This window comes from Salvelinus sp. IW2-2015, linkage group LG3, assembly GCF_002910315.2.
Source record: "Salvelinus sp. IW2-2015 linkage group LG3, ASM291031v2, whole genome shotgun sequence".
In the NCBI taxonomy this organism is placed as follows: domain Eukaryota; kingdom Metazoa; phylum Chordata; class Actinopteri; order Salmoniformes; family Salmonidae; genus Salvelinus; species Salvelinus sp. IW2-2015.
In genome coordinates, this window is record NC_036840.1 from 12,439,016 (window position 1) to 12,511,104 (window position 72,089).

The window sequence follows — 72,089 nt, forward strand, 5'->3', positions numbered from 1 at the left end:
ATATAGGTCAAATTGGGAGAATAGATCAATTCACTAGATACAGTAACATCGTTGGCTCCGATGTTGCCGGATCTAAATGTTCCTGACCCCACGCAGATCTGCCCCCCACCCTCCACCCAAGGGGCCCAATTTATGCTTATTGTGATCTATTTCTGGTAGATGACACACTGTGTGTGTGTGTGTGTGTATGTGTTTGCGCATGTGTGGGGGTCTGCAGATGTGGAGGGAAGCAGGCTGTGTTTGTGCGGGAATTTGTTGGAGCTGGTGTTTCTGTCGGGTTGATGATGAGGTAGATGTTCTCTGATGATAACCTGTAACCTGAGCAAATTATTGCTCAGATTTCACCACTGTGACCCGCCGATAAAGATTAGTTAGAGATTACTTACAACTGTAATAGAGGGCTTAGAAATGTGTAAAAACGGGCTAGCTCAGGGTTTTAGACCTCTCCTCCGGTAACCCATTCAGTTCAACTTATTTGTTCTATTCTAGTAAGCACACCTGATTCAACAGATCTACTAATCATCAAGTTGAGGATTAGTTGAAAAGGGTGTGAGATAACTGGAATAGATCCAGTAATTGAGAAGTTTGGAAAGACTGTTCAAATAATTTTGTGAACTAACACTCGCACTTGACTCCCCCCCCCCCCTTAGTAGCTCAGACTTTGCTGATACCTACTTTATTGAGGAAAAATGTACTTACTAGGACTGTGATATGACGTTGTCCCACCTAGCTATCTTAAAGCAGCAATCAGGAGTTGAAACAATAACAAAGCATATTCCCCACCAATGTTTCGGTAAAAAGCTGCGGTGAAGGGGCTGGAGAAATGTAACAAATTTCAAATTCAAAGACAGAGCTATGGATGCGAGGACTGACCATACATGATATCAAACCTATACAGTGGCTTCAGAAAATATTCAGACCACTTGACTTTATCCACATTTTGTTACATTACAGCCTTATTCTAAAATAGCTAAAATATTTCCCCCCCCCCTCATCAATCTACACACGATTCCCCATAATGACAAAGCAAAAACAGGTTTTTAGAAATGTTTGCTAATTTATGAAAAATAAACAACTGAAATATCACATTTACATAAGTATTCAGACCCTTTAGTCAGTACTTTGTTGAAGCACCTTTAGCATCGAGTCTTCTTAGGTGTGCCAAGCTTGTAGCGTCATACCCGTTTTTGGGGAGTTTCTCCATTATTCAGGTCTCTCCAGAAATGTTAGATCGGGTTGAAGTCTGGGCTCTGGCTGCGTCGCTCAAGGACATTCAGAGACGTGTCCCAAAGCCACTCCTGCGTTGTCTTGGCTGTGTGCTTAGGGTTGTTGTCCTGTTGGAAGGTGAACCTTCGCCCTAGTCTGAGGTCCTGAGAGTTCTGGAGCGGGGTTTCATCAAAGATCTCTCTGTACATTGCTCAGTTCATCTTTCTCTCAATCCTGACTAGTCTCCCAGTCCCTGCCGCTGAAAAAATCCCCACAGCATGATACTGCCACCACCACGCTTCACCATAGGGATGGTGCCAGGTTTCCTCCAGACGTGACGCTTGGTATTCAGGCCAAAGAGTTCAATCTTGTTTTAATCAGACCAGATAATCTTGTTTCTCATAGTCTGAGAGTCTTTAAGTGCCTTTTGGAAAACTCCAAGCGGACTGTCATGTGCCTTTTACTGAGGAGTGGCTTCCGTCTGGCCACTCTACCATAAAGGCTTGATTGTTGGAGTGCTGCAGATTTGGTTGTCCTTCTGGAAGGTTCTCCGATCTCCACAGAGGAACTCTAGAGCTCTCTCAGAGTGACCATCGAGTTTTTGGTCACCTTCCTATCCAAGGTCCTTCTCTCCCGATTGCTCTATTTGGCCGGGCGGCCAGCTCTAGGAAGAGTCTTGGTGGTTCCAAACTTATTCAATTTAAGAATGATGGAGGCCACTGTGTTCTTGGTGACATTCAATGCTGCAGACATTTTTTGGTACCCTTCCCCAGAACTGTGCCTCGACACAATCCTGTCTCGGAGCTCTATGGACAATTCCTTCGACCTCATTGCTTGGTTTTTGCTCTGACATGCACTGTCAACTGTGGGACCTTATATAGACAGGTGTGTGCCTTTCCAAATAATTTCCAATCAATTGAATTTACCACAGTTGGACTCCAATCAAGATGTAGAAACATCTCAAGGATGAGTATTGGCAACAGGCTGCACCTGAGCTCAACATCGAGTCTCATAGCAATGGGTCTGAATACTTATATCAATAAGGTATTTCAGTTTTTTTATTTTTTATACATTTGCAAAGATTTCTAAAAACCTGTTTCCTCTTTGCCGTTATGGGGTATTGTTTGTAGATTGCTGAGGAAAAACATTTATTTAATCAATTTTAGAATAAGGCTGTAACGTGACAAAATGTGGAAAAAGTCCAGTTCTGAATACTTTCTAAATGCACTGTAGTTTTAACCATGTTTTTAGGCTATAAAGTGTTTACATTTACTGTGTCTACCAACATTGGAGTTAAAAAAAGCGTGTATTTTGGGTTCTGAAGTGGTACGGCAGTTGAGTTATGTTCTTCAAGAATCAACGGGTACACCTTCTTCATGTATAAGTCCAAAAATGGGTTTAGCAATTGCTGATTGCCTCTTTAAGATGAACGCACTAAACTGTAAGGTCGCTCTGGATAAGAGCGTCTGCTAAATGACTACAATGTAAATGTAATTCATCCAATTTTGTGGAGCCAGAGAAGAGCATTGTTTCCACATTACAGTAGAAACAGATAGACATCTCAATATTTGAGAGGAGATAAGATGACACAATCTCCTTTTGCACAAGGCAAAAGGAGATTGTGTCATCTTATCTCCTCTCAAATATTGAGATGTCTATCTTTCTACCTACCCACCCCAGGCACTGCCTCCCTCTGACTGCTGAAAAGGATCCCTGGTCAGGTCGTCCACCTCTCTTGTCTTCTAACGTAAGATACAACATGTGTGGGTTGTGTGAAATACTCCTTTCCTTACATAGCTCTTCTCATCTGAATTAAAACATTGTCCCTGTAGCCTTACAAGGTCCTTGGAACCCTTCCATCAGACTGCGAAGCAAGGTCCTCACAACAATTCTAATGTTTAATCTATATGCAGAGAGTGAAAACCAGCAGAGAGGGATGCGATGCGGCTCTCACGGAAGAACGTGTTTCTCATGTCAAAGCGTCGGAACCTGAGAAAGAAGGCCAGATTGCAGATGGTGAGTTACGTAACGTATTGTTAGATTACAAACAATGCGGAGTAATGGGAATGTCAGAGTATATGGATTTATGAAGCCGGCCAATCATTAGGCATGTCAGACTCTCACTGCAAGCAGTGGATAAATCATTAAAATCAAATCAAATGTTATTTTCGCATACACATAAATAAGCAGCTGTTATTGCGGGTGTAGTGAACTGCTTGTGTTCCTAGCTCCAACAGTGCAGTAATATCTAACAATACACACATCTAAAAGTAAAAGAATGGAATGAAGAAATATAGAAATATTAGGACAAGCAATTTCAGAGTCCAGAGTATAAATATTTACTGAACAAAAATATAAATGCAACATGAAACAATTTCAACGATTTGACTCAGTTCAAATCAGATCAAATTGTATTTGTCACATAAGCCGAATATAACAGGTGTAGTGAAATGCTTACTTACAAGCCCTTAACCAAAAAAGGAAGAAATAAGAATAACAAATAATTAAAGAGCAGCAGTGAATAACAATAGCGGGGCTATATACAGGGGGTACCGGTACAGAGTCAATGTCAATGTGCGGGGCCACCGGTGTCGAGGTAATTGAGGTAATATGTACATGTAGGTAGAGTTATTAAAGTGACTATGCAAAGATAATAATAGAGTAGCAGCAGCGTTCCGGGGGGGGGGGGGTCAATGCAAATAGTCTGGGTAGCCATTTGATAAGCTGTTCAAGAGTCTTATGGCTTGGGAGTAGAAGCTATTTAGGAGCCTCTTGGACCGAGACTTGGAGCTCCGGTACCACTTGCCGTGCGGTAGCAGAGAGAACAGTCTATGACTAGGGTGGCTGGAGTCTTAGGCCATTTTTAGGGCCTTCCTCTAACACCGGCTGGTATAGAGGTCCTGGATGGCAGGAAGCTTGGCCCCGGTGATGTACTGGGCTGTACGCACTACCCTCTGTAGTGCCTTGCGGTCGGAGGCCGAGCAGTTGCCATACCAGGCAGTGTTGCAACCCATCAGGATGCTCTCGATGGTGCAGCTGTAAAACCTTTTGAGGATCTGAGGACCCATGCCAAATCTTTTCAGTCTCCTGAGGGGAATAGGTTTTGTCGTGCCCTCTTCATGACTGTCTTGGTGTGCTTGGACCATGTTAGTTCATTGGTGATGTGGACACCAAGGAACTTGAAGCTCTCAACCTGCTCCACTACAGCCCTTTCGATGAGAATAGGGGTGTGCTCGGTCCTCCTTTTCCTGTAGTCCACAATCCTCTCCTTTGTCTTGATCACGTTGAGGGAGAGGTTGTTGTCCTTGCACCACACGATCAGGTCTCTGACCTCCTCCCTATAGGCTGTAACATCGTTGTCGGTGATCAGGCCTACCACTGTTGTGTCATCAGCAAACTTAATGATGGTGTTGGAGTCGTGCTTAGCTGTGCAGTCATGAGTGAACAGGGAGTACAGGAGGGGGATGAGCATGCACCCGAGGGGCCCCTGTGTTGAGGATCAGTGTGGCAGATGTGTTGTTACCTACCCTTACCACCTGGGGGCAGCCCATCAGGAAGTCCAGGATCCAGTTGCAGAGGGAGGTGTTCAGTCCCAGGGTCCTTAGCTTATTGATGAGCTTTGAGGGCACGATAGTGTTTAACGCTAAGCTGTAGTCAATGAATAGCATTTTCACATAGGTGTTCCTTTTGTCCAGGTGTGAAAGGTTAGTATGGAGTGTAATAGAGATTGCATCATCTGTGGATCTGTTGGTGTGGTATACAAATTGGAGTGGGTCTAAGGTTTCTGGGATAATGGTGTAGATGTGAGCCATGACCAGCCTTTCAAAGCACTTCATGGCTACAGATGTGGGTGCTACAGGTCGGTAGTCATTTAGGCAGGTTAACTTAGTGTTCAAGGGCACAGAGACTATAGTGGTCTGCTTGAAACATGTTGGTATTACAGACTCAGACAGGAAGAGGTTGAAAATGTCAGTGAAGACACTTGCCAGTTGGTCAGCGCATGCTCGGAGTACACGTCCTGGTAATCCATCTGGCCCTGGGGCCTTGTGAATGTTGACCTGTTTGAAAGTCTTACTCACATCGGCTGCGGAGAGCGTGAACACACAGTTGTACAGAACAGCTGATGCTCTCATGCATGTTTCAGTGTTACTTGCCTCGAAGCGAGCATAGAAGTCATTTAGCTCGTCTGGTTGGCTCGTGTCACTGGGCAGCTCTCGGCTGTGCTTCCCTTTGTAGTCTGTAATAGTTTGCAAGCCTTGCCACATCCAACAAGCATCTGAGCCGGTGTAGTACGATTCGATCTCAGTCCTGTATTGACGCTTTGCCTGTTTGATGGTTCGTCAGAGTGCATAGCGGGATTTCTTATAAGCTTCTGGGTTAGAGTCCCGCTCCTTGAAAGCGACAGCTCTACCCTTTAGCTCAGAGCGAATGTTGCCTGTAATCCATGGCTTCTGGTTGGGGTATTACGTACAGTCACTGTGAGGACGACGTCCTCAATGCACTTGTTGATAAAGCCAGTGACTGATATGGTGTACTCCTCAATGCCATCGGAAGAATCCCGGAACATATTCCAGTCTGTGCTAGCAAAGCAGTCCTCCACAGTCGTGTGAAATCTATCAATTTCACATGACTGTGCAGGGGCGCAGCCATGGGTGGGCATAGGCTCACCCACTTAGGAGCAAGGACCACCAACTGGGGAGCCAGGCCCAGCCAATCAGAATGAGTCTTTCCCCACAAAAGGGCTTTATTACAGATAGAAATACTCCAGTTTCATCAGCTGTCAGGGTGGCTGGTCTCAGACGATCGCGCAGTTGAATAAGCTGCATGTGGAGGTCCTGGGCAGGCGTGGTTACACATGGTCTGGGATTGTGAGGCTGGTTGGACATACTGCCAAATTCTCTAAAACGATGTTGGAGGCAGTTTATGGTAACAAAAAAAAATGAATATTCAATTCTCTGGCGGACAATCCTGCACGCAGACCAATTGCACGCTCCCTCAACTTGAGATATCTGTGGCATTGTGTTGTGACAAATCTGCACAGTTTAGTTTAGAGTGGCCTTTTGTCTCCAGCACAAGGTGCACCTGTGTAATGATCATGCTGGTGATCAGTTTCTTGATATGCCACGCCTGTCAGGTGGATGGATTATCTTGGCAAAGCAGAAATGCTCACTGACATGGATGTAAACAAATTTGTATGCAACAAATATTTTTGTGTGTATGGAACATTTCTGGGAGCTTTTATATCACCTCATGAAACAAGCGAAGACATCAAAACTATGAAATAACACATATGGAATCATGTAGTAACCAAAAACAGTGCCGAAGAAAATCTAAATATATTTTATATTTTTCAAAGTAGCCACTCTTTGCCTTGATGACAGCTTTGTACACTCTTGACATTTTCTCAACCAGGTCTTCCCACAGTCTTAAAGGAGTTATCTGCACCTGTGTCCAACCTCACCATGTCAAACTTATTGGTATAATAACTAATGGTGTATCAGGTATCAAGGTAAGACCCAAGTGCAGACTGTGTGAAGTAAGAATGTTTATTGTTAGAGGGGCAGGAAAACGATAGGTCAAGGCAAGCAGGGATCGATAATCCAGAGCAGGAGCAAAGGTACAGGACAGCAGGCAGACTCAGGGTCAGAGACAGGCAGAGTGGTCAGGCGGGCGGGTACAGGGTCAGGACAGGCAAGGGTCAAAAACCAGGAGGACGAGAAAAAGTGAGGCTGGGAAAAGACAGGAGCTGACAGGACAACCGCTGGTAAGCTTGACAAACAAGACGACGACCCCCCCCCCCCCACACTCTAGGGACGCCACCTGGCGTCAACCAGTCAACCAGGTACTGAAAACTCCTGCCCTGTGGTCAAACCACCAGGAGGCATCTCACCGTGTACGCTGGCTGGCCATCAATGACATGGGGGGGAGGGATGGGCCTAGAAACAGAAGACAAGGGGCAGTCAGACATGGTTTTGACTCTAGACACGGAAAAGGTAGAAAAAATAAGGAGGGTACGGGCCAACAGAGGACAAACAGCAGAGGGGCAAATGATCTTGGAGTGGGGGGCCTTCTTGGATACCGGTCGGTGCTGGCCCAGGCCTTACTGAACCCCTCCCGGAGGTCATGGTACTCTGTGGAGCGGTCCGGGACAATTTCCAAGCCCCCAGGAAGATGTCCCGGGGCAGGCAGAGCTGACTTCAGGCAATCAGTGTGGCAGGATGGGCTCCCGCCCATGATGACAACAGTCAATGAAGAGATTGTGTCGCTGGAGCCAAGAGAACCCCAATACCACAGGAACCTGTGGAGTCTCAACCAGCAGGAATTGGATCATCTTGCTGTGGTTCCCCGACAATCGTAGGTTGACGGGGGTGGTCTGGTGGGTAACCCGGCCTATAGAGTGCCCGTCCAGTGCTCTAACACCCATGGGAATGGAGAGGGGTTGAGTGGGGGATGCCCAGCTCGGACACCAGGGTAACGTCCATGAGACTCACATCGGCCCCCGAGTTGATGAGTACCTGGAGAGACTTGGACTGGTCGCCCCACAGCAGGGTAACATGGGGAGGGGTGTGAGTAAGGGGAGAAGAACAATTATCTTTAAGACCCACCAGTGTACTCACTCCAACGAATGAGCTAGGTCTCTTGAATGGACTGGTAGACACAAAATGACCGGCAGTACCGCAATACAGACAACTCTGGGTCTCAAGTCTGCTTACGCAGTCGGCTGGAGACAGCCTAGCCCGGCCGAGCTGCATCGGCTCGGGAAGAGGTGAGTCGGCAGTCTCCGGAGGCTCTTGGAGGGGATGGAGACAAGCACAAGGAAAGGTGAAACAGATCAGGGCATGACATGGTGATGTCACGGCAAAGGGTGGCTACTTTGAATAATCTCAAATATATTTTGGATTTGTTTATCACTTTCCTGGCTAATACATGATTCCATATGTGTTATTTCATATTTTTGATGTCTTCTCTATTGTTCTGCAATGTAGAAAATAGTAAAAATAAAGAAAGCCCCTGGAATGAGTAGGTGTGTCCAAATATTTGATTGGTACTGTATATTTACACACTATGAGGTTGAAATAAAACTGTGAAAATTATGATAATACCCTTTTATTGTAAGAGCTGTTCGAAAAGACCGCCTGAAATGTTTTGGTGGGATGGAGTTTTGGCCTTCCATGGTGACAACACCATGTGGTAAATTAGTTAATAGACCAATAAGTGCGACATGGTGAGGTTGGATCCAGGTGCAGAGAAGAGACGAGGAATCCGCAGTTAAGGATAATACTTTACTGAGAAATGGTAACGGAAGGATCACAGTAACACAAACACAAAATCTCAAAAACTCACTCAGGAGACAAACACACACATAAATCGAGATTCAGCAAAGGAGAACAGAAAACACACCTATTTAACAGGGAAATCATAATGAGTAAATAGGACACACCTGAGTGTCGTTAATGTCTCTAGGACGGTCTCTGTCGCCCTCTGGTGACAGGTGGAACCATGACAATAAGAAAGTTTCCCCCTTCCCAATCAGACCACTCCCAGACAGTCCTCACAAAGTTCTTGCTCAAGAAAAATTGCCCTTTGCTAAGAATCTATTTTTGTTTCTCTATTACAATTTTAGTTGAAAACAAATCACAGTAAGGTACTTAAATGTTACGTAGAAATGATTTGATATTGAGATAAAAACGGCTCTATTGGCCCCTTTTAAAATATCCCTAAAATATCCCTCCGGTGGCCAGGGTTGACCTATTTTAAGGACTGCGATTGGTTGGTGGATATGAAGTTTAAGATCTGTGATAGGCAGATGTGGAATTTTGTTCAAGGGGTTAGCATAGGGCTAACGTGTGCCAGGTTATCTGATGGGACCAGATACAATGTAGCGTTCTATCATGTGCAAGTAAATCAAAGATTTGAATTGGCTGATTCACATTTTGAGACAGAAAAACGGTTTCAACTGTTTCTAATGTTCGCAAGTATGGCCCCAATTAAGTTTATCATCGTAATGATGTCACCGTCTGTGTGCTTGTGTGTGTGTGTATGTGTGCTTGTGTGTGTGTATGCGTGCATGTGTGCTTTACTGCATGGTATTTCACAGTGACTTTTGAAATTAGATCGAGATTGCATTAGCTCATGGAAAGGAACTGGTAGCTGTTAGTCAGTTGAGCTGTTAAGCACTAAATCTGTGCAAACAGATTGGCGCTGCTCTCAGCCAAAGCATCTTTATGGACTGGCACGCACGCACGCGCACACACGCACGCACGCACGCACACACATACACACACACAGTAGTAACCCTCTGTAATATTACCACATAAGTCATTATGATTTTAAATTGATTCACAGTGAAGGGAATATAGGTCTGAGGTCAGCATTGAACTTCCCTATTTCCTATTCCCCCTTGGTGTCTAACCCTTTGATCCTGAATCAGAGTTACTGTAGAAACGGACGGGTCAAAGGGTTGAGCAGTGAAGAGCTAAACATTCCACAGATGATAAACAAACCCTTCACCCTATCCCTCTCTCCTTCCATCCCTACTCCTGCCTCCCTTCATATTGTGAAGATGAGTCTTGTGCGGTAATATAACCCAGTAATATAACCCAGTAATATAACAGTCCCTAAGTGGGGTTGATTAAATGGAATCAAATTGGATTTATATAGCAAACACATATTCATGGATTGCAGGTTGCGTCACAATATTGTTTTGTTCTAGGTTTGATGCTCAACAGAGCATTCTACTCAATGCATCCTCACATTGGGCGCCGATGAAAATTTGGTCTAAAGTCTATTACTGTAGCTTGAAAACACGATGACATTTCTAAAGAATATAATTAGTAGGAAAACCTTATGTTTCCAGATTGACTTTAGTTACAGTATAACGTTAGCTAGCTAGCTAAGATTAAGGGGAGACCTCCAGATTTTAGCTAGCTAATGTTAGCATTTGGTTAGCTATTTGTGACGAACTTTGCTAGCTAATGACAATAATTATGACAATAAATACATTTGACAACATGATGATAATGGCAAAGTTGTTTCCTACTAAATATGTGCCTGCTTTAACAATGTCATTGTATTCCCAAGCCTCTATAGTGTAATTTAGACAAAACAGTCAATAGCCCTGGTTTAAAGTCATCACTCCCCATCCTAGTTTTGAGCATCAATATGGTTATGGCGTCTGTAGAACGTTGATAACAATGGCAACAACGTGACTGAGTGACAGAAGTGCAACCCATGAATACTTATATAGATGTACAATACATTTTCACAAAGTTCTGAATAGCACCCCAGTCCTAAACCCCACAAGAACCAGCTGAGGAAATGGTGGTAAGGGAAAACTGCCTAGTTTGGAAAAAGTCAAAAGGAATATGAGTCAAGAGATGCTTGATTCCAACTGAGTCATTGCTATATTTCCCTCATCACGCTGTCCTGGTCTGTGATATAACGTTACGACTTGTATGGAAAGTGTGGTGGCTCTGCTAAGCTCGATAATTCTAGAAGAAATGATTTATTAGTGTTCTGTTCCAGAGTGGAATGTAGATGGTGGTACATCTGTGTGTGTGTTTGCTACCCCATTCTCATCCTTTCACCCTACTGTAGTTTGTCATTACCTCTTGGCCCTATGCACAGTATTTGTTTTAATGTTACAGGTGGTCAGAGCTCTTCTCCCGCCATCCTCTTATGATTCACACGTATCCATCCGTTTTCACCTTTCTCACTCTTCCATATGGTTTTAGGGGGGCTTTGAGACCCTTCCATAAATCTGCAAATTACTGCCAAGAGGCACTTAAACCTCCTGGATTTACCACTGCCCTTTTCTTCTGTTCTTCGTCTCATCTGTCTCTACTGCTTCTCTTCTATCTCTTCTCATGTCTCCTCTGTTTTTCAATCTCTCCCTCTCTCCGCCCCCCGACACACTGACCAGCACGGGCCCTCTTAATGTCATAAAGATGTCAGACACTTTGTGATAATGATACTAGAACGATGTTACAGCGTTACGGGATCATTTCTGTAAGTCTAATACCTACATGTTATCAAGCAGACCACCATAGTCCCTGTGCCCAAGGAAGCGAAGGTAACCTGCCTAAATGATTACCGACCCGTGGCACTCACGTCTGTAGCCATGAAGTGCTTTGAAAGGCTGGTCATGGCTCACATCAACAGCATCTTCCCGGACACTCTAGACCCACTCCAATTCGCATACCGCCCCAACAGATCCACAGATGATGCAATCTCTATCGCACTCCACACTGCCCTTTCACACCTGGACAAAAGGAACACCTATGTGAGAATGCTGTTCATTGACTACAGCTCAGCGTTCAATACCATAGTGCCCATGAAGCTCATCACTAAGCTAAGGACTCTGCGACTAAACACCTTCCTCTGCAATTGGATCCTGGACATCCTGACGGCCCGCCTCCAGGTGGTAAAAGTAGGCAACAACACGTCTGCCACGCTGATCCTTAACACTGGGGCCCCTCAGGGGTGTGTACTTAGTCCCCTCCTGTATTCTCTGTTCACCCACGACTGCGTGACCAAACATGACTCCAACACCATCATTAAGTTTGTTGACGACACAACAGTGGTAGGCCTAATTTCCGACAATGATGAGACAACCTATAGGGAGGAGGTCAGAGACCTGGCAGTGTGGTACCAGGACAACAACCTTTCCCTTAATGTGAGCAAGACTAAGGAGCTGATCGTGGACTACAGGAAAAGGCGGGCCGAACAGGCCCCCATTAACATCAACGGGCTGTAGTGGAGCGGGTCGAGAGTGTCAAGTTCCTTGGTGTCCACATCACCAATGAACCTTTATGGTCCAAACATACCAAGACAGTCGTGAATAGGGCACGACAAAACCTTTTCCCCTCATGGGTCCCCAGATCCTCAAAAGGTTATACAGCTGCACCATCGAGAGCATCTTGACCGGTTGCATCACTGCCTGGTTTGGCAGCTGCTCGGCATCTGATCGGATGGAGCTACAGAGGGTAGTGCGAACGGCCCAAAACATCACTGGGGCCAAGCTTCCTGTCATCCAGGACCTATATAATAGGCGGTGTCAGAGGAAAGCCCATAAAACTGTCAGAGACTCGTCACCCAAGTCATAGACTGTTTTCCCTACTACCACACAGCAAGCGGTACCGGAGCGCCAAGTATAGGACCAAACAGCTCCTCAACAGCTTCTACCCCCAAACCATAAGAGTGTTGAACAATTCATAAAATCGCCTCTGGACGATTTACATTGACCCCCCCTCCCTTTTGTACACTCACTGTTTGTTTGTTACCTATGCATAGTCACTTCGCCACCACCTACATGTACAGATTACCTCAACTAGCCTGTTTCCCCGCACACTGACTCGGTACCGGTGCCCCTGTATAAAACCTCATTATTGTTATTGTGTTACTTGTATTATTACTTTTTATTTTAGTCTACTTGGTAAATATTTTCTTCTTCTTGAACTGCACCGTTGGTTAAGGGCTTGTAAGTAAGCATTTCACGGTAAAGTCTACACTTGTTGTATTCGGCGCATGTGACAAATCAAATTTCATCTGATTTGATTTCTCTGGTTTAACCTTTATGACCTAGATAAGATGTGTGGGTCAATGTGTGCAAATGTGTCAGAGAGCCTGTGTAACTATGAACCCTTCAGGCTGTCTACTGTCTTATGCTCAATAGTCCACAGCCGCAAATACGTGATAGTCCGCAGGCTCATTATTACACATTTACTAACCTAATTTCATTGGGTGCACATGGACGTGTGTCACATTTACCATGCAGCTCAGCGGCTTTGTGGCTTTGAACTCAGTAGCACAATCTGCTGTGCTCCTCTGATCCCAGTCCTCTGTGTTAATGACTGTCAATCATTGCAAACTAAATGTAGAGGTAAACTAATACATCTGGAAACATTTGATAAAATCAATACATTGGTGTTGGTGACTGATAACGCGCCCCAGGCTAATCACAACAGACTGATCACCATAGGAGAAAGAGAGAACGTGAAGAAGACTGAGGGAGGCAGAGAGAGGTAGAGGGAGAGAAGAAGAGAAAGACAGAGACTTAGGAGGGATTGAAATAATCAATTGCCAACCATAGTTTGTCCTGTGTAATTAGGCCTTTACAAAAAAAATTTGCGTCTGCTACAGGCTTTGGTTTTCCATTTATGTTTCGAGGTTGGATATTAGCACGTGGAGTGCACCGATTGGTGTCACCTCGTTAGTCAGAATGTATTACATCTGTGCTGGTTGGTCATCTTGTTAGTGGGAAGGTGTTTCTCTTGTGCTGGCCCAGGTGCTATTTTAGAGTTGTTTGCCCAGTGCTCCAGTTGTCTTGACAACGTGGAGGGTTAACACCTTTTGTTGGCTAGACAAACAATACTTTATCAGATCTTCCCTGTTTTGTTCCGCTTTTTGGTTTGCCTCCTGTCTTTAAGTTTGGTGTGGGTTTTTCTTTCGTTTGCCTCCCCTTTCTGTCTGAGCGAAAAAATTTGGTTTTCTTGCTGGGGAACGTAACAGTGTTGTAGATAGTTTAACATGATTTTTGGAGAGAAGGATATCACAAAACTCATCGTCAAGTGAGGTTGGAGGAACTTGACGAGAACATTTGTTTTAAATATTTTACTCCCTCATACTTCCTTTGGTGAGATAAGGCTTTCGCCATCATTTGTAAATATTTTCTGTAGTTTCTTTTTGTTATTGAAGGTTTAGGAAAAACTTCTCTTTCCAATTTGCTCTGTTTTAGATAAGTGAAACCCAATCTTTTCTGAATAAGTTCCTCAAAATCCTTTTGTTTTGCATATAGATTATTCAGTGCTTCTGTAGTACGTTTAACACTATTGATGTGTACTGTTAGATTTTCAATTTCTGTTGTAAGTCTTCTCCGTTGATCGATATTATTGTATTGAATGTGTCGCATTGTATAATGGTAGGAGACAGGCGCAGGAATATGAAATGGGGGGGGGGGGGGGGTTTTTTCACTACCCAAAATAGTGTACGTCATGAACATGACAGGGACGAAACCCAACACGAACACGTGTGTGTATATATACATATGTATATATGTATATATATATTGTCAGGGCAAGTCTTCCTCTTCTTCCTCTGAAGAGGTGTAACAAGGATCGGACCAATACGCAGCGTGGTAGGTATCCATGTTTTAATATAGAAAACTGAACTATGAACACCAATACAAAAACAATAAACGTGAACAAACCGTAACAGTCCCGTGTGGCACAAACACTGACACAGGAAACAATCACCCACAAAATACCCAAAGAACATGGCTGCCTAAATATGGTTCCCAATCAGAGACAACGTTGAACACCTGCCTCTAATTGAGAACCAATCTAGGCAACCATAGACTTACATAAACACCTACAATGAACACAACCCCATAACTCTACAAAAAAAACCTAGACAGTACAAACACCCTAGACAGTACAAAAACACAAACCACCCTCGTCACACCCTGACCTAACCAAAATACTAAAGAGAACAAAGATAACTAAGGCCAGGGCGTGACATATATATATATATATATATATGTATATATATATGTGTATATATATATATACATACATGTATATATATGTATATATATGTATACATACATATATATATATATACATATATGTATATATATGTATGTAATGGTAACATATATATATATATGTATATATGTGTATATATATATATATATATACACATATATACGTATACGTATACACATATATATATACACACATATACATATACATGTGTATATATATACACATATATATGTATATATACACACACATATATACATATATATGTATATATATATACACACACTTATATACATATATATATACACACACTTATATACATATATGTATATATATACATATATATGTATATATATGTGTGTATATATACATATATATGTATATGTATATATATACATATATATATAAAACACAGGGCTGTAACCCAAACAAAGAGCGAGGTGTAAACCTCTAATAAATACACAGGACGAGACACGTAATAACAATAGACGGGACGAGACCACGGTAACAAGCAAGCCGATACAACAGAGCACAGGTACTCACAAGACCAACAGACATGGAACAATAATCAACAAGAACAATGGGGAACAGAGGGCACATATATACACATACTAATCAGGGGGAATGGGAACCAGGTGTGCGTAATGAGACAAGACAGTCCGGGGTTGGTGGTAATGATCCAGTTCAGTGACGCCTAGAAGGCCGGTGACGTAGACCTCCGGAGCTGGTGAACGGAATGAGCAGCAGTACTGGGGGAATCTGTGACAGAATGGCCTTTAAAGGCACATTTAAAGGCATCCCATAGGATACTGGGTCTGCTGAACATGTATTTTGCAAGAAAATGTGTTTTTATGAATTCCTTCGTTTGTATTGTAATGAAACAGGCAGGGAGCAGGTCTCGAACCCTCGACCTCCTAGCCCGAGGTCCGGCGCGCTATCGACTGTGCCGCAAAAGCATGCTCGTGCGGCAGAGTCGATTTCCGCGCTTATAAACCCAGGGTCGTTACAGTATTAAGAAAGTACTGTCAGTCAATAAACCCTGGTTCAATTTACAATATCCCCGTCCTCGTGGAAATTCTATCATCGTTGTATGGAGGGATATAAGTTGACTTGGCAGACTTCAGTAGCTGTGCTAATTTGTACACACTCCTGTGAATCTCAAATGGCTGCAAATCAATCAGGGAGACGACATTGTGCAAACTGTCCCTGTTGCCTACAGGGCCAAACGTGGGTCTCTGTCTCTCAATGCAATCAAATTCAAACAAGCTTTAATATATTGGAAATTATGAATTATAAAAATAATACATATTCAATGCAGAGGGCTGCAAATCCAATTAAAGGCCCAATATAGTCATTTTGACAGAAAGGGTTGGAACTCTTTGTTATTGGTTTATTGGCATTGTGATACCACTATGGAAAGTGGAAACTCCCACCCATGCAAACCTGCTGAATAAAGGTCCTGTGTAGATTATATTTTCAACCAGCAACTATCAGGAAACACCCGTAGAAAAAAGCATTAAAAAAGGTTATTCAGCTTTCCCTGTAGGAGAACCCTTTTTGGTTCCAGGCAGAACCCTTTTGAATAACCCCTTTAGGTCCTAGATAGTACTTTATTTTTTATTGTAGCTATATATTTCCATCCAATTGGCGATAGATTTTCATGCAAATATTCTAAAATCCGCATAAAGAAAATATGGGCATTTTCCAGTGGTGTGTTTCCACCAAACGAATAAAAAACATTGCGTGATGATATTGTGCACACAAAAATGTACTTTTTTGCGTAAGTTTTCATGTACTGAATAAAAATCTAAAGTTCAATGTGTTTATATCGCATTTTCAACTCTACTGATCGATTTGTCACAGAAACTGTTGAGTAAATGTGCCTACTCTGGTCCAACAGCTCGCAGATACAGTGCGGGTAGGCTGTGCGGGTAGGCTAGTCTACATTAATTGATTATTATGGATAAGAGCGAGGATATTTGTCAACATTTGCCTCCCGAGCCCGTTGGGGAGTTGCAGCGATGAGACAAGATCGAAATTAGGGAGAAGCCTCATATCTCAACTCAGTGTTCTATCCCAACATTGGTTGACACAATAAGTGACAGAGAAAGGGATAGAGAGAAAATGAGAGCGGTAAAGTGCTAAAATTAACACAACAAGGTTACAGAGAGAAACTATCTAGTTGTAAAGAGACATGCAGTTACTCGTAGCTGTTTGTGATTGACAAACTGGAGAGACTGATGTATGTGGAGATTTAGGAGAGTAGTATCCCAGCTAACAACAAAAGTTACCATAACTTTAGAGAATGTTCCCTTAAGAGTCTCATTAGGTCATTACCTAATATTTTCATAGTTATGTTCCATTGCAAGGACTCTTTCAAGAGACCATTCCCTTCGTGTCAAACAGAACTTACCCAGAATGTGGTTACCATGTTCTCGGAATATTCAATATTAATGTTGGAACATTGCAAGAATATTCTAGTGTCCAGTTTTCTGAGGGTTAGGAGAATATTTTATCCCTTGGAAATGTTTGTGTAGTTCGTCTTAAATTTTTTTTTTTAAGACGTCACCTGATGGTCCCAAAAAACACTCTCCATAAAAACAACAAGTTTCTTTACACACCATCCCTTGTTACTATTACAGAGCCCATCTAGGCCCTGATTGGTGAACCACTGATATACACTGAGTGTACAAAACATTAAGACTGCCTTCCCCCCTTTTTCTCTAAGAACAGCCTCAATTCATCGAGGCATAGACTCAGTGGAGGCTCCTCAGAGGAGGAAGGGGAGGACCATCTTCCTCAGTGAATTTCATAAAAATAAACATTTAAATAGTCATCCTTTTCAGATAAAACTATACAAAATATATTCACATCACCAAATAAGTGATTAAAACACACTGTTTTGTAATGAAGGTCTACAGTAACCTCAACAGCACTCTGTCGCGTAGCACCATAGTATAGCTGGAGAACAGCTGGGTTCCGTACTCCTCTGGGTACATGGACTTCAATACAAAGTCTAGAAGGCTCATGGTTCTCACACCCTTCAATAGATTTATGACAACTTCCAGATTACATTCTTCAACCTAGAGCTCATGCAGCATAAACTGACATGTTGTCCACCCAATCAAAGGATCAGAGAATGAATCTAGTACTGAAAGCAGACAGTGCATTCAGAAAGTATTCAGACCCCTTGACTTTCTTCACATTTAGTTATGTTACAGCCTTATTCTAAAATGGATTAAATAAATAAAAAGTTCAATCTACACAAAATATTTACAAATCTATAAAAAATAAAACACAGAAATACCTTATTTGCATAAGTATTCAGACCCTTTGCTATGAGACTCGAAATTGAGGTCAGGTGCATCCTGTTTCCATTGATCATCCTTAAGATGTTTCTACAACTTGGAGTCCACCTGTGGTAAATTCAATTGACTGGACATGATTTGGAAAGGCACACACCTGTCTATATAAGGTCTCACAGTTGACAGAGCATGTCAGAGCAAAACCCAAAACATGAGGTTGAAGGAATTGCCCGTAGAGCTCCGAGACAGGATTGTGTTGAGGCATAGATCTGGAAAAGGGTACCAAAACATCTCTGCAGCATTGAATGTCCCCAAGAACACAGTGGCCTTCATTATTCTTCAATTGAAGAAGTTTGGCCGCCCTGCCAAACTGAGCATTCAGGGGAGAAGGGCCTTGGTCAGGGAGGTGAACAAGAACTTGATGGTCACTCTGACAGAGCTCCAGAGTTCCTCTGTGGAGATGGGAGAACCTTCCAGGACAACCATCTCTCCAGCACTCCACCAATCTGGCCTTTATGGCCAGACGGAAGCCAGTAAAAGGCACATGACAGACCGCTTGGAGTTTCCCAAAAGGTACCTAAGGGACTTTCAGACCATGAGAAACAAGATTCTCTGATCTGATGAAACCAAGATTGAATTCTTTGGCCTGAATGCCAAGCGTCACATCTGGAGGAAACCTGGCACCATCCCTACTGTGAAGCGTAGTGGTGGCATCATGCTGAGGGGATGTTTTTCAGCGGCAGGGACTGGGAGACTAGTCAGAATCGAGGGAAAGACGAACGGAGCAAATTACAGAGAGATCCTTGATGAAAACCTGCTCCAAATCGCTCAGGACTTCAGACTGCGGTGAAGGTTCCCCTTCCAACAGGCAAACAATCCTAAGCAAACAGCCAAGACAACACAGGAGTGGATTTGGGACAAGTCTCTGAATGTCCTTGAGTGGCCCAGCCAGAGCCTGGACCTGAACCCGATCGAACATCTCTGGAGAGACCTGAAAATAGCTGTGCAGTGACGCTCCCCATCCAGCCTGTCAGAGCTTAAGAGGATATGCAGAGAAGAATGGGAGAAACTCCCAAGTACAGGTGTGCCAAGCTTTTAGCACCATAACCAAGAAGATTTGAGGCTGTAATCAACAAAGTACTGAGTAAAGGGTCTGAATACTTATGTAAATGTAATATCATTATTAATTTTTTTATAAATTAGCAAAGAATGCTAAAAACAAATACGTTTTTTCTTTGTCGTTATAGGGTTTTGAGTGTAGATTGATGAGGGAAAAAACAATGTAATACATTTTTTAATAAGGCTGTAATTGTAATGTGGAAAAAGTCAAGGGGTCTGAATACTTTCCGAATGAACTGTAAGCTACAGGTAGCTAGCACTGCAGTGCATAAAGGGTAGTGAGTAGTTGATTCAAAGAGAGAGAAAGACAATAGTTGAACAGTTTTGAACAAATGTATTTCTTCAAGAATGAAGGAGGAGCAAGAGAGAGAAAGAGAGAGAGAGTTATATTTTGTCTCTTTTTTTAAAGTTTCACTTACTTAGGTAGCGAATGCAGCTAGCTAGTTTGGCCTACTTAAACACCTGGCTAAAACAGAGGAATGCTATGTTAGCTAGCTGGCTATGACTATCCAAAACTCTAACTCTTCCAAGTCAAGGTAAGCTTTTGGTTTTTACAAATGTATTGCCACTGGGGTCCGTCGGTGTAACTGCTAAACTGCTTACTGACAGTACACGGTACTGCATGATTGTAGTGAGTTTACTAATGCGTTAGTTCTATTAGCTATGTTGACATTACCTTAGCTAATATGGTGACCACGATGTAGGCTGTGTGTAGCGGTTATAATATGAAGATTTGACTTGGAAAGTTTTTTTCACCTGGTAAAGACAGCTGATGTGTTGTGTACACTAAGTTGACAGTCCACAAGCGAAGGGAAAAAGTGAGAGGAGGAGAGAACATAGATGCGAGAAGGAATACAATACTTGGGCAGAAGCTCACCGGAGCTGAGTACCGGCAATTAAACTTTTCTACTGCTTGAGCTCCTGTTCCTCTTATAGAGTAGTATATGTTCAAAAGTAGTGTAGCTCCTACACCTAAATATAAACAGTACCGGCACCCAAATGAGTACGGAATCTTTTTCAGTCAAAGTCAACCACTGAATACAACGAGCTGTTGGAATGTGGCTATGAAAGTGAACTGTTTGCTTGTAATCAGGGGTGTATTCATTCCGCCGATTCTGTTTCCTAAACTGTAGCAAACGGAACAAAACGGGCATTAACATACCTGAATTTGTCCAATAGAAACTGTTGTTTGCAACTGATGGTGTCACGTTCTGACCATAGTTCTTTTGGTTTTTCTTTGTTTTAGTATGGTCAGGGCGTGAGTTGGGGTGGGCAGTCTATGTTTTCTGTTTCTATGTGGGGTTTCTTGTTTGGCCTGATATGGTTCTCAATCAGAGGCAGGTGTTAGTCATTGTCTCTGATTGGGAACCATATTTAGGTAGCCTGTTTTGTAGTGTGTTTTGTGGGTGATTGTTCCTGTTCGTGTGTTCCTGTTTTGTCTGTGTTCACTAGTTCCGGACTGTAGCTTCGTTGGTTTTCGTCTGTTTATTGTTTTGTTCAACATTGAAAAGTATTCAAATAAATATGAATACGTACCACGCTGCGCATTGGTCCTCCTCTCCTTCCACCGATGAAAGCCGTTACAGATGGAATAATGATTACACCCTAGATCAGTTAGATGCAGGCAAGAGTGTGCAAGGCGCTATTGAATGTGTCACTGTCTGTCACGTCGAGTCTTTCTCTCGACCTGTGTGCACCTACGTTGTAAACTTTCATTCATAGGCTAGGTTGTAGCAACCTCATGATGGGTATAGGGACATTTTTAGTATCAAGTAGTAAAATGAATGACAGTCATCCAATATGATGTAACAGAAATAAGGCCATGCTCATTAAAAAAAATAATTGGCCTCCCTCATCTTAAACGGCACAGACCGCCACTGCATGGACTCTACAAGGTGTCGAAAGCTTTCCACAGAGATGCTGGTCCAAATGCTTCCCAGAGTTGTGTCAAGTTGGCTGGATGTCCTTTGGGTGGTGGACCATTCTTGATACACCGGTGTGCCTTGAATCTACTACCATACCCCGTTCAAAGGCATTTAAATCTTCTATCATGCCAAATTACACAATTCACCCTCTGAATCCATGTCTCAATTGTCTTAAGGCTTAAAAATCCTTATTTAAACTGTCTCCATCTACACTCCATCTACACTGATTGAACTGGATTTAACAATTGACATTAGTGGCCATTTGCAGCTCAGTGGGTAGAGCATGGTACTTCTAGTGCCAGGGTAGTGGGTTTGATTCCCGGGACCACCCATACATACAATGTATGACTGTAAGTTGCTATGGATAAAATCGTCTGCTAAATGGCATACAGTTGAAGTCGGAAGTTTACATACACTTAGGTTGGAGTCATTAAAACTTGTTTTCAACCACTCCACAAATTTCTTGTTAACAAACTATAGTTTTGGCAAGTCGTTAGGACAGCTACTTTGTGCATGACACAAGTAATTTTTCCAACAATTGCTTACAGACAGATTATTTCACTTATAATTCACTGTATCACAGAAGTTTACATACACTAAGTTGACTGTGGCTTTAAAGAGCTTGGAAAATTCCAGAAAATTATGTCATGACTTTAGAAGCTTCTGATAGGCTAATTGACATAATTTGAGTCAATTGGAGGTGTACCTGTGGATGTATTTCAAGGCCTACCTTCAAACTTAGTGCATCTGCTTGACATCATGGGAAAATCAAAAGAAAACAGCCAAGACCTCAGAAAAAATTGTAGACCTCCACAAGTCTGGTTCATCCTTGGGAGCAATTTCCAAACACCTGAAGGTACCACGTTCATCTGTACAAACAATGTACGCAAGTATAAACACAATGAGTGTAACGGCTTTCTTCCAGGGGTGAAGGAGAGGACCAAAGTGCAGCGCGGTTAGTGTTCAACATGTTTAATTTGACGACAAGTGAACACTACAAACAACAAACAAAACAACAAACGTGAAAACCGATACAGACCTATCTGGTGCAGAACACAAACAGAGACAGGTAACAACCACCACAACGAACACAGTGAAACAACCTACCTAAATATGACTCTTAATTAGAGGAACGCAAAACACCTGCCTCTAATTAAGAGCCATACCAGGCAACCCTAAACCAACATAGAAACACACACCATAGAATGCCCACCCAAAACTCACGCCCTGACCATCACACACATACAAAACAACAGAAAACAGGTCAGGAACGTGACAGAACCCCCCCTCAAGGTGCGAACGCGCGGCGCACCAGCCACAAGTCCAGGGGAGGGTCTGGGTGGGCATCTGACACACGGTGGTGGCTCAGGCCCCGGACGCTGTCCCCACACCACCATAGTCACTCCCCGCTTCTGTATCCCCTCCCAATGACCACCTCCAACTAAAACCACCTAAATGAAGGGGCAGCACGGGATAAGGGCAGCACCGGGATAAGGGGAGCACCGGGATAAGGGGCGGCAGGTCCTGGCTGAGGAACTCTGGCAGGTCCTGGCTGAGGGACTCTGGCAGGTCTGGCTGAGGGACTCTGGCAGGTCCTGGCTGAGGACTCTGGCAGGTCCGGGCTGAGGGACTCTGGCAGGTCCGGGCTGAGGGACTCTGGCAGGTCCGGGCTGAGGGACTCTGGCAGGTCCGGGCTGACGGAAGGCTCTGGCTGATCCGGTCTGGCGGAGGCTCTGGCTGATCCGGTCTGGCGGAAGGCTCTGGCTGATCCGGTCTGGCGGAAGGCTCTGGCTGATCCGGTCTGGCGGAAGGCTCTGGCTGATCCGGTCTGGCGGAAGGCTCTGGCTGATCCGGTCTGGCGGAAGGCTCTGGCTGATCCGGTCTGGCGGAAGGCTCTAGCGGCTCCTGTCTGCGGACGGCTCTAGCGGCTCCTGTCTGGCGGACGGCTCTGCAGGCTCATGGCAGACGGGCGGCTTTGCAGGCTCATGGCAGACGGGCGGCTTTGCAGGCTCATGGCAGACGGACAGTTCAGACGGCGTAGGGCAGACGGGCAGTTCAGACGCCGCTGGGCAGACGGGCAGTTCAGGCGCCGCTGGGCAGACGGGCAGTTCAGGCGCCGCTGGGCAGACGGGCAGTTCAGGCGCCGCTGGGCAGACGGGCAGTTCAGGCGCCGCTGGGCAGACGGCAGACTCTGGCCGGCTGAGACGCACTGTAGGCCTGGTGCGTGGTACCGGAACTGGAGGTACCGGGCTAAGGACACGCACCTTCAGGCTAGTGCGGGGAACAACAACAGGGCACACTGGACTCTCGTGGCGCACTCTAGGCCTGGTGCGTGGTACCGGAACTGGAGGTACCGGGCTGAGGGCACGCACCTCAGGGCGAGTGCGGGGAGAAGGAACAGTGCGTACAGGGCTCTGGAGACGCACAGGAGGCTTGGTGCGTGGTGCCGGAACTGGAGGCACTGGGCTGGAGACACGCACCATAGGGAGAGTGCGTGGAGGAGGAACAGGGCTCTGGAGATGCACTGGAAGCCTGGTGCGTGTGTAGGCACTGGTGGTACTGAGCTGGGGTGGGAAGGTGGCGCCGGATATACCGGACCGTGAAGGAGGACACGTGCTCTTGAGCACCGAGCCTCCCCAACCTTACCAGGTTGAATGGTCCCGTAGCCCTGCCAGTGCGGCGAGGTGGAATAGCCCGCACTGGGCTATGCAGGCGAACCGGGGACACCACCTGTAAGGCTGGTGCCATGTACGCCGGCCCGAGGAGACGTACTGGAGACCAGATACGTTGGGCCGGCTTCATGGCACTGGCGCTCGATGCCCAACCTAGCCTCCCAGTGCGGCAAGGTGGAATAGCCCGCACTGGGCTAAGCACGCGTACTGGGGACACCGTGCGTTCTTCCGCATAACACGGTGTCTGCCCGTACTCCCGCTCTCCACGGTAATCACACACCTCAGGGCGAGTACCGTGTATGCTACGCCAAACCAACATCTCTCTCTCTTCGCTCTCCCCAATATCACCAACAACTCATCAAATGTCTCATAATCTCCCATCCTTTCACTTTCCTCCAATCTGTCCAATAACTCCTCCACATTCTCCGACTCGTACCTCAATTTAGCCCACTGCTCCTCTGGTAAGCACGGGGAACTGGCTCAAATCTCCCACTTGACCCAGCCATACGCCCCGTGTGCCCCCCCCAAGAATTTTTTTGGGGAGCCTCTCGGGCTTCCAGCCACTCTGCCTTGCTAGCTCCCGCTGCTGCTGCTGCTGCTGCCGTTGCCTGTTGCCACGCTGCTTGGTCCGGGTTTGGTGGGTGGTTCTGTAACGGCTTTCTTCCAGGGTGAAGGAGAGGACCAAAGTGCAGCACGGTTAGTGTTCAACATGTTTAATTTGACGACAAGTGAACACTACAAACAACAAACAAAACAACAAACGTGAAAACCGATACAGACCTATCTGGTGCAGAACACAAACACAGAGACAGGTAACAACCACCCACAACGAACACAGTGAAACAACCTACCTAAATATGACTCTTAATTAGAGGAACGCAAAACACCTGCCTCTAATTAAGAGCCATACCAGGCAACCCTAAACCAACATAGAAACACACAACATAGAATGCCCACCCAAAACTCACGCCTTGACCATCACACACATACAAAACAACAGAAAACAGGTCAGGAACGTGACAATGAGACACGCAACCGTCATACTGCTCAGGAAGGAGACGTGTTCTGTCTCCTAGAGATGAACGTACTTTGGTGCGAAAAGTGCAAATCAATCTCAGAACAACAGCAAAGAACCATGTGAAGATGCTTGATGAAACAGGTATAAAAGTATCTATATCCACAGTAAACAAGTCCTATATGGACATAACCTGAAAGGCCGCTCAGCAAGGAAGAAGCCACTGCTCCAAAATCGCCATAAAAAAAGCCAGACTACGGTTTGCAACTGCAGATTGTCCTCTGGTCTGATGAAACAAAAATAGAACTGTTTGGCCATAATGACCATCGTTATGTTTGGAGGAAAAATGGGGAGGCTTGCAAGCCGAAGAACACCATCCCAACCATGAAGCACAGGGGTGGCAACCTCATGTTGTGGGGGTGCTTTGCTGCAGGAGGGACTGGGGCACTTCACAAAATAGATGACATCATGAGAAGGAAAATTATGTGGATATATTGAAGCAACATCTCAAGACATCAGTCAGGAAGTTAAAGGTTGGTCGCAAATGCGTCTTCAAATGGACAATGACCCCATGCATACTTCCAAAGTTGTGGCAAAATGGCTTAAGGACAACAAAGTCAAGGTTTTGGAGTGGCCATCACAAAGCACTGACGTCAATCCTATAGAAACATTTTGGGCAGAACTGAAAAAGCGTGTACGAGCAAGGAGGTCTACAAACCTGAATCAGTTACTCCAGCTCTGTCAGGAGGAATGGGCCAAAATTCACCCAACTTATTGTGGGAAGCTTGTGGAAGGCTACCCAAAACGTATTACCCAAGTTAAACAATTTAAAGATAATGCTACCAAATACTAATTGAGTGTATATAAACTTCTGACCCACTGGGAATGTGGTGAAAGAAATAAAAGCTGAAATAAATACTATTATTCTGACATTTCACATTCTTAAAATAAAGTGGTGATCCTAACTGACCTAAGACAGGGAATTTTTACTCTGATTAAATGTCAGGAATTGTGAAAAACTGAGTTTATATGTATTTTGACAAGATGTATGTAAACTTCCGACTTCAACTTTATATATTTCCTCATAAGGGATTATAGCTTTCAGTCTATGTCATGGAAAGAGCAGGTGTTCAAAATGTTTTGTGCACTCTGTAAATGTATAGCTCTTTGTGTGTTGGCACAGTTAGGGATACCCACACACACAAGCTTTTAACATACAATCTTGTCATCTCACATATTTGACATGCATGATTACATTGTCATTATCATTTACAAAATAGCCTCCAATACCCTACTCAATAAATTGGATGCAGTCTATCACAGTGCCATCCGTTTTGTCACCAAAGCCCCATATACTACCCACCACTGCGACCTGTACGCTCTCGTTGGCTGGCCCTCGCTTCATACTCGTCGCCAAACCCACTGGCTCCAGGTCATCTACAAGACCCTGCTAGGTAAAGTCCCCCTTATCTCTGCTCGCTGGTCACCATAGCAGCACCCACCTGTAGCATGCGCTCCAGCAGGTATATCTCTCTGGTCACCCCAAAGTTTTAACCAATTCCTCCTTTGGCTGCCTCTCCTTCCAGTTCTCTGCTGCCAATGACTGGAACGAACTACAAAAATCTCTGAAACTGGAAACACTTATCTCCCTCACTAGCTTTAAGCACCAGCTGTCAGAGCAGCTCACAGATTATGCACCTGTACATAGCCCATCTATTATTTAGCCCAAACAACTACCTCTTCCCCTACTGTATTTATTTATTTTGCTCCTTTGCACCCCATTATTTATATTTCTACTTTGCACATTCTTCCACTGCAAGTGTTTTACTTGCTATATTGTATTTACTTCGCCACCATGGCCTTTTTTGCCTTTACCTCCCTTATCTCTCCTCATTTGCTCACATTGTATATAGACTTATTTTTCTACTGTATTATTGACTGTATGTTTGTTTTACTCCATGTGTAACTCTGTGTTGTTGTATGTGTCAAACTGCTTTGCTTTATCTTGGCCAGGTCACAAATTGTAAATGAGAACTTGTTCTCAACTTGCCTACCTGGTTAAAGAAAAGGTGATTATTTTTTTCTTCATTTGTACAGTAAATATTATTCAACATTATTCAAACGTGATTTGAACTTCATGGCATTCCGATCTTCCTGCCTTCAGAAAGTATTTACACCCCTTTACTTTTTCACATTTTGTTGTGTTACAGCCTGAATATAAAATTAATTAAATTGAAAATTTGTGTAACTGGCCGACCCACAATGCCCAATAATGTCAAAGTGGAATTATGTTTTTAGACATTTTTACAAATTAGTTAAAAATGTAGGCAAGCCTAAATAAGTTCAGGAGTAAAAATGATACAAAAATGAAACAAAATGTCTATAACATTAATATCTTATATTCTGAGAACATGGAATATTCTACTAACCACCAGAAAACGTAATGTTTTTGCAACGTCTCTTGAAACTTGTCTGGTGGGAGGAGCTATTCCATCCATTACAATGAGCCTGACCTCCTATAGCTCCTCTCACCAGCCTTCTCTTCTGAAAACATGGTAACCACATTCTGGGTAAGTTCTGTTTGGCATTAAGGGAATGTTCTCCTAACTCTAACGCCAAAACATGCTAAATATGTTCTCATATTTTTTTTTACAACAAACATATGTTCCCGTAACTAATGGAAAACTGGACAGTCAAACATCAGGTGAACATTATGGGTAACATTACAAAAACGTTCTCTCTCCATAGAATTGTTAGCTGGGATGGGAGAGGGAGATTGTAATTGGGTAAAGAATAATTGATAGCTATATACTGTAGCTCAGGACTCTCTCTGGACCCCTAAAACTGGGCTTCTTTTGATTTTGTAAATATTGCACACACACACACACAGACACACACAATCCCACAAACACTGGGTCCCATATGGTTAGTAAACATAGCACACAGCACGCATACACAGATGTTCTGGGAGAGCCTTGTGAGTGTGAAATGAGCGGGATATTTGGAGCAACACTTTCTTTATCCAACATTACAGAAGCCATTGATGTTTAACAGTAGGGTTACAGTAGTGGCGGCCTGCTTAATCTCTGTGTCTGAGCTTCAGAGAGAGGGGCCCAACTGACTTACACTAACAATATCATATGATGGGAACTGGGTTGGATGGAGCTATGGCGTTATGTGTGTGTGTGTGTGTGTGCACGTATATGTGTGTGCGTGCGTGCGTGTGTGTGCGTATGCCTGTGTGAACCTGCTTCTGCCTGTGTGTGTCTATGTTTATGCGTGGTATGAAAGGGGTGTTGGGTGAGGGAGTGCGATGTTGGGATGTTAAGGACTAGGGTCAGCAGGGAGCGAGGACAGACTGTGGGACAGGAAGAGAGCGAGGGGACAGGAAGAGAGTGTGTGTGCACTGATTTCCTGTTCTACAAATGTCAAACAGCTCACCCATAAGTAACTACCCAGTCCTACTGTAAAAACTGTCTTCCTGTTTATTAGTTGCAACATGCATGCATGCGCATGGTGCTAGCAACCCAGCTCATCTGGAGGTGATATATTATACCCATTAACCACACCTGGCAACCCTGGTCCTGTGGATGTTGGATGTTGTGTAATTTGTCTCCGTTCCTCTCACACCCTTCAAATCTTTCTTCTTTTATCTCCCTGTGTTTTTCTATGCCTCAGACCTGCTCTCTCTGTCTCTCACCCTCTTTCCCTCTCTCCCTCCCTCCTTCTCGCTCTCTATGTCTCACTTCTTCATGCTCAGACAAACTTTAATTATCCTACTCCATAGACACTTAATTACCTCTGCCTGTTAGTGAAAGAGCATCCGTGCATGCTTGAGTGTTTGCGTATGTGTTCGGACTATGCAGATTAGGTCAGTGTAGTTTTATTGTAGTGGTGTGGTGAAGGGTCAGTAACAGTCTGTTGTAGAAACCCAGAAACAAAGTTTCTTGGTGCTAGGTGTTGATTGGGCCATATCAGATGACTAAGCTGAACGAGCCCCTCCCTCTCTGGGGATGTGCATCCGTTGCTATGCCAACTGTGGGCAGGTTGAACCGCTCAGAACCAGAACCATGAGACAGGTTTACGGTCAATGATGACCATTCACCCAAGGGTTTATGTAGAGCAGATGGACTTTTTGGAGAGGGACATGTTTTTATCTCAGTTTCGCATGCATTGAGAGTTGTGACCTAAAATACTACAGTCATGCCTCTTGGGACTAATTCAGACCAGGCCTTGCTTCTTCGCTCTTTCTTTTCACCTCTCTGTCTCTCTCACTCTCTTGACCTCTGTCTTTCTCTCTCCCTTTTTCCATCTCTCCATCTCTGACACACACGTTCAAACAAATAGATTAAGTGCACTAAAGCTCTAGGTTAAACATTTGCCAAACGGCTCCCAGATGGCTTGAGTAGAGCAATGAACATAAACACAAACACACAGCCAACAATGACTTTGACTGTATCATTTCATCTTGACACAAATCAGCGGATAGATGAGAGAGAACACTGAGACCGACACCTACAGGCCGCGCACTCTGCTCTGATACACACACATGCATACGTTCGTATTCATGCGCACACACACGTATACACACACACACGTACACTCAGTGATAACGATCTGGAAGGGATACACCTGGCATATCTGGTCCTGTGTATCTAGTGTGTGATGTTGAGCTTTGGGGGACTCCACAGAAGAGAACACTGATTATGTGTTGTGTCCATCAATCACAGGTGCAAACAAGCCACTGTAGATCACTAGCTGTACATGGTCCCTGTCAAAGAAACAAATACAATTATAAATGTAAAGTTGAGAAACTTTGCTTGCCTAGTTAAATAAAGGTTGAAGAAAAAAAAACAGTAACCTATGAGCTATTTACAAAGTAAACAGCATCCTTAAATTAAGCACTTGCTGTGCTGACCCAAGCACTAACTTCCAGTTCATTGGGAGGAACAAGGTCAGGTCACTCCATATGAGAAACAGTTATGGTCTTCTCTGATGTTCTCCGATGTGTCCTCCATTTGACCGTGTGTCTGTATTTTACATTTTGTGTTCTTAAGCCAATGTTTCCCCAAAGATGGGAACTCTGTCCCTCTGTTATTGGTGATACCAGGCAGAATTCCAATCTATTCCGGTCTTATGAAGTCAGGGCTCTAAATCTTTTTGGAGTCTTTAATTGTTGCACATCGTCTTCTTTGTTCCACGGCTGAGGGAGTAAATCAAAGCCTTAGAAATACAGTTCAGAGACAGTTATTCTGTTATTACTGTGTGTTTGTGTGTGTCTGCGTGTGCGTGCATGCATTTGTGTGTGTGTGCGTGTGTCTGACATGTCAGTGACGATGTGGCTGAGTGATTCTGTTCAACTGTGATTTTGATCAAATCCATGATTCTTTCCAGATTGAATCAGTCAGTCAGTCTCTCCCTGGTCAGTGTACCGGAGGAGCAGCAGTCAGGGAGAGGGAACACTGTGCACCTCCTAAGGTTTATTTGTTAGCGGCACGGACCACAGCAAAAAACACATAAGTCATGTTTCAGTGCAATATAGTGTTATTGATAACTGGGTCTGAATCTGCATCTAGCAATTGACCTCAAGGGAAACTGGACACACAGAAATGTATATAAGACATTAGCTCCCACACTCTGGACATGTTACACTCCCTCAATTATGGGAGTTTATGATTTGTATATGCGTAAGGTACACTATATATACAAAAGTATGTGGACACCCCTTCAAATTAGTGAATTAGGCTATTTCAGCCAAACCATTGCTGACAGGTGTATAAAATCGAGCACACAGCCATGCAATCTCAATTGGCAAGCATTGGCAGTAGAATAGCCTTACTGAAGAGCTCAGTGACTTTCAACTTGGCACCGTCATAGGATGCCACCTTTCCAACAAGTCAGTTCGTCAAATTTCTACCCTGCTAAAGCTGCCCCGGTCAACTGTAAGTGTTGTTCTTGTGAAGTGTAAATGTCTAGGAGCAACAACGTCTCAGCCGCGAAGTGGTAGGCCACACAAGCTCACAGAACGGGATTGCCGAGTGCTGAAACGCGTAGCGTGTAAAAATCGTCTCTCCTCAGTTGCAACACTCACTACCGAGTTCCAAACTGCCTCATTGGGAGCAAAGTCAGCACAAGAACTGTTCATTGGGAGCTTCATGAAAGGGGTTTCCATGGCCGAGCAGCTGCACACAAGCCTAAAATCAGAATGCGCAATGCCAAGTGTCGGCTGGAGTGGTGTAAAGCTCACCGCCATTGGACTCTGGAGCAGTGGAAACTCATTCTCTGGAGTGATGACTCAAGCTTCACCATCTGGCAGTCCGACAGACGAATCTGGGTTTGGTGGATGCCAGGAGAACACTACCTGCCCCAATGCATAGTGCCAACTGTAAAGTTGGGTGGAGGAGGAATAATGGTCTGGGGCTGTTTTTCATGGTTCGGGCTATGCCCCTTAGTTCCAGTGAAGGGAAATCTTAACGCTACAGCATACAATGACATTCTAAATGATTCAGTGCTTCCAACTTTGTGGCAACAGTTTGGGGAATGCCATTTCCTGTTTCAGCATGACAATAACCCCATGCATAAACTGAGGTCCATACAGAAATGGTTTGTCGAGATCGGTGTGGAAGAACTTGACTCTCCTACACAGAGCCCTGACCTCAACCCCATCGAACACCTTTGGGATGAATTGGAACGCTGACTGCGAGCCAGGCCTAATCGGCCAACGTGCCCGACCTCACTAATGCTTGTGGCTGAATGGAAGCAAGTCCCCGCAGCAATGTTCCAACATCTATTGGAAAGTCTTCCCAGAAGAGTGGAGGCTGTTATAGCAGCAAAGGGGGGACCAACTCCGTAATAATGCGGCAGTGTCCACATACTTTTGGTCATGTAGTGTTTGTGTACTGTGTGTGTGTGTTGTATCAGGTCGCTGTTGGTCCTCTGTCTGTTCCACCATTCCTCTACCATAATATCTCTTATTACCAATAGGCTTATGCCTTTACCCTGCTCCTGTCCCCCTCACTCTCCCTCTATCTTTTTCCCCTCGCTCCTCTGGAGTCTTTCTTTACTTTTTAAAATCCATTATCCTCATGTTTGAGAACTGTCATTTCACTCCCTCTCTCACACACACACACACACACACACACACACACACACACACACACTCTCTATGGATTCATCCTGGGCTCTGATGGTTAAATCGCTAACGGCCACTCGAGGAATTCTGGGATTTTGGGCGGATAGACGTTAATTCCCACAATCCTTTTCCATGGTTCCTGATTCCCAGTTCTGACATGATCCATGCTTCATCCGTGTTTTATTACAGCGGCATTCATCACGGAGACAAAGGCAGGGGCTTGAGAGAGAGATAACAGAGCTCGGGCCCCACCAACCATGCTGCTCTGTGTGTGTACTGATTGTTCAGCCAGAAAAACCTCAACTCAGAAGTCAGAACGCTATGTACTCTATGGTTGTGACCATAATATAACATACACACACACACACCCACACCCAATCCCTCAATCACATATCTCTGTTTTCGTTGTTCTTTGTTCTTTGAGAAGTGAAAACACTGAATTAAATAGAACACGTATCTCTGTAAGTGACACAAAGATTCATCCATAAAGATAATGAACCCCTCTCGCTACAGTGCTCCCTCAGAACAGGAAGGTATATCCCCGTGCTTCGACTTTCTTTCAAGCCACCTCACACGTCCAACTCCGCATTTCGATGGCCGCCATCCCACTTCTGACAGCAGTGTAGCAGGGAAGCGAACAAGGTTCACTGGTGTGAAAGGCAGACTCCATTCGCATTGTGCCAGTAGGTTTAACCCACTTGGTGAGAATTGTAACGATTGCTACAATAGAACTCACACACTCTCTCATAGACACACGCTAATGCACACACACTCCCTCACTATCCTTTGAGAAGTGAAACCACAGAATTAAATAGAACACATCTCTATGGGTGACACACAGATTCATCCATAAAGATAATGAACCCCTCTCCTCTATATATTATTCATATACCATCTTAGACATGTACAGTACATTCGCGTAGATGAGTCCTTCTGATTGAACAGCTTCAGATAATGTTTGATGCTCATCTTAAATAAGTAATCTCATTGTCAAATGGTCTGTCATCTCCTAACTGGTCGCTTGGGGGACGTGGCTCGTGGTGGTCATATGAAGTAATCATATCTGACAAAATACAGCTGGGTAAATCAGTCCTCCTCACCAGCCCAAGGTGAGGATGTGGTGGTTCTCTCCTTAGCAGCGAAGATACATTTTGATGGCTCAGAGAGTTCCATTTGGATAATGGCACAGTGTCATCAAAGTGCAGGATGTGTTTGTGTGTGTGTGTGTGTGTGTGTGTGTGTGTGTGTGTGTGTGTGTGTGTTGTGTGTGTGTGTGTGTGTGTGTGTGTGTGTGTGTGTGTGTGTGTGTGTGTGTGTGTTTTTAGTGTGATGTTCTATGTGAGAGTTTAAGAGTTTGACTTTTCCAATCAAAATCAAATCAAATGTTATTTGTCACATGCGCCGAATACAACAGTGAAATGCAGCATAAAAGTGGGTGGGGGAGGACAATGCAAATAGGCCGGGTAGCCATTTGATTAGCTGTTCAGGAGTCTTATTACTTGGGAATAGAAGCTGTTAAGAAGCCTTTTGGATCGAGACTTGGCACTCCGGTACCTCTTACCGTGAGATAGCAGAGAGAACAGTCTATGACTAGGGTGGCTGGAGTCTTAGGCAATTTTTAGGGCCTTCCTCTGACACCGCCTGGTATAGAGGTCCTGGATGGCAGGAAGCTTGGCCCCAGTGATGTACTGGGCCGTACGCATTACCCTCTGTAGTGCATTGTGGTCGGAGGCCAAGCAGTTGCCATACCAGGCGGTGATGCAACCAGTCAGGTTGCTCTCGATGGTGCAGCTGTAGAACTTTTTGAGGATCTGAGGACAAAAACACCTCGTTGATGAGAAAGATCGAAGGAGAATGGCAAGAATCATGCAAGCTAACATGCAAGCCACAAACAGACAAATAATGGCGAAGTACAAGAGTGGTGTGCAGAACGACATCTCGGAACGCACAATTCGTCGATCCTTGTCACGGATGGGCTATTGCAGCAGACGACCACACCGGGTTCCACTTCTGTGGGGAATGTATTCCTGGCACACGTTAAGTCCATTGATACCAATTGAGCAACGATTGAACACCACAGCATATCTAAACATTGTTGCTGACCAAACCCAATTGAGAATCTTTGGGCTGTTTGCAGCATGAATGTACCACCGTCTAATCTGCAGCAACTGCGTGATGTCATCATGTCAGCATGGACCAACATCCCTGTGGAACGTCTCTGGCACCTTGTAGAATCCATGCCCCGAATAATTCAGGGTGTTATGGAGAGCGGGGTCCGATCCGGTACTAGGTTGGTGTACCTAATAAACAGACTGGTGAGTATATAACTTAGGCATTCACATGGTAGGAAAATTTCATCTTCGTCACTGTTTTCGCTCAGGTAATGGTCATGGGAAGGTTTGATCTAATGTATGGTCTACCCATTCTAACCCCCTGATTTCCATATTTCTCTCTCCCTCGACTCCACCCCCCCTCTATCCCCCTGCTCTCCCTCTGCTCTCCATCTCTTGCTCCCTCTCTCTTGCTGCCCCCCCCCCTCTCTCTCCCCCTCAGGCCACAATATGACACTGTCAGCACTCCCACACTCGCAGCCTAAGTGTGAAACCTGCATCTGCATAACGCTTCCTAATCTATACCAGAGCAGTGTGAGTTCAGTGTGCGATGTGTGTTTGTGTGTATGCGCTACAGCGCCTAGTAAAAGTCGACACACCCCTTCAAGACGTCTTTCCATTTTGCTGCATTCAAATTATATAAAAAAAAGAGATTACATTAGTTTTGTCTTCCGGCAGATGTACACAACCGGCTCCACATCTTCAAAGTGAAACAAAGTTCTAGAAAATGTTCCTAAAATATTCCTAATATTTTTCTAAAATAATTGTGTATGTCTTCACACCCCAGAGTTAAGACTTAGTGGAAGCACCTTTGGCAGTCATTACAGCTGTGAATCATTTTTAATAATATTCTACCAACTTTGCACAACTATTAGGGTGTGAATGGAATGTGTTTTATTATGCACTAATGGAATTTTTAAAATATAAATCAACAGTAATGTGATGGCTGGGGATTAATCAGTTGATACATTTTACTGTTTGGAGATGGACTCATTCTCTTTCTCTAGCTCTAGATCTGTCTCTTTCCATCCCTTCCTCCCTTATATGGAACAGTTGGAGTTGTGTGTGGTAAAGGAATGTATGGTAATCTAACTACATATAGATGAGAGTGAGGTAAGTTTAGCAATTTTTGTAATAATTTTTTTTACATTCGGCATTACTCTGTCAAGGTAATATAGTATTTTTTCTAACAAAGATAATAATTCAAATAATTCATGTAAACGTTACACTTTTGAAAACATTGCTCGTCCAAAAAAGCTGGTGTCTTGGCAAAACTTACCTAGCCTCGTACGAACCATCATGATGTTGCGTGCTCACATTCACTTTGTAGCGAAACAGAATGTGACCTTGCGAGATCAGGATGGTTCGTACGAGGCTACAACTTACCCCGGATATGGGGTAAGTTGAGCCACGGTACAAGGTAAGTTAATTCGCCTACAAATTGCTGTACTGAACGAACTATCACCATTACCTAAAACCATGTCTATCTTTATTTCCAAAACACAATTCAACACAACCACAATCGCTTTTTTGTCTTTTATAATTTTAAGCATCTTTCAAACACAGGCTTAAAACATAACACTTTGTTCTTTTTAAAACACTTTGAACATAGGACAGACCCTGTTGTTACCTCATATCCCAGCGACAATGCCTTCAATTACACCTGGGAAGAAAACACTTCAATTTACTCAACTTACCATTGGCTCAACTTACCACAAGGCAAACATTTTGACTATATTAGCCCACATAGCTACACAGATATACTTTCATGCTAGGTTTAATACCTCATATTGAAGCTTATAGAGACCCCAAATGATGTATAGAACAATCTTGCAATTATTTAATTTGGTTAAGATACAAGCATCATGAAACCTCTAACATAATAAATTAATTTGGTGAAAATCTGTTTTTGGGGACGTCACTTGCTTACCACTTTTTGCATGTGGTTTCTTCCTTCAAAGACTCCCTGAAATGATAACCTCTTCCTAAATATTTTGTAAAATTATACATTTTGTGTATGGTTTCCTAGAAACAAGGTGGCTCAACTTACCCCTTTGGCTCAACTTACCCAACTCTCTCTTAGGCAATATAGTAGCACTCACGTCTGTAGCCATGAAGTGCTTTGAAAGGCTGGTAATGGTTCACATCAACACCACTATCCCAGAAACCTTAGACCCAGTCCAATTTGCATACCGCCCCAACAGATCTACAGATGACGCAATCTCTATTGCACTCCACACTGCCCTTTCACACCTGGACAAAAGGAACACCTACAAGAGAATGCTAATCATTGACTACAGCTCAGTGTTCAACACCATAGTTCCCTCAAAACTCATCACTAAGCTAAGGACCATGGGACTAAACACCTCCCTCTGCAACTGGATCCTAGATTTCCTGATGGGACGCCCCCAGGTGGTAAGGGTAGGTAACAACACATCTGCCACGCTGATCCTCAACACATTCTTATCTACATGGCTGTAGTGGAGCACGTTGAGAGCTTCAAGTTCCTTGGTGTCCACATCACCAATGAACTATCATGGCCCAAACACACCAAGACAGTCGTGAAGAGGCCACGACAACACCTATTCCCCCTCAGGAGACTGAAAAGATTTGGCATGGGTCCTCAGATCCTCAAAAAGTTCTACAGCTGCACCATCGAGAGCATCCTGGTTGCATCACTGCCTGGTATGGCAACTGCTTGGCCTCTGACCGCAAGGCACTACAGAGGGTAGTGCATACAGCCCAGTATATCACCAGGGCCAAGCTTCCTGCCATCCAGGACCTCTATACCAGTCGGTGTCAGAGGAAGGCCATAAAAATTGCCTAAGACTCCAGGCACTCTAGTCATAAACTGTTCTCTCTGCTACCGCACGGCAAGCGGTAGCATAGTCACTTTACCTACATGTACATATTACCTCTATTACCTCGACTAACCTGTGCCCCTGCACATTGACTCTGTATCGGTACCCCTTGTATTGCCTCGTTACTGTTATTTTATTGTTGCTCTAATTATTTTGTATTTTTTATTTATTTATTTTTTACTTCAGTTTATTTTGGAAAATACTTTCTTATCACTTATTTTTCTTAAAACTGCATTGTTGGTTAAGGGCTTGTAAGTAAGCATTTCACTGTAAGGTCTATTGGTCTGTTGTATTTGGTGCATGTCTGTTGTATTTGGCCCATGTGACAAATAACATTTGATTTGATATAGGCACCCTTGTGAAAGGGTCAGACGAGACAAAGTGGATAAGACAAAGCTCTGGTGTGACGTTGATATACGAGTTTGTTCGAAATGTGTGTGTGTGTGTGAATGGAATGTGGTTATGGAGATGTGCAGTAATGGAATGTTTTAGATATAAATCAACGATAATGTGATGGCTGGGAATTAATCAGTCATTACATTTCATTGTTTCGAGACGGACTCATTCGCTCTCTCTCTTTCGCTCACTCTCTCCCCATCCCTTCCTCACTCTCCCTTCCTCATATGGAACAGTTGGGGAGTGGCGTGAGGTAAGGAAATGCATGGTAATCTAACTACATATAGGCAATATAGGCGGACAAGAGACAACATGTGTGTGTGTTTGCACATGTCTGTGTGGTCCAGCTTCCCTCTCAACCTTGTGAAAAGGGTCTGGTGGGACTCTGATATACGAGTGTGCTTACAGAGAATCCCTCAATGCCCCTGGTGACCTGAGAGCCAGTGATGACCCATGACCGTGAATGGTGAGGGGGTTCAGCCTGAGCCCTCTGTATCTGACCCCCTCATATCAGAGTTTACTAAGACAGGGCTGGGAGAGCGTGAGTTAGTGGACATGGGAAAGGCCTCTTATTGGGTCATCCACCTCAAAGAGAGTCTAAACATTGTCAATGGGGAACTCCCTATGAAGACAGACAGATTACTCACCTCTTTCCCTCTCTGAACTCCCTGCATCCATCCATCCATCCATCTCTCGCTGATCTCCCTCCATCTTTCATTCTCTTCCTCTTTAGTTTCCTGTGGGCTTGTCTCCTGTAATGGGCTGTACTCGTTTATGTTTCCTTAATCTGATGTTGATGTACTCACTGTACTCATTTATTTTCTCACCCCTGTAAGGCTTCTGTTTGTGTGTGTGTAGTGCATGTGTGCATGTGTGCATGTGTGCGTGTGCATCTGTGTACTATGTGTTTTAAGGCTCTCTGCCATAGAACAACCTGTTTTCCAAGGCACGCAAGAGTGCAATCTATAGTCTGTATGGACTCAGGAGAGCGGAAAGGAGTGAATGAAAGAAAGAGAATGAGAGAGGGAGGTTGACATACACTGATAAAAGGAGAGAAAAAGGTGTGATAGAGCGATAGTGAATGTCAAACAGAGAGAGGAACGGACACCAGGCGTGAGAGAAAGAGAGAGAGAGAGAGAGAGAGTGAGAGGGAGCGAGAGAGTGTAGAAAGAGAATGATGGATAGAGTGAGAGATTTGGTGAAGCAGCTTGGGAACATAAACACAAGACTGAGGCTTGGAATGGAAGGAGGGGGAAAGTTAATGAGGTTACACACTGGAAACAGGAAACGAGCAGAATGGGCGAATGAGGGGTAGATAGGCCGTCTTTGATGAGACCGACTCCCTTTAATTCTGTTAGGACTGCTGTTAGCTCCAGGTGAAGAAAATGGTTCCAGACAATGGCTCTTCACTGAACTTTTTAAAGGCAGAATGGACTCCCATTTCCCTTTTGTATTTCCCTTTCGGAATCGAACACTGGAATCCAGTGGGGACATGTTGTGTTTATGTGTTTGGTGTGTGTGCGAAATGTGTGTTGTGTGTGTGTGTGTGTGTGTGTGTGTGTGTGTGTGTGTGTGTGTGTGTGTGTGTGTGTGTGTGTGTGTGTGTGTGTGTGTGTGTGTGTGAATGGAATATGGTTATGTAGATGTGTAGTAATGGAATGTTTTAGATATACAGTGCCTTCGGAAAGTATTCAGACCCGTTGACTTTTTCCACATTTTCTTACGTTACAGCCTTATACTAAAATGGATTAAATAAATAATAAAACCTCAGCAGTCTACACACAATACCCCATAATGACAAAGTGAAAATAGGTTTTAAGAAATGTTTACACATCTATTAAAAATAAAAAACAGAAATACCTTTACATAAGTATTCAGAACCTTTGCTATGAGACTCAAAATTAAGCTCAGGTTCATGCTGTTTCCATTGATCATCCTAGAGATGTTTCTACAACTTGATTGGAGTCCACCTGTGGTAAATTCAATTGATTGGACATGATTTGGAAAGGCACATACCTGTCTATATAAGGTCCCACAGTTGACAGTGCATGTCAGAGCAAAAACCAAGCCATGAGGTCGAAGGAATTGTCCGTAGAGCTCCGAGGCAGGATTGTGTTGAGGCACAAATCTGGGGAAGGGTACCAAAACATTTCTGCAGCATTGAAGGTCCCCAAAAACACAGTGGCCTCAATCATTCTTAAATGCAAGAAGTTTGGAACCACCAAGACTCTTCCTAGAACCGGCAACCCGGCCAAACTGAGCAATTGGGAGAGAAGGGCCTTGGTCGGTGAGGTGACTAAGAACCCGATGGTCACTCTGATAGAGCTCTAGGGTTCCTCTGTGGAGGTCGGAGAACCTTCCAGAAGGACAACCATCTCTGCAGCACTCCACCAATCAGGCCTTTATGATAGGGTGGCCAGATGGAAGCCACACCTCAGTAAAAGCCACATGACAGCCCGCTCGGAGTTTGCCAAAAGGCACATAAAGACTCTCAGACAATGGGCAAGAAGATTCTCTGGTCTGATGAAACCAAGATTGAACTCTTTGGTCTGAATGCCAAGTGTCACATCTGGAGGAAACCAGCTACAGTGAAGCCTGGTGGTGGCAGCCTCATGCTGTGGTGATCTTTTCAGATGAAGAGAGCAAAGCAGAGTGATCCTTGATGAAAACCTGCTCCAGAGTGCTTAGGACCTCAGACTGGGGCCAATGTTTACCTTCCAATAGGACAACATCCCTAAGCACACAACCAAGACAACGCAGGAGTGGCTTCGGGACAAGTCTCTGAATGTCCTTGAGTGGCCCAGCTAGAGCCCGGACTTGAACCCGATCGAACATCTCTGGAGAGGCCTGAAAATAGCTGTGCAGCCAAGCTCTACATGTGTCTGTGTGGTCCAGCTTCCCTCTCAACCTTTTGAAAAGGGTCTGGTGTGACTCTGATATAAGAGTGTGCTTACAGAGAATCCCTCAATGCCACTGGTGACCTGAGAGCCAGTGATGACCCATGACCGTGAATGGTGAGGGGGTTCAGGCTGACCTCTTTGTATCTGACCCCCTTATATCAGAGTTTACTAGGACAGGGCAGGGATAGCGTGAGTTAGTGGACATGGGAAAGCCCTCTCATTGGGTCCTCTACAGTACATCAAAGAGAGTCTAAACATTATCAGTGGTAGGGCAATGGGGAACTCCCTATGAAGACAGATTGCTCATCCCTTTCCCTTTCTGAACTCCCTGCATCCATCTGTCCATCTCTCGCTGATCTCCCTCCATCATTCATTCTCTTCCTCTTTAACCTATTTAATCCCGTCAGTCACAAAATAGTGACCGGTTATCAGTTATAAGCCTCAAAAATGTTTACTGAATGATGTATCATTGCATTTCCAAAAATATTGAAATAATAAAAGGGTCTCAATGAAAGATGTGCAGTGTCACAGGTTTAGTGTAAATTGTCTCATGACCAGAGCTGTTCACTTCCTGGTTGCACCATGAGAAGCGGATGGCGGCATCAAAGCTCCCAAACAAAAGGTTAGTAAAGTATGTTAACATAAAGATAGGACAAAGCTTTTTGGCACACAGCCTCTTTAAGGTGTCTGGTGTTGATATATGCATTTGCAATTACTCAACTTTGTTCAGTGTGGTCATAGAATGAGTAAACATGTTGACGGCAACAATAGTGACCGGCGGGATAACGCAGTGCATCTAGGTATACACATACTGATACACATACATAGTTATTGTTCTACCTAACTTTCTACTCTGTTCTTTCTTTTAGTTTGACTTTGAGTCAAGTTCTGGATATGTTGGATCTAGGTGACCGCCCAGACAAGGCATGCAAACATTGCAGTTATCCCTCAAAATGAGAAAGATGCTGTCCTCAGTGATTGTGATAGCGCTGGGTCAGATATGGACTATGAGGGGGAGACAGGCCATTTGCCAGCCAGGCTGTTGAATGCATATGCTGAACCTATGCAAACAGATCATGACAGGGACAACGTTATCAGTGATGATGACCAAACCCTCACCACCCCCCCTCTCCCACCCACCACCGGCCTCCACTGTTGATAATGAAGAGCCAAGGGCCTCTACCCGCTAGAGGGTCCAGTCAGAAGAGCCAAGGGAAAAGCTGCAGGTGGTCAAAAATAAAGATGGAGTGTTCAAATGATTGAAGAGGCCTGCCACCGCTGTGATTCCAAAACACATAGTATACAGCCCAAATACTGCAGAATGTGTCAAACAAAGCTGCCCCAACCCAATGGATGTTTTCCTACTAATGTATCCACCCACCCTAAGAGAGATCACCATTGAAATGTCCAACCTCTACTCCACCCAAACCAAGGACAAGCAACTGTATTACAGTAGGTCTGACTGATCGTAGTTCAAAATTGTGATGCACAAACTAATCGTGCACTTGGTTCTGAAGCCTACCTCTATGCTATGTTCAGTGTAGGCCTCTATTTGAATGCATATTCTACAGGCTACCTCTATCCTAAATGTTACCTTTCTGTTCAATGTGAATGAATCACACGACTGCTATACAGTTCTTAGTGAATGTTGCACTAAAATGTCACAATGACAATGTTACAATGAATATTTGAATAAGTTCAAATGTTACAATATTAATGTTTCAATACATGTTGCAGTAAAGTAACAAATACATTGATGGTTGTTGTTTTTTTGTCTTTGCTCTCAGTGTTCATATCGGTGTTGTATAAGGGTTTTTGATATGTAAAATAGTCACACTAGAATGTGATGGGGCATTCTAGTAGCAATGCTGGGGACTGCCAGTGACAGAGTTCTAAATGTGTTGATAACTGGGCTGGGATATATAAGAATTTTGATGACTGCATAGGAGAAATATGTTAATTCAGTGTACATCACATTATCCCACCGGTCACAATTGTCATCGAACATAAAACACACTTTTTCACCTACTTTTCCATGAAAATGTAAAACAAATAATGATTGATTATTTCAAAGGGTTACTAATGACACATGGTTTGGATATTTTCATGTCTGGGAAAAATTTGGGATTAAATGGGTTAATTTACTGTGGGGCTTGTCTCCTGTAATTGACTGTACTCATTTATGTTTCCTTAATCTAATGTTGATGTACTCACTGGAGCTCAGACAGATTTATTTTCTCACCTCTGTAAGTCTTGGGAATCAGCTTCTGTGTGTGTTGTGTGCGTGTGCGTGTGTCTGTTTATTTTTTAAGGCTCTCTGCCACAGAACAACCGGTTTTCCAAGGCATGCAAAAGTGCATCTATAGGCTGTATGAACTCAGGAGAGCGGAAAGAAGTGAATGAGAGAGGGAGATTGACAAAAGAAGGATAGGAAAAGATGAGAGAGAGAGAGAGAGAGATCAGGACTGCCGCTGTGGAGGACATTGACGGGAAGGAGGGGGACCATTAATGAGGTTACACACTGGAAACAGGAAACGAACAGACCAACTCCTTTTAATTCTGTTAGGACTGCTGTTAGCACCAGGTGAAAAAAATGGTTCCCTGACAATAGCTCCTCACTGAACCATGTCTTTTTAAAGGCAGAATGGAATCTCATTCCCCTTTTATGTTTCCCTTTCGGAATCTAACCCCGGACTCCGGTGAGTGGGTTTCTCTCAGTTCATTTCAGGTAGCTCTATGCTTGTCTCCTTTAATCAAATCATCCCCTTTGGCCCTCCTTATCTACATATTTATTGGATGGCCAACCCTTTTCTACCCCTGTGGATCCAGAGTAATGTCTGTCTAGTAGTTATACTGGAATGGGATTTCCTCAGAGAGAGAGAGAGAGAGAAAGAAGGCTGTTTATGTACTTTTCTTATGTACACATGCACAGATAAGCTTCACGCACAGATAAGCTTGGGCAGGAAACTATAGATCAAAAACAGACCATCAAAGCTCAAAATGCTTCTAATCATCCACAACTCCATATGTTAGTCAAATACATACATCCACTAATATGCTACTCTATACTCATATCTACAGACGGTGACAGACACACTGCTTTAAGCTAAGCACACCAGAAACACAGGTTGTGATCCAAAAACGGTTACACTATTCCCTATACAGTGCACTACTTTTGGCCAGGGCCCAAGTGCACCATATAGGGAGTAGGGTGCTATTTGGGACTGAACCACAGTCTGGTAAATGAGGGTTGTATAACATGGACATGGTCCTCTCCTCTCTCTGTCCCTGGCTAACCTAATAGAGCTGGGCCTGTGGCTGGCTTAAGTGATGTGATGAGGGCACTTACTGCCTGGTTAGTCTGAACGGTCCTCAGGGGCTTCGACTAGCCTCATGGGGAGAGATACAGGGCGTTTCTAGGATTTGTTTAATGGGGTGGCCAAGGGAGGGACCAAGAACCAGTCATGGGTGGCCATGGGAAATCAGCAAATTATATCACAAATAGCGTTGAAAATTGGCTTAAACAATGATGCACAATATTGAGTAACTGTTTCAACTCTTTATTTGTGTCTGCCTCTTAACTGCTAGGCTTCCTGTTAAACATTTTATTGGATTTTCAACCTTGCAGAACCAATTAGATTTTTTCTAAACCAACGTTTACAATTGTTATTTCCGAAAAATACATTTTAAAGAATGAAAGCAGTTTGCTGCTCAATAGTGGGCCAAATTGCCAGTAGAAAGGTGCAGCAAGCTCATTGATGGCTACAAGAAGCATCTGTTGGCAGTTATCTTGGCCAAAGACCCAAATAGTAGTTTTGGGTTGGCAATCATTTTTTTTGTCTTTATTTTCTAAATAACATTTAAAATAAGATTGGTTCTGTAATGTTGAAAATCCAAGAACTAGGTGTGAAGACCAAAAGTTTTAGTAATTTCAACATATTTTTGAAGAAATAGGGAATTATTTATGAAAAGTGCAAGGATGCCAATAACTGTACATAACACACTAGCTCAGTAGCAGGATTAAAAACTCTAGTTTAGTTTCCTGTTAAGTCAAACAGCAGTTACCTAGCCATCTTCCTCCTTAGCTACAGAATTGTAAGGTGATATGTGAATGCTCCATACCCGTTAGGGGAGAGTTGGGTAAGTTGAGCCATTTGTTATAATCAACATCACTACGTCAAGGGAAATATAATATTCTTTCTAACAAAGATATCCACATATATTTCAGGATGTTCTGTATCCCTGGAAATAATCAGAATTAATGTACAAATAAAAGTTTTGAAAACATTGCTTGTCCAAAAAAAAGTGTTCTCTAAGCAAAACTTACCTAGCCTCGTACGAACCATCATGATCTCGCGAGCTCATATTTTACAGCTTTATTCTAAAATGTATTAAAAAGTTTTTTCCCTCTTCAATCTTCAATAGTTTTTTCCCTGTTCAATTAAAAAAATATAAAAATTGAAGCATTGAAACACATTTACATAAAGTATTCAGACCCATTACGCAGTACTTTGTTGAAGCATCTTTGGCAGTGATTACAGCCTCAAGTCTTTTTGGGTATGACGCTACAAGCTTGGCACACCTGTATTTGGGGAGTTTCTCCCACTATTCTCTGCAGATCCTCTCAAGCTCTGTCAGGTTGGATGTGGCGCGTCGCTGCACAGCTATTTTCAGGTCTCTCCAGAGAAGTTCGATCGGATTCAAGTCCGGGCTCTGACTGGGCCACTCAAGGACATCTTGTTCCGAAGCCACTCCTGCATTGTCTTGGCTGTGTGTTTAGGGTCGTTGTCTAAGTCCTTTAGGTGCCTTTTGGCAAACTCCAAGCAGGCTGTTTTGCTCTGACATGCACTGTCAACTGTAAGACCTTATATAGACAGGTGTGTGCCTTTCCAAATCATGTCCAGTCAATTGAATTTACCACAGGTGGACTTCAATCAAGTTGTAGAAACATCTCAAGGATGATCAATGATAACAGGATGCACCTGAACTCAATTTCGAGTCTCATAGCAAAGGGTCTGAATACTTATGTAAATAAGGTATTTCTGTTTTTTAGTAAACATTTCTAAAAACCTGTTTTCACTTTGTCATTATGGGGTATTGTGTGTAGATTGATGAGGAAAGAAAATAATTTAATACATTTTAGAATAAAACTGTAATGTAACAAAATGTGGATAAAGTCAAGGGGTCTGAATACTTTCCAAATGCACTACATTCAGATTATTGGCAGTCGGTAACCTAACATAATCGGCAGAATGAATACACACTTGATCACATGTAAACAGCTCACTTTCATAGCTACATACAAACAGCTTGTTGAATTCCTTCTCGCATCTATGGACTCTTTTCCTCTCACCTTTTCTCTTCTTTTGTGGACTTCAATGCACAACTGTAACCAGTGCCTGTAATCTGGTTCAGGTTATTAATCAACCGACCAGGGTGTATACAAACACTTCTTTAATGGAAGATTCTCTAATGTCAAACATGAAAGTGTGGTGTACCGCAGCTCTCTAGGCCCTCTACTCTTTTCTATTTTTACCATTGACTTGCCACTGGCATTAAACAAAGCATGTATGCTGATGAGTCAACCATATATGCATCAGCAACCACAGCTAAAGAAGTCACTGAAATTCTTAACAAAGAGTGGGTGGCCAGTAATAAATTGGTCCTGAACATCTCTAAAACTAAGAGCATTGTATTTGGTACAAATCACTCCCTAAGTTCTAGACCTCAGCTGAATCTGGTAATGAATGGTGTGGCTGTTGAACAAGTCTAGGAGACTAAATTACTTGGCTTACCTTAGATTGTAAACTGTCATGGTCAAAACATGAAGATTCAATGGTTGTAAAGATGGGGAGAGGTCTGTCCGTAATAAAGAAATGTTCTGCTTTTTTGACACCACACTCCAAAAAGCATGTTCTGCAGGCTCTAGTTTAGCCTAATCTTGATTATTGTCCAGTCGTGTGGTCCAGTGCTGCAAGAAAATACCTAGTTAAGCTGCTACTGGCCCAGAACAAAGCAGCATGTCTTGCTCCTGAGTGGCGCAGTGGTCTAAGGCACTGCATCCCAGTGCTAGAGGCGTCACTACAGACCCTGGTTCGATTCCAGGCCGTGATTGGGAGTCCCATAGGGCGGCCCACAATTGGCCCAGCGTCGTCTGGGTTAGGGTTTGGCCAGGGTAGGCCGTCATTGTAAATAAGAATTTGTTCTTAACTGACTTGCCTAGTTAAATAAAGGTTAAATAAAATAAAAAGTAACCAGAGGGCTGATATATAAATACCACGCATGCCAGTCTCTCTTGGCTAAGAGTTGAGGTGAGACTGACTGCATCACTTCTTCTTTTTATAAGAAACATTAATGTGTTGAAAATCCCAAATTGTTTGCATAGTCAACTTACACACAGCTCTGACACACACTTATCCCACCAGACATGCCACCAGGGGTGTTTTCACAGTCCCCAAATCCAGAACAAATTCAAGAATGCGTACAGTATTATATGGAGCCATAATTGCATGGAACTCTGTTCCATCTCATATTGACAAATAAACAGCAAAGCTGGTTTCAAAAAACAGATAAAGCAATACCTCACGGCATAACTCCTCCCCCCTATTTGACCTAGGGGAGAGGCGTTGTCCTTGAGCTGTTCTTGTCTATTAATGTTCTGTATTATGTCATGTTTCATGTTTTGTGTGGATCCAAGGAAGAGTAACTGCTGCTTTTGCAACAGCTAATAGGGATCCTAATAAAATACCAAATACAAAACACATCAGCTGTTTTTGACCAGGCCGCTACACACAGCCTACATCATTGTCACCATATTAGCTAAAGTACCGTCATAGTCAACATAGCTAATAGAACTAACGCATTATTAAACCCGCTACAATCATGCAGTACAGTCAGTAAGTAGTTTAATCGGCGGGCCCCGTTGGCAATAAATTAGTAAAACCAAAAGCTTACCTTGACTTGGAAAAGTTCCAGTGTTGGATAGTCATAGCCAGCTAGCTAACATTGCATCCCTCTGTTTGAGCAAGGTGTTTGAGTAGGCAAAACGAGCTAGCTGCATTTGCTAGCTATGTAAGTGAAAGTGAAAAGAAAATGATGAAATATAGCTAGCTCTCTCGCTCCTCCGACAATTGTCTTTCTCGCTCTTTGCACTGCACTGCTAGCTAGCTGTAGTTCAGTACTAGATTAATTATCTGATCCTTTGATTGGGTGGGCAACATGTCAGTTCATGCTGGAAGAGCTCTGCAGGATGTCCTCCGGAATTTGCCATAATTACTGTGTAAGTCTTTGGAAGGGGGTGAGAACCATGAGCCTCCTAGGTTTTGTATTCAAGTCAAAGTACCCAGAGGGCGGAAGCTAGCTGTCCTCCGGCTACACCATGGTGCTACCCTACAGAGTGCTGTTGAGGCTACTGTAGACCTTCAATGCAAAACAGTGTGTTTTAATCAATTATTTAGTGACATTTTAATATATTTCTATCTAAAAAGGATAACTTTGTAAAATGTTCCACTATTTTTATGAAATTCACTCAGGAGAATGGTCCTCCCCTTCCTCCTCTGAGGAGCCTCCACTAATTCAGATATAGATCTTTCTGTTCAATATCACTTACCCTTCCAATGCTTGACCAGTTATCTGGGACTGGGAAGTTGTTTAGAAGTGTCAGTTTGTAGGAAATTTCTCTGCATTTTGAAGCCCATGAAACTCGACTCTATGTCCAGACTCCAGATACATTTTATTTTTGTCAATGTACCTCTTCAGTGTCATTCAGTCTATTATTTCATCTCTTGCTGCTGCTCTAATGGACTTCCCTCATCTTACTTCCTTGGCTGCTGTCTCAAGAACCTCAAGTGGGGCCAGACCCCTGCTTGTTTTATGTTTGTGTGACGCACACAAATGTATAGTGCTACTTGAAAGTATGTGAACCATTTGTGCAATTACAGATTTTTTGTTTGTTGTTTTTACCATGAAATCAGAACCAGTCTTTTTGTTCTGACATAACAGGTTTATTTTTACCAATACCATATCATGCGTGGAGAAAAAAAAAAGAAATTAAAAAGGAATTTAGTGCAGGTGCAAAAATAAGTGAACCCCAAGTTGCATTGGTTAAATCAAGTAGGTAAGTAGAATCAGGTGGGTAAATAATTGTGTACCAAATGAACCAATCAAATGAGAGATCGTTTGGGCGGGACTCTGATAAATAGAGATAAGAAACCTGGTCAGTATGGTGTTACCCTTCCACGTGAATGCAAAGCACGCCATGCTGGGAGGAAAGGAGATGTCAGAGGATATCAGGATGAGGGTAGTGAGAGCACATCAGTCTGTGGAAGGCTATAAAATCATTTTAAAAAAGATTTAAGCTCCATCAGTCCACTGTGAGGCAAATAATTTACCAATGGAGAGCATGACAGCAACTCGGCCTAGAAGTGGACACCCTTCAAAAATATCCCGAAGAGCCACAAGAACAATAATAAATCAGGTAAAATCCAACCCAAACATAACATCTAGAGATTTGCAGACTTCCCTTGCTGCATCTCAGGTAACTGTGCATGCTTCAATAAGAACACTGAATCGAAATGCCATTCATGGGAGAGTTGCTAGGAAGAAGCCTCTGCTGTCAAAAAAGACTTCCCATCTTAACTTTGCCAGAGACCACCTGGAGAAATCTGAAGGTTTCTAGAAGTCAATGCTCTTGACCGATGAGTCCAAAATTGATGTTTTTGGTCACAATCAACACCGCTATGTTTTGATGAAAACCCAACACTGCCTACTCCCAAAATAACCTTAAACCGACAATCAAGCATGGTGGTGGGAATGTCAAGATCTGGAGCTGCATTTCCTCCTCTGGACCTGGACGACTCCACATCATTAAGGGAACCATGAATTCTGAGGTATTACCAGGAGATTCTTGAACAGAACGTAAGGGCATCAGTCAAGGAGCTAAAGTTGGCTGAAAATGGTTGTTCCAACAAGACAGCGACCCAAAGCATTCATGCACATCTACCAAAGAATGGCTCAGGAGAAAGAAGATTTGTGTTTTTGATTGGTCAAAGTACTGACCTAAATCCAATCAAGATGCTGTGGGAGGACCTGAAGTGGGCAGTTCATGCCAGACACCCCTCAAACCTCACTCAATTGGCTGAGTTCTATAAGGAGGAGTGGACAAAAATCCCTCAAAACAGATGTCAGAGACTGATTACTGGCTATAGGTGACATTTACTCCAAGTTAACGCTGCTAATGGAGGTGCCACAAGCTATTGACTGAAGAGGGTCACATATTTTTGCACACAACAAATCTGAGTTTCTGTTAAATAAACAATGAACATTTTTTGTTTCTGTCATTTAATTGGAATGTCTTTATTACAAATTGGGGTTTAGGATTTTATATTTATTTTAATTTATAGCAAAATAATAACCAGCCCTATAGGGTTCATACTTTCAAGCAGCACTGTGTGTGTGTATATAATAAGTGTGCAAAGCTCAAATATAAAATATATATATTCTGATTTAACACTTTTTTGGTTACTACATGATTCCATATGTGTTATTTCATAGTTTTGATGTCTTCACTATTATACAATGGAGAAAATAGTAAAAATAAAACCCTTGAATGAGTAGCTGTGTCCAAACATTTGACTGGTACTGTATATGGTTTATTTTGTTTGTTATTTTATGGAGCCATCCCTTTTATAATTTTCTAGGCCTCCCAGGTATTTACATTTAAAGTAACGTTTACCGCCGCTAGGGAGAGCTGTGACGTCAATGGGGAACGTTAGTGAGATGAGGTATTGAATTTCTTCTTCAATCTTGGGAACGCCTCCTACTGAACACTATTAAAGTATCTCCGTCTTATCGTTTCACCCTGTTAATTCAGGTATGTAAAGTGCAATATGAGACTTAAAATAGTGCGATAACATGGTTAACTACTTAGTCCATGAGTTTGAAGGCAATTGAAAGGAGTTTAAACCGAGTGAAAAGCTGGATGGTATTTTCCCATTGTAAGTAATGGATGTTGGCTAGGTTGCTAATGGTACGTGTAAAATAAGGGATTAAGATGGCGTTCGAACTTTTTTGTACTTTTTTTCAACAATGTTTTATATCCTGTTTTATTTTCTATGAACGAAGGCTCAGTTTAGTTCAGGTAATACAGTACATGTTAATGAATGGTGTTTAACTTCTATAGGATAGGGGGCAGCATTTTCACTTTTGGATGAATAGCGTGCCCAGAGTGAACTGCCTTCTACTCTGTCCCAGATGCTAATATATGCATAGTATTATTACTATTGGATAGAAAAAACTCTGAAGTTTCTAAAACTGTTTGAATGATGTCTGTGAGTATAACAGAACTCATATGGCAGGCAAAAACCTGAGAAAAAAATCCAAACAGGAAGTGAGAATTCTGAGGCTGGTCGATTTTCAACTCATCGCCTATTCAAATCCCAGTAAGATATGGATCTGTTTGCACTTCCTACGCCTTCCACTAGATGTCAACAGTCTGTAGAACGTTGAATGAAGCCTCTACTGTGATGTTGAGCCGGATGGGAGGTGTTTCAGTCAGTGGTCTGGCAGAGAGCCAGTTCCTGGTCACGCGCATTCCACATGATATCGCCTTGCGTTCCATTACTTCTGTAGACACAAAGGAATTCTCCGGTTGGAACGTTATTGAATATTTATGATAACAACATCCTGAAGATTGATTCTCTACTTAGTTTGACAAGTTTATTCGACCTGTAATATAATTTTTGGAAGTTTTCATCCGACGTTATGCGCGTGCGTTAGGACATGTGTACTAAACGTGCTAGCAAAGTAGCTACTTGGACATAATTAATGGACATTATCGAACAAAACAACAATTTATTGTGGAACTAGGATTCCTGGGAGTGCATTCTGATGAAGATCATCAAAGGTAAGGGAATATTTATGATGTAATTTCGTATTTCTGTTGACTCCAACATGGCGGAGAAATTTTGTTTATATCTGATCTCTCAGATTTATCTGATCGTCTCAGATTATTGCATGGTTTGCTTTTTCCGTAAAGTTTTTTTTAAAATCTGACACAGCGGTTGCATTAAGAACAAGTGTATCTTTAATTCTATGTAAAACATGTATCTTTCATCAAAGTTTATGATGAGTATTTCTGTTATTTGATGTGGCTCGCTGCAATTCCTCTGGATATTTTGGAGGCATTTCTGAACATGGCGCCAATGTAAACTGAGATTTGTGGATATAAATATGCACATTATCGAACAAAACATACATGTATTGTGTAACATGATGTCCTATGAGTGTCATCTGATGAAAATCATCAAAGGTTAGTGATACATTTTATCTCTATTTCTGCTTTTTGTGACTCCTATCTTTGGCTGGGAAAATGGCTGTGTTTTTCTGTGCTGACCTAACATAATCGTTTGGTGTGCTTTCGCCGTAAATCCTTTTTGAAATCAGACATGTTGGCTAGATTCACAACATGTGTAGCTTTAATTTGGTGTCTTTCATGTGTGATTTCATGTAAGATAGATTTTTATAGTAATATATTTGAATTTGGCGCGCTGCATTTTTACTGGCTTTTGGCCAAGTGGGACGTTAGCGTCCCACACACCCTAGAGAGTTACAGTTTGCTAGCTTTATGCTAACGAAATTTAGCTTGGCTAAGCACTAACTACCTCTAGTCTAAGCTAGTTGATTTCAGTTAATGTTAGCTTACATGTTAATGGTTTATAATGTAATAGTTGTAGCATTGTTTAGCACAGGCCTCCAGTAATTTATATATTTTTCAAAATTGCCACTGATAGTCACATTATATATAACACAATGTACTATGTAGATTTTTTTAAACCTGAGATCTTTTATTTTTGATACTGGAATATGGAATGGGAAAATGTAATAATACAATACAGTTGTAATGTACTGTTTAATTGATTTTGAGAACAAAAAAGATGAACAAAAGAGAACAATATTTTAATAAATCTTGGAGAGTGCTTACTACTAAACACTACTAACGTTTCTCTCCGTCATTTCACCCTGTTAATTCAGGTTTCTCATCTGCTGACCACGTCTCAGTCCAAGGCATGTTACATTTGTATACGGGGGCATGAAGATATCTGCTTTGTAACAATAAAAATTCACTATATTGAGTTCATATGCATGATACATTGCAAAAATACTATGCATATGGAGGGAATTCCGACCCGAGTTATGCATGCGTAAATGGTACTTAATTCCCTTTTCATTCACTATGCGTGTTCTGGCCTTGGCTTTAAGCATGAGAATATCACGCTATTCACCAGCTATTCCTTTGAGGTGGAGATCAAATGAAGTTGTGGTGGAGGGGTGTCTATAGATACTCCATATTCTGACCTTGACTTAATTCCCTCATAATTCCACCACCTTTACACACGAGAAAACCATGAAAAAGGTTGAGCGAACCAGGTTCCAAGTGGAAAAGCCATCTACTTCATTTTTTTTCTGATGTAGAATGCTGTTATTTCTATGCAATGTAATGTAGAAATTGATATAGAGCTATTGATAAGAGCTAGGTAAATGAGGAATCCGTTTGGAGAACGGAATTGTAAATACAAAGAGCAATTGTTTTAGATTTTTTCCCTGGAGAATAATGTGAAACCAGTCATATGGAAGCAAACTGAAAATCATATCAACATGACATGTATTTCGGCTATGAATAGCTGTGCTATAATTCCACATTTTTATTGTATGCCCTCATAATTTGCAGGGATGAAATTTGGAGACCCAAGAGAAGAGAAGGGAAGGGAAAGAGGATACCTAGTCAGTTGCACAGCAAAATGCATTCAACCAAAAGGTATCTGCATTTAACCCAACCCCTCTGAATCAGAGAGGTGCAGGGCTGCCTTTATCAGCGCCCTGGAAGCAGTTGTTGTTGGGGGTTAACTGCCTTGCTCAAGGGCAGAACAGCAGATTTTTCCACCTTGCCGGCTCAGGGATTTGAACTAGCGACCTTTCGGCTACTGGCCCAATGCTCTTAAACGCTAGGCAGCCAGCTATCCCAAGCTATATGCTTTTGTAGCACCGAACCTATCAAGTTGATTTATGCGCTTTATAATGTTTTAATTACATTCCCTGGCTTTCCTCCATTTATTTGACCATTTCTACCATGTTAAATATTAGCCACTATATGTAATACCCACATACTTGTAACTTTAGTGTTAGTTTCCTTCAATTTGTAGCCTACATTTTGCATCCTTCCATTCTGTTTACCTTTCCCTGTCATGTCCGTGTAGTTGTTCCTGAGGGTTGTTAGAAATAGTAGATCAAATTAGGCTAACGTTGTGCAATAATTTGGGATATATAGCCTATTTGAATCATTATGGAACGCGGACCATACGTAGCCGTTTAAACCTGGCGCCTGGAGCACGGCTCACGATGACTGACCTTTGTCATTACAGTTCCATGATTAGTGAGGATTAGGATAGATTTATAGGACTAGCCTATTGTTCAACCCCTATTGTACACTTTTTTTCACCTTCCAATATTTATTTCGATGTATTCTAGTGAGTCTGTCGCCAAAATTAGAAAGGTACACCGTATTTAAAGGGATGGCTTAAGATAAATCTACTGAAAACTGAAAACTCCACAAGAAAATCTGTTGGAAAATCTGTTGGCCAGAGGGTTTTCAGTGGTTGAATAAAATGTATTCAGACTGTGGAAGGGAACCTTGCCTGCAAAGCCAGTTACGAGCCTGCATAAGGTAAATCTGAATACCAACTACTGAGAAGTGCATAGTAATGGCATGCGTTGGAAAAGCGTACATTTCCTAAGTCTAAATCGACTCCATTATGCATAAAACGGACAACTTACCCCATGGACATTGGCTCAAGGTTACCCCAAGGCAAACATTTTGACTAGATTAGCCCACCCAGCTACAAGGATGCACTTTCATGCTAGGTTTAGGACCTCATATTGTAGCTTATAGAGACCCCAAGAAATTATGACCTCTTCCTAAATATTTGGTCACATGATTCATTTTGTGTATGGTTTCCTCGAAACAAGTGGTGGTTCAACGAACCCTTTGGCTCAACTTAACCCCCTCTCCCCTACAGCTTAGCTAGCATAAAGCCTGGGCAGCAATTTTTCAACTAACCTTTACCTGGCGATAACATTACTTCCTCTCAACCTGGAAGTTACCGGTGTCTTCATCTCCCATCGATAGTTACATGTGGAACGTAAGAATTTTGAAAATGATCTTAATAAATTAAATATTTTTTAATTGCTCCATGAGGTAATCCAATTCATGTAAATAAATGATAGTGAGTGAGAAGCGGAAACTCTCTGATTGGATGAGATGTCTGCCGATGTCATCAGTGCAGGTTTGTTTGCATGAAAACCATGGTAACAGCATACAGTAACATTACTCGTAGCCTATATGACTGACTATGCACTGATTTCTGCAGATGAGCATATGCTCTTAACCAGGCCCAACATGATTGATTGTTCTCTGTCCGTAAAGGGCCTGTGTGGTTGCAAGCTTTTATTCAACCCCAGTAGCATGACGAGTCTGAAGGACTTTGAACCTGATCATGTAGACCCCTCCCACAGTATCATATCCTACATCCTCTATCCCTAATTTATCAAGCTAGATATGGGAGACCACTAGGGCCAACACAACAGCATGCCTGCCAGTGGTGTTCTGACATATTATTTAAAGGGTAATTCTACCACTTTTCAACCTCATATTCATTATCTCCACCAAGAAACCATGTATTATTGTCTATATATAAGAAATAAAATAATATTCCATAAAGAGCTAGGCACAGTGGAGTGACTAGCAGGACTCTACAGCCATCTGGTGGCAGCAGGCTGCAGGGCCATAGAACCCTCTTCAGGATGCAGTCTTGTCTGTAGACATGCATAGTGTCACTAGATGGCAGACCAGTCTGCATCAACACACAGCGGAATGAGCAGGTCCTGGGGGCAGTGGCGATGTAAATCTTGGTGGGGCAAACTCCCCACAAAAATGTTGATGCATGCCAGCAAAGCCACTACACAACACTAAACAATACATTCATTGCACTATAATGGTGACAAACAGTGCCCACAAACTTATAGGGTCTACATAAAGCTGTCCCAACAGCAGAGCTTTCTTTTCAGAACCATGGAGTGAATCCTTACCACCGCTACACCTGGCTATCAGCAGAGCCTTGTCTGGTAGCGAAACAGTTCATTCAGCCTAATTTCCTGCCTTAAAAAAAAACATAGCTGATATGGCTGACTTGCTTAAACAATTGTGGTTTCTACTGACAATTGAGATGTACAAACTATGGCATAAGGGAACGATGAGTGGATCAGATGCAATCCGTAATTTCAATGAAGACATTAATGAGCGAGCTAAGACGGATGTAGGCGATATCACTATTTGTTCAGCACTTTTGAAATGAGCAGCGACATAATTCAGAACATGGGCCGTTCTTACACTATTCTCCCTGTACACCAAGTCAGAATCATAGGAATAATAAAGCGGGCATATACGCAGACAATGAAAGCTCTTACAATATTCGATAATTAAATTTCTCTAAAACAGGCTACATGTGCACCACCTAGTCAGAACAGTAGGCTAAGTTATGAGGGGGAAAGGGACCAAATTATTAGGGTGAGGCACATACACTTAGTATTGCTTTCTTAGCTACAGCATAAAATACATTTTTGGACTCACCTTGATGTGCTGTGCTCACTTGAACAGGAAGGTGGAGCGGCAGTCCTTGTGGGCAAACTTTGTCATCAAAGTCTGGCATTCTCTGGATTTATGTTGCTTTCAAGACAACTGGGAACTCGGAAAAACTGGTTTACGTGCTGCTGTGTGGTTTGTTGCTAACCTTACTTTGCTACCTGCCAACTTCACGGTTTTTACTTTTTAATTACCGTTTATATTTATCCCTCGCTCAACTTTTTTCATTCAACTTTTTCACCCCGGACGCTTTATCTGGACGTGGTTCGTCAGGACCTCCACCAGCCGAAGCTAGGTAGTAACATTAACATGATGCCTTCTAATTGCAGTCGCTGTACTCATAATATACAGGAGAGCGATCGTGACCATATCACCCGCGCATCCCGCAAATGCTCCGTGTTGCTAACATTTACGATAGCAAATTTCAATTTACAAAAATTATAACGTTTTCGTCTTTTGAGCGTCTAGTCATGAAATCTATTCAGCCTACTCAATTTTTATAGCTACTGTTTACAGGCCTCCTGGGCAATATATAGCGTTCCTCACCGAGTTCCCCGAGTTCCTCACCGAGTTCCCTGTAGTCATGGCAGATAATATTCACATTTTTGGTGACTTTAATATTCACATGGAAAAGTCCACAGACCCACTCCAAAAGGCTTTCGGAGCCATCATCGACTCAGTGGGTTTTGTCCAACATGTCTCTGGACCTACTCACTGCCACAGTCATACTCTGGACCTAGTTTTGTCCCGTGAAATAAATGTTGCGGATCTTAATTTTTTTCCTCATAATTCTGGACTATCGGACCACCATTTTATTACGTTTGCAATCGCAACAAATAAACTGCTCAGGTCCCAACCAAGGATCATCAAAAGCCGTGTGTAACGTCCTGACCAGAGTTCTTATGTGTTTTGCTTGTTTAGTGTTGGTCAGGACGTGAGCTGGGTGGGAATTCTATGTTGTGTGTCTAGTTCGTCTGTTTCTGTGTCCAGCCTAATATGGTTCTCAATCAGAGGCAGCTGTCAATCGTTGTCCCTGATTGAGAATCATATATAGGTGGCTTGTTTTGTGTTGGGGATTGTGGGTGGTTGTTTCCTGTCTCTGTGTTTGTGTTCTGCACCAGATAGGACTGTCTCGGTTTTCACGTTTGTTGTTTTGTATTGTTGTAAGTGTTCACAGTTCGTTATATTAAACATGTTGAACACTAACTGCGCTGCATTTTGGTCCACTCCTTCATCCCAGGAAGAAAGCCGTTACACCGTGCTATAAATTCTCGGCCAACCCAAAGATTCCTAGATGCCCTTCCAGACACCCTCCACCTACCCACGTCAGAGTACACAAATCAGTTAACCACCTAACTGAGGAACTCAATTTAACCTTGCGCAGTACACTAGATGCAGTCAAATCAAATCAAATTTTATTTGTCACATACACATGGTTAGCAGATGTTAATGCGAGTGTAGCGAAATGCTTGTGCTTCTAGTTCCGACAATGCAGTAATAACCAACGAGTAATCTAACCTAACAATTCCACAACTACTACCTTATACACACAAGTGTAAAGGGATAAAGAATATGTACATAAAGATATATGAATGAGTGATGGTACAGAATGGCATAGGCAAGATGCAGTAGATGGTATTGAGTACAGTATATACATATGATATGAGTAATGTAGGGTATATAAACATAAAGTGGCATAGTTTAAAGTGGCTAGTGATACATGTATTACATAAAGATGGCAAGATGCAGTAGATGATATAGAGTACAGTATATACATATACATATGAGATGAGTAATGTAGGGTATGTAAACATTATATTAAGTGGCATTGTTTAAAGTGGCTAGTGATACATTTTTACATAAATTTCCATCAATTCCCATTATTAAAGTGGCTGGAGTTGAGTCAGTATGTTGGCAGCGGCCACTAAATGTTAGTGGTGGCTGTTTAACAGTCTGATGGCCTTGAGATAGCTGTTTTTCAGTCTCTCGGTCCCTGCTTTGATGCACCTACCTTGTCACAACACAACTGTTTGTCTCAAATGCATTAAGAAGGAAAGAAATTCCACAAATTCACTTTTAACAAGGCACACCTGTTAATTGAAATGCATTCCAGTTGACTACCTCATGAAGCTGATTGAGAGAATGCCAAGAGTGTGCAAAGCTGTCATCGAGGCAAAGGGTGGCTACTTTGAAGAATCTCAAATATAAATATATTTTTGATTTGTTTAACACTTTTTTGGTTACTACATGATTCCATATGTTTTATTTCACAATTTGTGTCTTCACTATTATTCTACAATGTAGAAAATTGTAAAAATAATGAAAAACCCATGAATGAGTAGGTGTGTCCAAACTTTTGATTGTGGTACTGTGTGTATATATATTTAGCTAAACAGGAGGGGCTCAAAACAGGCAGTCTGCCCCACCTGCCCTGAACAAATAACTCCCATTTCAAAACTAACCCTGCGTTCATAACCAAGTGAGAAGATGGTTTTTACCACATACGACTGGGAAAAATCCACATGCTAACCTCTGACTTCAGCAATTACCTCGATAACAGCATTTTTGGTAGCTGAATGCAACAACAATTTATTTATAATTTATTTATAAAAAGCAATCTATTAATATGGTTTTTTAACACTATAATTTGTTTACAAGCATGATAGCTGTACTTTTAGTTTATGGTTGGCATAGCTTGTTGCCATTAGCCAATCAAATCAAATACAATTTTATTTGTAACATGCCGTGAATGCAACAGGTGTAGACTTCACCGTGAAATGCTTACATATGAGCTCTTTCCCAACGATGCCGAGATCAAATTAAGAAAATAAAAACACGAGGAATAAAATACACAAGAATGAATCTACAGTATATACAGGGAGTACCTGTGTCATATCAATGTGCAGGGATATGACAGTTGTATGTACATATGTACAGTGCCTTCAAAGTATTCATACCCCTTCACTTATTCCACATGTTGTGTTACAGCCTGAATTCAAAATATATATGTACACATTTTGAAAAATGTGAAAACATGTTTTTAGTCATGTTTGCACATTTATTGAAAAAGAAATACAGAAATATCTCATTTACATAAGTATTCAACCCCCTGAGTCAATACATGTTAGAATCACCTTTAGCAGTGATTACAGCCGTGAGTCTTTCTGGGTAAGTCTTTAATTTGCCCAAAACTTAACGCTTTGTATTCAGGACATGAAGTTAATTTCTTTGCTACATTTTTTGCAGTTTTACTTTAGGGCAAACAGGATGCATGTTTTGAAATATTTGGATTCTGTACAGGCTTCCTTCTTTTAGGTTAGTATTGTGGAGTAACTATAATGTTGTTGATCCATTCTCAGTTTTCTCCTATCACAGCCATTAAACTATGTAACTGTTTTAAAGTCACCATTAGTCTCATGGTGAAATCCCTGATGTGTTTCCTTCCTGTCAGGCAACGAGTTAGGAAGGACACTTGTATCTTTGTAGTGACTGGTTGTATTGATATACCATCGAAAGTGTAAATAATAACTTCACCATGCTCAAAAACTGTAGCGTGCCCTTCTTTGCGAGACATTGGGAAACCTCCTTGGTCTTTGTGGTTTAATCTGTGTTTGAAATTCACTGTTCACCTGAGGTACCTTTCAGATAATTGTATGTGTTAGATACAGAGATAAGGTAGTCATTAAAAAAAAATCGCTATTACACACAGAGTGAGTCCATACAACTTATGTGACCTGTTAAGAACGTTTACTCATTTACTTATTTAGGCTTGCCATAGCAAAGGGGTTTAATTTTTGACTCAAGACATTTCAGCTTTTCATTTTTTATTAATTTGTAAACATTTCTAAAAACAGAATTCCACTTTGACACTATGGGGTATTGTGTGTAGGCCAGTGACACAAAATCTCAATTTAATCCATTTGAAATTCGGGCTGTAACACGACAATGTGGAAAAAGTCAAGGACTAGAAAAATACAGAGATCTAGTCTATGTTCCTAGGTCAAGGGGCGTGAATACTTTCTGAAGGCTCTGTGCATGTAGGCAGGGGTATATTGAAACAATCTGCGTTTCCCAACGAGTTCAAAGCACGTGAATGCATCCAACTGGTAAATACCACCTTCCCACTTGGTTATGAAGGTAGGGTAAGTTAAATGGCCAACTAGGCCTATTTGAGGTACTCCAGATATAACTAGCTATATTTATGACAATATTCCATAGAATAATTATTGGTAGATTTCAGTTAATTGGTTGCATTTCTAATTAATGCTTGGCTAGAGTGAAATCCAGTACTGTGTCCTCAGAATAAGAATTCAATAAGCAACATTGGCTGCATTTACACGCAGCCCAATTGTGTTCTTTTGCCACAAATTGGTCTTTAGTCCAATCAGATCTTTTGCCAATAAAAGAGCAGAATTGGGCTGCCTGTGTAAACGCAGCTATTATGGCTTGTAATTTTCTCTATTTCATGCAAGCCTCTAGAGCCCCTTTCAACTATATCCAGTCTTTCTCTGTTAGCACTTACCTCAAAGAGTTGAAATGTGTCTCCTCTATACTGTAGAAAACAAGTTATTTTAKGCTACTTGCAGGCACGCACCTGTGTTGCACTGCTGACCCAAACCCCCTCTAAATGAATCTCACAAATGACCTAATTAGGATTTTAATAAATTACCTATTAGTCAGTGGCAACCCGTCATTCAGGGCCTTTTGAGCCCCACCTGTTTTGAGCCCCACATTTCTAGCAAAAAAATGTTGGACTTGCCTGTTTTGCATGTTATTTTGGCATTAATACCTGTCACGTATCAGTTTGCAAACACTGTAAAAAATATAATTGGGATTAACAAAGCCACATACAAACATGGTCTCTTTTTTGTTTTTTTGAGTAAGGCAGCTCCAAAATGCAGGTGTTTCAGCCTAGGTCAGTGCTTTCTGTGGCGGTGGGGCAAGCCAACAGAAAATACAGAGCGTTGTGCAGTGATTGGCTCAGTGTTGTCACTCATGGGGACTCTACAGTACGTCACCGCCAAGTCTAAGGGTAGAGCTCTAAAATTCTAGCCCCTTGGGTGCTGCCATTGACTTACATTAATGTGCCCATCCAAGAAGGCTCAAGGTGATTGGCCACAGATAAAATGACATCAAATCACGTTATGTCTACAGTAGCTTTGATTGGCCTCCCCGAGTTCCCAGTTGTCTTGAAAGCACCATAAATCCAGAGAATGCCAGATTTTGATGACAAAATTTGGCCACTGTGACGCAGAGAGTCGAGAAGTAGGTGCACGTGGTAAATGTAATAAAAGGAAGAACATGGAACGATACAACATGTTTCTTGACATGAAACACAGAAACAATACTGCCTGGGCAATGAACCTAAGGGAGTGCCAGATAAAGGGGAGGTAATGGAGTCCAGGTGTGCCTCATGATGATGCCAGGTGTGTGTAATGATGGTTGCCAGGACCGGTGGTTAGTAAACCAGCGACGTCGAACGCCGGAGGGGAGTAGCCACAGGACGATGCCAGCCAGAGTAACGGCCCCGAGGAGCAGGCCGGTCTGCGAAGATGGAAATTACGGATGATGTTGGGATCCAGAATGTCATCCACAGGAACGCAACACTGTTCCTCTGGGCCGTACCCCTCCCAGTCCACAAGGTATTGGAGCCGACACCCACGACGTCGGGAGTCCAGTAGGCATCTCGTTCCAGCTAGCGACTGGAACGAGCTGCAACAAACATTCAAAGTGGACAGTTATCTCAATCTCTTCATTCAAAGACTCAATCATGGACACACTTAGTGACAGTTGTGGCTGCTTTGCGTTATGTATTGTTGTCTCTACCTTCTTGCTGTTGTCTGTGATCAATAATATTTGTACCCTGTTTTGTGCTGCTACCATGTTGTGTTGCTTCCATGCTGTTGTACAAGGTCTCTTTGTCGTGTTGTCTCTTGTCATGTGTTTTTGTCCTATATTTATTTTTAATCCCCAGCCCCCTTCCCCTCAGGAGGGCTTTTGGTAGGCTGTCATTGTAAATAAGAATTTGTTCTAAATAACTGACTTGCCTGGTTAAATAAAACATCTGATTCCATGTGCTTTTTGCCTGTTCAGACTGCAGGAAAAAGAACAGACTCGAATCGAAAAAGATTTGAGTCACTTCAAACTGCCAATGTGAACAAGGCTTAAGTGGTCACCGTAGGCTTAACTGTCAATCATCTCTGGGTACACGCCCCCGAGTCCCACCCTTTCCCATGGCATTGAGCAGCATGCAGTGTAGCGTAGCTCATAGTTTGTGTGAAAGGTTACTACAGGGTTAGGTCACAGATACATATTGTACATAGTACGCAAACACCCCGGGAGGAACTCCGGCGAACGAGACAGACCAGTGTTCCGCTGGATTACCTAGTGGGCGTGCACCCCTCTCTTACCGCAGCCCAGTGTGTGTAGGCTTCTGCCGCGCTCATTGAGCTCGCTAATGGGAAATTGTTACTACCTGCTTCCCAGTTGACAGATAACCCGTAGCATGGCTCAGGCGGTCACGGGCGGCTCTATGGAAAGGGTGATTCTGGATGATTGAGCGTTGTATCCGCCATCCCTTGAGTAGGAATAATACATTCTGTTGTTGCGGCAGTGAGTGGATCTATTCCCTAGTATGTAACCGGTGGTTTGCGATAGTGCCTCGGGCATCGTGGACGCGCGGTGGAACGGAATAATCAATATTTGGACCGTTATCTGATTGACCATCGTTAGTGCGCCGACATGTCGAACCTGGTCAGGAGCAAGAAGGACAAGGAGATAATTGCAGAGTATGAGAGCCAGGTGAAAGGTATGTTTTTCTAAAAAGCAATTATCACTAACGCGTCACACATCCACACCCACGCGAACCCGCGCACATGCACACACCGATATGTACTACGCGCACATATACACCCCTCATACACACCCTCATGTGTATACACCCCCCTCTCTCATAGGCACATTCATATACACACACACCTGTCCATATACACTACACCTGCCTAGTATGTCTGATCAACCGCCTCTCACACATGGATTGTTTGGAAAATGTGTAGTGGGGATGACACCTCAGTATGAGAAGTCAGTATTTCTGGGTTCATCCTGAGTGCTGTAAGGTGCCTGAGGGGGAGAGGATGAGGGGGGGGATTCTGCAGCGCCCTTGAGCATTCTCAGCCATGTGGAAGTGAGGGTGTTTGCCAGTAGTAGGCTACACTACAGTCAGTGGGTATAGAGTGGAGTAGTAGTGGGTATTTGTCATAGCTGGGAGCTCTGTCTGTCTTTTTCTGTCTGTGTTGGTTCTGTTCCACTGTTGGTTTGCATGTATTGGTTCACTTCAGAGGCCGTGACTGCAGCGGGCTCCCCCCGGTGTGTCTGACAAACTGTATATAATGAGCACTCTGCGTATGGTGGGAGTGGGACATGGCGTACGTTTCATCGTCTTGTCAACCCCACTGATGTCCCCAAGGAGAGAGGCGTGTTATGGTTACTGTGACAGTTGGACCTCTGCACAGTGCTATAGCTATGGAACTGCCCCCCCTCCCCACCATGACGTCCTGTGGTACGGTATGAGATGAGGGAAGCATCTGGGGAGAGCACTGACTGGCTGTACAGGTGTTCCACGTGAGACCGATTCTGTTAAATGTCACATCTTACAATAGCACTGAACTAAATACATCCTCAGTCATGGATGGATGTTGAATACAGACTTGTATCACGGGTGACCTGGCTGACTACTTTGTGTGGTGCGCGTTCTGGCGCCCAGAGCTGCTGAGGCATCAGCATCCTACACTGTGTTACACAGAGTGGAAGAGGAGAAGGGCAGTGGCTATAATCAAATCAAATGTTATTTGTCACATACGCTGAGTACAACAGGTGTAGACCTTACAGTGAAATGCTTACTTACAAGCCCTTACCAACAATGCAGTTATAAGAAAATAAGTGTTAAGTAAAAATAACAGTTAAAGAGCAGCAGTAAAATAACCGTAGCGCGGCTTTATACAGGAGGTACCGGTACAGAGTCAATGTGTGGGGGGGGCACAGGTTAGTCGAGGTAATTGGGGTAATATGTACATGTAAGTGGAGTTGGTGTCCACATCACCATCAAACTATCATGGTTCAAACACACCAAGACAAGCTTCCTGCCATCCAGGACCTCTATACCAGGCAGTGTCAGTCTCCTGAGGGGGAATAGGCTTTGTCGTGACCTCTTCACGACTGTCTTGGTGTGTTTGGACCATGATAGTTTGATGGTGATGTGGACACCAAGGAACTTGAAGCTCTTAACCTGCACCACTACAGTCCCGTCGATGAGAATGGGGGTGTGCTCGGTCCTCCTTTTCCTGTTGTCCGCAATCATCTCCTTTGTCTTGATCACATTGAGGGAGAGGTTGTTATCCTGGCACCACACAGCCAGATCTCTGACCTCTCTATAGGCTGTTTCATCGTTGTCAGTGATCAGGCCTACCACTGTTGTGTCGTCGGGAAAAACTTAATGATGGTGTTGGAGTCGTGCCTGGCAATGCAGTCATGGGTGAACAGGGAGTAAATCAAATCAAATGTTATTGGTCACATACACATGTTTAGCAGATGTTAATGCGAGTGTAGCGAAATGCTTGTGCTTCTAGTTCTGACAGTGCCGTAATAACTAACACGTAATCTAACAATTCCCCAACAACTACCTAATACACACAAATCGAAATAAGAATATGTACATATAAATATATGGATTAGCGATGGCCGAGCGGCATAGGCAAGGTGCAATAGATGGTATAAAATACAGTATATAAACTCAGCAAAAAAAGAAACGTCCCTTTTTCAAGACCCTGTCTATCAAAGATAATTTGTAAAAATCCAAATAACTTCACAGATCTTCATTGTAAAGGGTTTAAACACAGTTTCCCATGCTTGTTCAATGAACCATAAACAATTAATGAACATTAAAGTCACAGTTATGAAAACTTAGGACACTAAAGAGGCCTTTCTACTAACTCTGAAAAACACCAAAAGAAATATGCCACGGGTCCCTGCTCATCTGCGTGAACGTGCCTTAGGCATGCTGCAAGGAGGCATGAGGACTGCAGATGTGGCCAGGGCATTAAATTGCAATGTCTGTACTGTGAGACGCCTAAGACAGCGCTACAGGGAGACAGGACGGACAGCTGATCGTCCTCGCAGTGGCAGACCACAGACCTACAGCTGCAACATCGAGAGCATCCTGACTGGTTGCATCACTGCCTGGTACGGCAATTGCTCGGCCTCCGACCACAAGGCACTACAGAGGATAGTACGTACGGCCCAGTACATCACTAAGCTGCCTGCCATCCAGGACCTCTACACCAGGCGGTGTCAGAGGAAGGCCCTAAAAATTGTCAAAGACCCCAGCCACCCCAATCATAGGCTGTTCTCTCTACTACCGCATGGCAAGCGGTACCGGAGTGCCAAGTCTAGGACAAAAAGGCTTCTGAACAGTTTTTATCCCCAAGCCATAAGACTCCTGAACAGGTAATCAAATGGATACCTGGAATATTTGCATTGTGTGCCTCCCCCAACCCCTCTTTTACGCTGCTGCTACTCTCTGTTTATCATATATGCACAGTCACTTTAACTATACATTCATGTACATATGTACATACTACCTCAATTGGCCCAACCAACCAGCGCTCCCGCACATTGGCTAACCGGGCTATCTGCTTTGTGTCCGGTTTACGCTACCGGTTTACGCCAACCCCTCTTTATGCTACTGCTACTCTCTGTTCATCATATATGCATAGTCACTTTAACCATATCTACATGTACATACTACCTCAATCAGCCTGACTAACCGGTGTCTGTATGTAGCCTCACCACTTTTATAGCCTCGCTATTGTTTATAGCCTCGCTACTGTATTTTTACTGTTTTTATTTCTTAACTTACCTATTGTTCACCTAATACCTTTTTTGCACTATTGGTTAGAGCTTGTAAGTAAGCATTTCACTGTAAGGTCTACTACACCTGTTGTATTCGGTGCACGTGACAAATAAACTTTGATTTGATTTGAGACCACGTGTAAAAACACCTGCACAGGATCGGTACATCCGAACATCACACCTGCGGGACAGGTACAGGATGGCAACAACAACTGCCCGAGTTACACCAGGAACGCACAATCCCTCCATCAGTACACAGACTGTCCCCAATAGGCTGAGAAAGGCTGGACTGAGGGCTTGTAGGCCTGTTGTAAGGCACCAGACATCACCGGCAACAACGTCGCCTATGGGCACAAGCTCACCGTCGCTGGGCCAGACAGGACTGGCAAAAAGTGCTCTTCACTGACGAGTCGCGGTTTTGTCTCACCAGGGGTGATGGTTGGATTTGCGTTAATCGTCGAAGGAATGAGCATTACACCGAGGCCTGTACTCTGGAGTGGGATCAATTTGGAGGTGGAGGGTCCGTCATGGTCTGGGGCGGTGTGTCACAGCATCATCGAACTGAGCTTGATGTCATTGCAGGCAACCTCAACGCTGTGCGTTACAGGGAAGACATCCTCCTCCCTCATGTGGTACCCTTCCTGCAGGCTGATCCTGACATGACCCTTCAGCATGACAATGCCACCAGCCGTACTGCTCGTTCTGTGCATGATTTCCTGCAAAACAGGAATGTCAGTTTCTGCCATGTCCAGCGAAGAGGCCGGATCTCAATCCCATTGAGCACGTCTGGGACCTGTTGGATCGGACGGTGAGGGCTAGGGCCATTCCCCCCAGAAATGTCCAGGAACTTGCAGGTGCTTTGGTGGAAGAGTGGGGTAACATCTCAGGAGGAGATGCACTGCAGTACTTAATGCAGCTGGTGGCCACACCAGATACTGGCTGTTACTTTTGATTTTGACCCACGTCTGTGGAACTTGTTCAGTTTGTGTCTTTGTTCAGTTTATCTCTCAGTTGTGGAGTTTTGTTATGTTCATACAAATATTTACACATGTTAAGTTTGCTGAAAATAAACGCAGTTGACAGTGAGAGGATGTTTACATATGATATGAGTAATGTTAAATATGAAAACATTATTAAAGTGGCATTATTTAAAGTGACTAGTGATCCATTTATTAAAGTGGCCAGTGATTTGGGTCTCAATGTAGGCAGCAGCCTCTGAGTTAGTGATTGCTGTTTAGCAGTCTGATGGCCTTGAGATAGAAGCTGTTTTTCAGTCTCTCGGTCCCAGCTTTGATGCACCTGTACTGACCTCTCCTTCTGGATGGTAGTGGGGTGAACAGGCAGTGGCTCGGGTGGTGGTTGTCCTTGATGATATTTTTGACCTTCCTGTGACATCGGGTGCTGTAGGGCAGGTAGTTTGCCCCCGGTGATGCGTTGTGCAGACCGCACCACCCTCTGGAGAGCCTTGCAGTTGAGGGCAGTGCAGTTCCCGTACCAGGCTGTGATACAGCTCGACAGGATGCTCTCGATTGTGCATCTGTAAATGTTTGTCAGGGTTTTGGATGACAAGCCAAATTTCTTCAGCCTCTTGAGGTTGAAGAGGCGCTGTTGCGCCTTCACCACACTGTCTGTGTGGGTGGACCATTTCAGTTTGTCTGTGATGTGTATGCCGTGGAACTTAAAGCTTTCCACCTTCTCCACTGCTGTCCCTTCGATGTGGATAGGGGGGTGCTCCCTCTGCTGTTTCCTGAAGTGCACGATCATCTCCTTTGTTTTGTTGACATTGAGTGAGAGGTTGTTTTCCTGACACCACACTCCGAGTGCCATCACCTCTTTCCTGTTGGCTGTCTCATCGTTGTTGGTAATCAAGCCCACTACTGTTGTGTCATCTGCAAACTTGATGACTGAGTTGGAGGCGTGCATGGCCACGCTGTCGTGGGTGTACAGGGAGTACAGGAGGGGGCTGAGCACGCACCCTTGTGGGGCCCCAGTGTTGAGGGTCAGAGAAGTAGATGTTGTTTCCTACCTTCACCACCGGGGGCGGCCCGTCAAAGTCCAGGACCCAAATGCACAGGGCGAGGTTGAGACCCAGGGCCTCCAGCTTGGAGGGTACTATGGTGTTGAATGCTGAGCTCTAGTCAATGAACAGCATTCTTACAAAAGTATTCCTCTTGTCCAGATGGGATAGGGCAGTGAGATGGCGAATGCATCGTCTGTGGACCTGTTGGGGCGGTATGCAAACTGAAGTGGGTCTAGGGTGGCCGGTAAGGTGGTGATATGATCCTTGCCCAGTCTCTCAAAGCACTTCATGATGACAGAAGTGAGTGCTACAGGGCGGTAGACATTTAGTTCAGTTATCTTTGCCTTCTTGGGTACTAGAAAAATGGTGGCCATCTTGAAACATGTGGAGACAGCAGACTAGGATAGGGAGCGATTGAATATGTCCATAAACACACCAGCCAGCTTGTCTGCGCATGCTGAGGACGCGACTAGGGATGCCATCTGGGCTAGCAGCCTTGCAAGGATTAACACATTTTAAGTGTCTTACTCACGTCGGCCATGGAGAAGGAGAGGGGGGGTGGCACAGTCCTTGTAAGCTGGCTGCGATGGTGGCACTGTATTATCCTCAAAGCGGGAGGGGACTGAGCACGGACACCCCTGAGGGGCCCACGTGTTGAGGATCAGCATGGCAGATGTGTTGATACCTACCCTTACCACCTGGGGGCGGCCCGTCAGGAAGTCCAGGATCCAGTTGCAGAGGGAGGTGTTTAGTCCCAGGGTCTTTCGCTTAGTGATGAGCTTTGAAGGAACTATGGTGTTGAACGCTGAGCTGTAGTCAATGAATAGCATTCTCACGTAGGTGTTCCTTTTGTCCAGGTGGGAAAGGGCAGTGTGGAGTGCAGTAGAGATTGCATCATCTGTGGATCTGTTGGGCCGGTATTCAAATTGGAGTGGGTCTAGGGTTTCTGGGATAAGGGTGTTGATGTGAGCCATGACCAGCCTTTCAAAGCACTTCATGGCTACAGATGTGAATGCTACGGGTCGGTCGTCATTTAGGCAGGTTACCTTAGTGTTCTTGAACACAGGGACTATGGTGGTCTGCTTGAAACATGTTGGTAGTACAGACTCAGTCAGGGACAGGTTGAAAATGTCAGTGAAGACACTTGCCAGTTGGTCAGCGCATGCTCGGAGTACACATCCTGGTAATCCGTCTAGCCCTGCGGCCTTGTGAATGTTTTTAAAGGTCTTATTCATATCGGCTATGGAGAGCGTGATCACACAGTCGTCCGGAACAGCTGATGCTCTCATGCATACTTCAGTGTTGCTTGCCTCGAAGCGAGCATAGAAGTATTTTAGCTTGTCTGATAGGCATGTATCACTGGGCAGCTTGCGGCTGTGCTTCCCTTTGTAGTCTGTAATACAGTTGTTTGCAAGCCCTGCCACATCCGACGAGCGTTGGAGCCGATGTAGTATGATTCAATCTTAGTGCTGTATTGACGCTTTGCCTGTTTGATGGTTTGTCTCATGGCATAGCGGGATTTCTTATAAGCGGTCGGGTTAGAGTCCTGCTCCTTAAAAGTGTCAGCTCTACCCTTAAACTGTTGCCTGTAATCCATGGCTTCTGGTTGGGGTATGTACGTACGGTCACTGTGAGGACAACGTGATCGATACACTTATTGATGAAGCCAGTGACTGATGTGGTCACTGCCATCGGAAGAATCCCGGAACATATTCCAGTCTGTGCTAGCAAAACAGTCCTGTAGCTTAGCATCTGCATCATCTGACCACTTCTTTATTGACCGAGTCACTGGTGCTTCCTGCTTTAGTTTTTGCTTGTAAGCAGGAATCAGGAGGACAGAATTATGTTCAGATTTGCCAAATGGAGGGTGAGGGAGAGCTTTGTGCGTGTCTCTGTGTGTGGAGTGAAGGTGGCCTAGAGTTTTTTTTTTTTCTCTGGTTGCACATTTAACATGCTGGTAGAAATTAGGTAAAACTAATTTAATTTTCCCTGCATTAAAGTCCCCGGCTACTTGGAGCACTGCCTCTGGATGAGCATTTTCCTGTTTGCTTATGGCCTTATACAACTCATTGAGTGTGGACTTTGTGCCAGTATCGGTTTGTGGTGGTAAATGGACAGCTATGAAAAATATACCAACTCTCTTGGTAAATAGTGTGGTCTACAGCTTATCATGAGATACTCTACCTCAGACGAGCAAAACCTCGAGACTTCCTTAATATTAGATTTCGTGCACCAGCTGTTGTTTACAAATATACACAGACCCCCACCCCTTGTCTTACCGGAGGCAATTGTTCTATCTTGCCGATGCAGCGTAAACCCCGCCAGCTGTATTTTATCAATGTCGTTGTTCAGCCATGACTCTGTAAAACATAAGATATTACAGTTTTTAATGTCCCGTTGGTAGGATATTCGTGATCGTAGCTTATCTATTTTGTTATCCAATGATTGTACGTTAGCTAATAGGACTGATGGTAGAGGCAGATCACCCACTTGCCGTCGGATCCTTACAAGGCACCCCGACCTACGTCCCCGATGTCTCTTTCTCCTGCGAATGACGGGGATGTGGGCCTTGTCGGGTGTCTGAATTAAATCATTCGCGTCCGAATCGTTAAAGAAAAAAGCCGTCGCGGACCCCGATGAAATTCTATGAAAAACACTATACAAATGTAATTTATTATTATTATTATACTGAGGACTGCACACAGAACAGTAGGATATTCCAACCAAGATGGTTGCCAGGCCACATACACTGAACATGGCTCTACACCCATCATAATTACATGGGCATGTTGTAGGGGTGTGTGGGATGAACTCTCTTACTCGCTCGCCCTCACATGCTCTCTCACAGCACCACAGAGCACATAAAACATATTCTGACTTTATCACCTGCAGTGCCTTCATGCCCACATGATCACTTATCTCAGAAAAGGAAATGGCTTTCACTTTTCACAGGAAAGAAATCCACATTGTTGTGAAAAGGCCTGATGTCCCTGCAGGTTGATATCAAAGAGAAAGGAGGAAATGGAGACGCTGTTGGAGAGTTTGGACTGAAATGGCATGATGTGTGTGTGTGTGTGTGTGTGTGTGTGTGTGTGTGTGTGTGTGTGTGTGTGTGTGTGTGTGTGTGTGTGTGTGTTGGTGTGTGTGTATTCTGATCAGGAAAGGTCACGAATACATCCTCAGCTCAGCCACGCACACACAGACACACATTGCTGAGTGGAACTCAAGAATTCATAGAAGATAATTTCCTCCTTGCTTCTTTACTCATCTCTTTCTCTCCCTCCTGCTGTCCTCTTTCTGTCACTGATGAACTCTGAATGCACAGGCTCTTCCCTGGGCACACAAATCAAATTAAATCAAAGTTTATTTGTCACGTGCGCCAAATACAACAGGTGTTACAGTGAAATGCTTACTTACAGGCTCTAACCAACAGTGCAAAAAAGGTATTAGGTGAACAATAGGTAAGTAAAGAAATATAAACAACAGTAAAAAGACAGTGAAAAATAACAGTAGCGAGGCTATATACAGAAGCGAGGCTATATACAGTAGCGAGGCTACATACAGGCACCGATTAGTCGGGCTGATTTGAGGTAGTATGTACATGTAGATATGGTTAAAGTGACTATGCATATATGATAAACAGAGAGTAGTGTAAAAGAGGCGTTGGCGGGTGGCGGGACACAATGCAGATAGCCCGGTTAGCCAATGTGCGGTGGCACTGGTTGGTCGGACCAATTGTGGTAGTATGTACATGAATATATAATTAAAGTGACTATGCATATATGAGTGTATCCGGCGCCAAAAGAAATGGCCGCTTCGCTTTCTTAGGAAACTATGCAGTATTTTGTTTTTTTGTTTATTATTTCCTACACTGTTACCCCAGGAAATATTAAGTCTTATTACATACAGGCGGGAGGAACTATTGGATATAAGAGCAACGTCAACCAACATTATGACCAGGAATACGACTTTCCCGAAGCGGATCCTCTGTTTGGTCCACCACCCAGGACAATGGATTGGATCCCAGCAGGCGACCCAAAACAACGGCGCCGCAGACGGAGCGGTCTTCTGGTCAGGCTCCGTTGACGGGCACATCATCCACTGCTCCCGAGTATACTACTCGCCAATGTCCAGTCTCTTGACAACAAGGTAGACAAAATCCAAGCAAGGGTTGCCTTCCAGAGAGACATCCGAGATTGTAACATTCTGTTTCACGGAAACATGGCTTATTCGGGATACGTTATCAGAATCGGTACAGCCACCTGGTTTCTTCACGCATCGCGCAG